General features: G+C 32.4%; 4 protein-coding genes and 1 pseudogene across 12 annotated transcripts; 1 reads left to right on the forward strand and 4 right to left on the reverse strand.

Moving 5' to 3' along the window:
* LOC146884767 (uncharacterized) overlaps nt 1–3341 on the reverse strand; it is a 6128-nt pseudogene extending 2787 nt beyond the window's left edge.
* Nucleotides 3342–10321: 6980 nt separating this feature from the next.
* LOC114191796 (hydroxyisourate hydrolase-like) lies at nt 10322–17942 on the reverse strand. Of its 2 annotated transcripts, XM_028081190.2 has the most exons (13): nt 17625–17940; nt 17452–17515; nt 13966–14021; nt 13686–13761; nt 13509–13580; nt 13305–13392; nt 12835–13093; nt 12624–12739; nt 12204–12421; nt 11870–11898; nt 11691–11778; nt 11185–11275; nt 10322–10836 (listed from the first exon to the last, which is right to left on the reverse strand). In XM_028081190.2, the coding sequence occupies exons 1-13, from the start codon at nt 17823–17825 to the stop codon at nt 10590–10592; spliced, it is 1605 nt and encodes a 534-aa protein (XP_027936991.2). In that variant the 5' UTR covers nt 17826–17940; the 3' UTR covers nt 10322–10589. The 2 variants fall into 2 exon arrangements, with proteins under 2 accessions (XP_027936991.2, XP_027936992.2); XM_028081191.2 differs by lacking the exons at nt 11691–11778; nt 11870–11898 and having other exon boundaries at nt 17625–17942.
* An 8491-nt stretch (nt 17943–26433) lies between these two features.
* LOC114191801 (uncharacterized) lies at nt 26434–29790 on the forward strand. Of its 8 annotated transcripts, none has more exons than XM_085676306.1 (6): nt 26437–27071; nt 27186–27315; nt 27815–28211; nt 28286–28508; nt 28587–28736; nt 28914–29790. In XM_085676306.1, exons 4-6 carry the CDS (start codon nt 28363–28365, stop codon nt 29011–29013), a joined length of 396 nt encoding a protein of 131 aa, XP_085532432.1. In that variant the 5' UTR covers nt 26437–27071; nt 27186–27315; nt 27815–28211; nt 28286–28362; the 3' UTR covers nt 29014–29790. The 8 variants fall into 8 exon arrangements, 7 of the variants coding, with proteins under 7 accessions (XP_085532438.1, XP_085532432.1, XP_085532433.1 ...); XM_085676307.1 differs by having other exon boundaries at nt 27821–28211; XM_085676310.1 differs by having other exon boundaries at nt 28090–28211.
* An 8220-nt stretch (nt 29791–38010) lies between these two features.
* Nucleotides 38011–40094, reverse strand: LOC146884768 (uncharacterized). Its single transcript, XM_085676021.1, has 6 exons — nt 39553–40094; nt 39283–39433; nt 38985–39187; nt 38576–38578; nt 38396–38491; nt 38011–38155 (listed from the first exon to the last, which is right to left on the reverse strand). Exons 1-6 carry the CDS (start codon nt 40092–40094, stop codon nt 38011–38013), a joined length of 1140 nt encoding a protein of 379 aa, XP_085532147.1.
* Nucleotides 40095–53905: 13811 nt separating this feature from the next.
* Nucleotides 53906–55084, reverse strand: LOC114190460 (phytochrome A-associated F-box protein-like). The gene has a single exon (XM_028079354.2). It carries the CDS (start codon nt 54971–54973, stop codon nt 54287–54289), a length of 687 nt encoding a protein of 228 aa, XP_027935155.1. The 5' UTR covers nt 54974–55084; the 3' UTR covers nt 53906–54286.
* Nucleotides 55085–66398: the final 11314 nt, after the last annotated feature.

Genomic DNA, 66398 nt, shown 5'->3' on the forward strand with positions numbered 1-66398 from the left:
ATCACTTTGATACTATGATTCTGAAAATAATGTCTCAGACGCCGAGCAGACACAACCACGGCCAATGCAGCTTTCTCTATAGTGGGATACCTAACCTCGGCACCATGGAGCACTTTGCTTACAAAATATACCGGTTTCTGCTCCCCACCACTTTCTCTGACTAAGACCGAACTAACAGCGTGTTCGGTTACCGATATGTACAATGACAACTCAGCACCTTTTTCCGGCTTACATAACACCGGCGGCTTGCTCAAATACTCCTTCAATTTTTGGAACGCTTCCTCACACTGATCAGTCCATTGGAACCGTTCATTCTTCTTCAAACATTGAAAGTAAGGAAGACCCCGATCCCCACTTTTGGCAAGAAAACGGGACAAGGCCGCCATCCTTCCCGTCAGTCTTTGTACTTCTTTTACGTTACTAGGACTCCTCATATTTATAATAGCTGCACATTTATCGGGATTAGCTTCTATCCCCCTCTCGGTGAGTAGAAAACCCAGAAACTTTCCAGCTTTAACCCCAAAAACACACTTCTCGGGATTAAGCTTAAGTCCGTATTTACTGATTGTAACAAACAATTCCTCCAAATCTTCCTTATGCTTCTTCTCTTCCACCGAAGTGACCACCATGTCGTCCACATACGCATGAACATTTCTTCCCAACATGGGTGCTAAGATTCGATCCATCAGCCTTTGATAAGTAGCTCCCGCGTTTTTTAACCCAAACGGCATTACTCGATAACAATAATTTGTTGTACCTCCCATAAACGCCGTCTTATCTTCATCTGACGAATGCATCTTGATTTGATTATAGCCCGAATAAGCATCCAAGAAGCTTAGCAAAGCACAGCCCGATGCACTATCAACCAGGGCATCTATATTAGGCAAAGGATACGAATCCTTTGGGCAGGCATTATTCAAGTCCGTGAAATCTACACACATCCTCCACTTTCCATTAGACTTCTTCACCATCACCACATTTGCTAACCAGGTTGGATACTGTATCTCTCGGATATGGGCCGCCTCTAACAATTTATGTATCTCCTCGGTTGCTGCCTGAGCACGGTCTCCACTCAACCGCCTACGCTTCTGAACTTTAGGTTTAACCAACGGGTTAATATTAAGCTTGTGGCATAGAAAATCGGGATCAATCCCCGACATATCATTCACACTCCAAGCGAATGAAGAAAGATTCTTCCTCAGCACTTGGATAAGCTGTTGTTCTTGCTCCAGACTCAGATCGCCCCCAATTCTCAGCTTCTTCCCGTCTATAAGCACCTCCTTCACCTCTCCCACAGGCTGAGGCCTTCTTTCAGGGTGCACCAACCTTGGATCTAACTCGGGATCCGGTACTACTTCAGTCGTGCTTACTGAGTATGCTACTTTCCTCCTTAACCTCAGACTGTCTTCGTAACATTTACGAGCAGTCTCCTGGTTTACAGCTAAAGTGAGTACTTTCCCCTCATCAGAAGGAAACTTCATCTTCAGATGTATTGTTGATACTACAGCCTTTAACTTATTGAGAGAAGGCCTTCCCAACAACAAATTGTATGATGAAGGAGCATTGACTACTATGTAACGTATAAATATGGTTTTCGCATCTTCTTTGTCTCTAAAGGTTGTTCTAAGATCAACATACCCTTTAACCTCAACTTGATCTCCAGAGAAACCGACAAGCACTCCGTCAAATGGCTTTAATTGATACATCGGTATTTGTAACCCTATGAAAGTACTCCAAAACATCACGTCGGCAGAACTTCCCTGATCAATTAGTACCCTGTGGACATTCCTTCCCATCATAATCACCGACACGACTATGGGGTCATCTTCATGTGGGATTACCCCTTTTAAATCATCATTTGAAAATGTTATATCCGGAGCTTGCCTCGGCTTGTCCACCATGGCCGCAGTCATGACACTCCTTACATATCGTTTCCTAGTCGAGCTGGTTTGGCCTCCTCCCGCAAAACCTCCTGCTATCGTATTAAAATCCCCCAAAATGGGTGTTTCATGCACCTCGGGAACCGTGCGAATCTCAGATGATTTCTCATCGGCACCCGACTTCATGAATTTTTCCAGAAGTCCCCTGTTTGCTAAAACGGAAAGTTGATAATGCAAACCATAACACGAGTTGGTGTCATGGCCTCTGGTTTGATGAAACTCACACCAAGCATCCAATCTACCGCCGAGTGCTCTCCCCGCGACGTCAGGATAGCGCAAATGTTTTGCTATCTCTACATCTTCCAAGATTTGGGCCAGTGGCACCTTGAGATTAGGTATTTTCCGCACTTGCGGATACTCGGTTCTTCGTTGTGCCACATAAGGGACGAAACGTCGATCTGACTTCATTTTAGGAGGAGTTCTTTCTCTCCGATAAGCTCTCATATCTCTTTCACTCCTGGAAGGAGCTACTGGTCTTTTGTCTCCTGCCCTTTTGTGACGCATGGCCTCCTCAGTCTCTATTTCCACAGCTGCCCTTTGTCTAATCTCTGTAAGGCTCTTCGGTGGATATCGGTACAAGGACTCACCGAACGAGCTGGCTCGAAGTCCTTTCACAAAGGCTTTTACGAGCAAACCCTCGTTAGGGTCTATCAGCCTCATGCTGATATTGGTGAATCGATTAAGGAATTGCTTTAACATCTCTTCGGCGGTTTGCCTTATATCAAACATGTCTGCCATCTCCACTGGTTTGGCTCTATTTGCTGAGAATCTCTCCAGGAAAAGACGTTTGAAGTCATGGAATGAACTGATGGACGAATTCGGTATAGTGTTAAACCATTCTAGGGCAATTTCCGTCAGCGTACCCACAAACATTTTGCAACGTATAGCATCATTACCACCTGATATCATCATCTGAGCCTGGAACGCTTTTAAATGTAATTCTGGGTCAGAATTCCCTGTGAAAGGTGTAATTTTGGGAATTACGAAATTCTGTGGGATCGGCTCGTCCATGATCGCATCTACCAGAGGACTGGTATCACTCACATCGGGATTCAACCGACATGAATAGCGGAAACCAGCCCTAGTAGACTCCAATCGGCTTTGCATATCTTCGTTCGCCTTCCGTAACTGTTCTTGTTGTCGAAGTGCCTCCTCCAATCGTTGATGCATTTCTTCTGCATTTTTTTGCAACCTCTCTCTTTCTCCCAAAGCTTCTTCCCTTAACGCATGTAAGTCTTCCTCTGCCTTCTTGCGAGTTTCCTCTCTCTCTTTTTCAAGCTGAGCCTGATCAGCCTCCGCCTTCATTCTGATCTCCTCATTCTGCCGTTGTAGCTCCAGTATGCTCTGCATTATCTGTTGCCTAGTAGGCCCTTCACGCGTCGCTCCTCTGCCTCGATTCATCCTCCAATTCGTCTCTCCCTCTTCTTTTTCTTTCCCTGTTTATTATCTTGATGGGGTAAGGATCGAGTTTTACCGTACCCCACGGTGGGCGCCAATGTTCTGGTTCAGAAAAATACGGGATAATTCCTCACCAAAACAAAAAGAAAGTTTTTATGACTTGCTTAGGCCAAAAAACTCTGTCCTTTGACCATGGGAGTAATTCTCTTATTTATATCATAATCAGTTACAAAATATTGATCCCCAAGATTCACCAAATAATAACTAAAAGAGCATCCATTATCTAATTCTAAAATATTTCCTAAAAATAACCACTCCTCTCAAAAACGAAATTATCTTCTATCTTCTACACTCAAAATATTTAAAAAATATAATAACCACCCTACTAACCCAAAAATATCGCCAGATATAAAACTGATCAATGCATTCTCCCTCGCCATCATACCGAGACTAAATACCGAGACACCAGCCTCTCATGCCCTCGGTTTGACTCCAACTCCCCCTAATACAGTATCCACACTCGGCACCCTGCCGAGACAACACCCCCTCCTCCTCTCAACCTTAAATCGACTTCCTCTGGTCCAGGACACAACTAAACTTATCCTTAAAATGGTCGGTTATAGATTTGATATAATAAATTCAAATTTTGTTGAATGGGTCGTGTTAGGTCCGAATCCGGCTAAACTAGTCATTGCTCAACCCTAATTTGAACGGATATTTTGACTTTCGTTACATGTATTTCTATGTTTTTTAATTCTTGATTGTATTAATCTTTGATGAGTTACATATTGGAGTCGTCACAATTTGATATAACTTCTCTGTTTTACATGATATATCGAAGTTGTATGACTTTGTAACGACTTCGACTCGTTTGTGAAATGTGCTGAAATTAACGGTTCTAAAGTTGTATAATGTTATAATGACTACTTTATGGGATGCACTCAAGTCAACTTAACTCATGTGGTAATTTTAGAATGACATTACACGATAAAGTAAAAAAATAATAATAATAATTGGATTCTAGAAGAAAATTGTCACATGTATCAAAATTTCCTTTTCGTCAACGAAAAGAATTCTCTTATCAGATTTCCTATTTTAACCAATCATAACATGTTATTTTTTCATGAATTTTGATACTTTAACAAAGTTTTTGTTAACAAACTTTGACAATATCTTCACCAAACTTTTATCTTTTTTCATTCAAGTCATGATAAATTATTTTAGAAAAAAATATTGGTCCAATTTAGTAGTGCCATGTGAACATTGTTAAAACTTTCTCAAAAAAAATATGTCAAAAAAATCTTTTTCCTTTTTTTTATTTTAAAATTAAAATTTAAAAGAGTAAATAAAATAAATGTGAGATTTTATAAGACGAAAAGGTTGAAACGTCTGTTGTCTGTAATCGGATTTTATGGTCCATTCTGGTCCTTGCATTCTATGTGGAAATATACAATACACAAACTCTTTGAAGTTCGGAATCATTTCATCCTTTTAGCTTTCGAGAACAATGATAAAATAACTATGACTTGAAAATTTCATATTAAATAAACATTAAACAGAAAAAAGTAAAATAATTCATTGAATTAAACATATTATTTAGAAAAAAGTTTCATATTAAAAAAATATAAAATAATTCATTGAATCTAATATACCATTTAAGTATGGTTTTGAATATAAAATAAGTATATATATATATATATATATATATATATATATATATATATATAATAATACTTAAATATATTTTATTTTAATAGTCTTCATCAAATTGTTTGTGCTGAGAAATGTTGAGTGTGATATTTGGTAACAGTCTGGACAAAGAAATGGAAAATCTATAGGCTTAAAGTCCTGTTTCCACCATTAGCCTCACATCGTCATGCTTTACATACATTTTAGGTACAATAATTAAAATGAAACCATGCTACAGTGACGCTTTAACAGTTGAACAAAACAATGGCTAAACTTCTATTATTTGAGCAGCTTATGCCTCAATATTCTCTAATCTCCCAGAATGGGAGAATCGCAACACAATAATAATGCTCTAACGGACAAATAAAAAAATATTAAGGATAAGAGTATTCACTTTGTGGTACCCATCATAGGTTACATCTCCATTTCCTCCATGTCCATATCCTGTTGATTAAAAATTATGGCATGAGACTGGAGATTTAAGTGAATAATGATCGATATGTAATTGAAAATACAAAACTAAATTAGTAAAATTATGTTCCCTGGTCTTTCATAACTGATTCACGTCTCAGTAGATTGTATCTATGATATGATTGATGGTTTTTTTTAAGAGGAGATAATTGTTACATTATCAATTTATTGAGTTCATACTGATTTAATTAAGAAAAATAAAATGAGATATTTTTTTATGGGCTTTCGGCTCTTTATGCAATTTAAATATGCAACTCAAACCCTTGTATCATGTTTGAGATGAGAGAGAAAAATAGACCGTCTGATGAGAAGCCATCAGAGAGATTGAAGAAGAAAGAAAAAAAGAAGAAGTTACCATAAAGAAAATGTTTTATTCCTTATCTTATATATTGAGGTTCTCTCTATTGTTTATTTAAAGTACTTATTGGGTTTGTTATTCACTTGTTGATGAAGAGAATATTGCTCTGTTGATCCTTAAAATTTCCAGGAGAACTTATGGCGTATCCATTAATTTTTATCAGTGAAGTTTTTACTAGACAAGGTCTCGTGGGTTTTTCTTCCATATTGAGTTTTTTTTACATTAAAAATTTTGGTGTGTGTTAGTTTCTCCTTGATCTTTTTTATGCCATTTATTATTTGTATATTATTTATTTAGGAAAGATTTGATACGAGGTTTTGCTTCCACACTTAATTATTTGTTATTTTTGAGATTTTTCCATCGATAATGTGCTATTAAAGTTATAAAAATAAAACCACACATGAAAAAAGAGGAGGAGGAGAGAATTGTCAGTCGATATTTCATTCTCTGAATTTTGATTCTTCACTGTTGTAGATATGTGCAGCTCATGATCTTTTAGAGACAAAGTAAAGTAATAAAAGATTACAAACTTTATGCCTCTGAGAAGATATAACAGTGGCAACAAATTCTTATTTAATGTCTTCAAGGTTGCATATGGTTTAGGAAATGAAAATAATTCTAGATAGGAGGAGAGAAAATAAAGTTTTAGTTCTTATCAAGACCTCTCTTCTTCCCCCGTCCTCCTTTTCCTATTTGTTTCTTTGCATTCTTTTTCGTCGTCAACACATTCCTTTTTGTTTATATTTACGTATTTTAAATTCTCTTATTACATCAGTTAATTCTCATAAACTCCAAATTATAGATTCGTGAGATTGCATTAACTCAGAGAAAGTTGGTTCTTTAAAATAAATTTGATTTCAACACAGAGAACATTGCTCCATTTAAAAAAAAACTAAAATAAATAAATAAAATAAATGTATGAACAATTAAATTTAAAAATGACACATAACATTAGTAACGTAATAACATTACAACTAAAGTCATAATAAACTTAAATTTTGACATTAAAATAAATAAATACATATTACGTATGACCAATTAGCATCAAACATAAATTTACATCTATCATTTAAGCACTTGACATAAAATTACATTTATAATTTTAACATACATAAAATTACACATCCTGAATTTACGTTTAACTTAGGTCAAATTTAGGTCAGACATAAAAAAGAAAAAATATCAAAAAGTGAAAAACCTTTTCTATATAGTCAATTAAAATTAGTAAGATTACTTATCAAAACGAATTTTAATTGGTGTTATTCTCTCCAGTGAAACCCTCTCTGTAAAACCTGACAAGTGATATCCGAACTCGTCTTTCATCTACAGACATTGGGTCGCTAAAGCCAATAGTTCGGTGTCCGGGCAACAGCCACTCATCTTTGGTTGCAGCTCGTAAAACCTGACATATTTAACTTTTGAAAAGGAAGTGCGGAACAAATTCCGAGTTCAACTTCCTTTATTAATACTTGAAAGGCATAATGTTAGTTTGAGAATTTTGAAAAAATGTACGAGAAAAATTGTAAGTTTAACATTTTTGCTGATCAAATACTAACGATTAATATTTATTGATAAAAAACTAAAATAAATAAATATTTTTAAACAATCATAAAAATAATAAATATTTATTTATAAACATAGTTTGTATTTAATCATTGATTATCTCTATAATAAGTAGCAAATTGTCTTTCTAATCATGAGAGATTTTAACCAATAATTTTAAGATCTAAATAATATATATTTAAAATTCATATATTAAATTATTGTCATTAATACAATCAGAATGAATATATCATTTAGTATAACTATAATTACAAAACAAATCACACATATATAAAAAATTATCTTTCATTCTTTCAGCTTTTGTTAATTCATCAATAGTTGAATCGGAACCAAAACTTTTAACTATTTCTTTTATTGTTTATCAAAATATAGATATATATATATATATATATATATATATATATATATATATATATGTATTTTTAATTTAAGATTAAAAAATCATTTATAATAATTAATAAAAAATAAAAAAAAATTAAGAGTTACGAAAAGAAAAATATATAATAATTAAGTCCCAATCAAAAAATGGTTGTGAAAAAACACAGTACACTGCTGTTATTGTTTATCAATATATATATATATATATATATATATATATATATATATATATATATATATATGTATGTACAGGAATTTCATGTTGAAACTTTTAGTTTGTTGTTATTTATATTAGTTTAGAATATATGTTGAAACTTAAGTTCTATTATATATAACTGTAACTCTAGAATTGTGCTGAAAGTATTATGAAATTGTTTTGGGAATTTTCTGATTTTCAGGTGTATAGATGTTGTAAAAACAGTCAATTTTTTTTTTTAAAAATAAAGCAGTTTAACGTCTGTTGTGCCCTGACAGACGTTATTTAACGTCTGACCGTACCAGGGTCGACGTTATTTAACGTTTGACTGGATCTGATAGACGTTAAATTGTTCAAGTTTTTGGCTCATTTCAGCGCGAAAATCAACGTTTGTTGTCACTGGCCTTGACGTTGGATAACGTCGGACTCTTAATGGACCGACGTCAACTGATGTCTGCTATTTTTCCGACGTTATTTTGACGTCACCCGCTATGACGTCGATGTTTGGGCAGATGTCAAAGGTCGAAAATATCAGACGTTAAAAGACTTTTTTGTGTTAGTGTGAATATAAGGCTCTAAGATAAAAAATAATGCTAAATATTAAATAAATATTTCAATGTCAAATAAGACAAAAGAGTTACATTTTCTCTTCACGCATGAAACAGGATAAATGAAAACAAAAGTAATGAATTGGTATCTAACTTTCTTTTTTATCAAAACAAAAAAGATGTGTATAATTTATGAAAAACTAAAAAACAAATAAAAAAAGATATTTTAATAAATATTTTTATTCTTTACATTAAATGTCATGCTTTATAAATAAATAAAAATATACCTATTTTATTTTTTTTTAATTTTCAATATATATTTATATAGAATTTAAAAAATTAAAAAATTAAATATACCTAATATATATATATATATATATATATATATATATATATATAACAAAAGAAAACTTAAAAATTTTGGGGCCATGGCCACTAGGGGTGGCAATGCGAGCCAGCCCGGCTCGTTTAGGCCCGACCCGCATAAGGCCCGCACAACGCGAGCTGGCCCATCCTGCCCCGCATACTTTATGCGGACTGAAAACACTGGCCCGCCCCGCATACTCTTTGGTCCGCAGGCCTGCGGTCCGGCCCGTTTTTTTTTTAATTTTTTTTTAATTTTTATGATAAAACTTTCAATATTTAAAAATTGGGAAACTTTAAGAAGTTCACAAAATTAAGTAAAGACTTTGGGGAATTAGATGATAAATTGATAATTCAGCATTTTCATCATATTCATACTATGACATACACGATGTATTCTTTAAATTTTAACACATTAAAAATTACATAATACTTGTCTTTTCCAATTATACAAGAATTTGAAACGTTAATGCAAGAGTCCATAAAAAAAATAATTAATATACACAAGTGCAAGTTTCTTTTTTTAAAATTTTATGCGGACTTGCGGACCATTCCAAACAGGCCACGGGCCTATGCAAGTTTAACCCGTACGGACCTGCAAACTCACTATCCTGATCCACCCAGCGTTTTTTCTGTGTACCCGCAGATCAGATCCTAATTGTGATCCCTAATGGCCACCCCGTCCCAAAAAGCTCCGTGGTTGTCTATGATATATCAATTTTACAAAATTCAATCTTTTCGACTTTATGATATCAGTTTACTATATTTTCATTTTGGGCATGAGAAGTGACAAATGAAATGTCACGTCACTGTGATACAGTGCTTGATTGCATTTATTTTATCTTTCACAATATTATCTAAGAATGTGACACTCAATAAAAGAATTAAAATAATATAATTATATTTTATAGGAAATAGAAACAGAAAAGAAAAGTCAAGGGACTAAAAGAAAAGGATAAAATAGATGTATTAGGAGGACCCCAGCCTATGCAAACCTATTTAATGAATTATTTTAAAAAGTTTACTTAATTGTTATCAAGTTTTTTTATTTTCCGTAGAGAAATTTTATATTTCTCTTTTTTGTTAATTTAATTATTTACAAGAGAAAAAGATCAAGGATAAAAATAATTCTATTGTTAAATTATTAATTTCTGTTGTGCTAATATTTAATGTAAATTATTTTAAATCTTACTTTAACTCCACAGAACTAGTTTGTGAGATAAGTTTATATCTATTTATATATTTTAAATGATTAATAGTAAGATCTTCGATACATCCTTTTCACGTCTCTCGAAGTATATACATAATTTTAAATCAATTAGTTTTTTTAATGCTGAAAGATTATTCATATAAGCTGCATCAACCACTATTGTGGAAAAAATCAGGTGGGGGAAAGAGGAAAGTGAGTATAAAAACACATCACAGCCAAAAACTATACTATTATTTGAAATCCACTGGCCTTTAACATGGCATATCGTATGGTATGTCATAGTCTATTATTTGTTATACATTACCATGCGGCTTTACTTGCCAGCTCTCTTTATGCTCTTTTACAATCTGAATTGAAATTTGACTAGGTATCTATGTTTTCTCCAAATTTATTCTTATGTATTTAAGGGAAAGCAAGCATACAATACTAAGACCACTTATGAGCAATGACTTTTTTATGATAACAAACAAAGAACCTACTCAAATAAGTGGCCAATTGAAACGAGTGAGGGATCCTTCTCAAGTTCAACACTTCCAACTATAGAACTGTTTCTATTCTTCAAAAATCGGCTGTACCATTTTGCAGAGAGCTTTGGGTGTCTCTTCAACTCTGGATCATCCCTATCAACATAGTATAGGCCAAAGCTAGCTTTGTATCCATCCAACAACTCGAACAAATCCAGGAAAGACCAGACAAAATACCCCTTTATGTTTATTCCATCTCTGAGAAATTTTGGAGTAATGCAGAATATCAGAGAACGCATCAGAGGTGGTTATGGGAACACTTACAGAAAATAAACCACTGTATTACAATCTAATGATAACTACTTTGTTTTTTCTAGTTCAAGTATTTGTGTTCTTTTGCTTGTCGGTGTGTGTTCTGGGTATGTTTGATAAATTCTCTACATGAGTCACTTCACAATATTAGTTATAAACAGTATAGTTCAATAGATCAGTTATCCATAATTTAGATTCCGCAGTCATAAATAAAAGCAACTTAAGGAATTCCTATAGAAGTGATTAAAAAATTGTGATATATTTATTACATGAGTTAGAGCAGTGGTTACATACCTCAAGGCATCCAGCACTGCACCAATATATCCATGCAAGTATTTCACCCTTGACACGTCTTGTAGTGACGAATTGCTTGGTGTTCGTTGACCTAACAACCCAAAATTAATCAGTAACTCTCAATCATTTAAACTTACCATGTTCCAAGTGAGTAACCTAGATATCATCAACAGGATTTCCTAATTTACCATTGATACATACGTTGATTGTTGAGTAAAGTTCCGTACAACTAAGTCTAAAGGTGTTTTATATAGGAGAATACAAGTTAAGCGCAGTATGCCACTAACCAATGGCATTGTTAATCCAATGCATTAAAAAGTGGTAAAGAGTATAAGCAGGAATGAGCAAGATTGAAACAAAAAAGTCTAATGTAATAATGTAATCAAGTTGCTTTGCTTACAGCAACAGAACTAGAATCCCAAGCTTAATATTCAATCCGTATAACATCAAGGGTTGATTTTACTAAACAGTATTCATTGCAGTTATACGTAATCTGAGAGAGAGACCATTTTCATAAATGAATATAGGAGGATTGCAATAAAGGAGCTTGAAATTATTCAATTCTTCCCGCAAACCCCACGGTGTGACAGGGTACTGAATCAAGTAAAACGAAAAGTCAGTCATTTGCACAATGGATAATCTAAATAGTAGAACCAGTTTACATGACTTTATATTTTATTGTTACCTCTTCATTTGAAAATAGTTCCAATCCTGCTGCAAAAAAATGGCAAGTCATTATACTGATAAATCATTCTACAACGTTGCCCAACTTTATATTATTTTTTTTATAATATCAAATTATCATTAGGTTATGTAAGGGGTATTACATTATGGTTAGAGTGAAATGGTAAATGTTTGAAAGTTAAAATGTTCAACAAACCCATATGATACCACCCATGATCTAAAAGATTAAGTGTTTACAAGTACTTCTTTCATTATATACTGTAAAAATTTATTCATACTTAAATTTTTAACACTCTAATCTCTTACTAAATTCACTATCCTTAATTAAGCCTTACAAATCTTTGCAGCCATGTCTGCGTCGTAATCTCTGAGTTGGTTCTTAAGGGCGTCAGAATTGTCTGTGATATTGATGTTGGCGTAGTGAATGACTCCTATGAAGTCAAATGAACCCTTGACTTGTTCAGATTCACGAGGTGTGAAGGCCGGAATTCTTACACCTGCATTTGTCTTCATGGAAATTGGATAGTCTCCATATTGCAAGGGTTCCATAACCCTGCAATAGCAAAGCATACTTGTAAAGCTGCCATGTTTATTATTATTGGACATATTGGTATGTCCAATCAAAGAAACCAATCTTTAAGTAGTTAGAATAGCATCAGAATAAGTTAACTATAGAAAGTCACACTCAAGGGAAAAAATTAAGAATAAGGGAAAGAAAGAAGTAAAACAAACCAATTGTAGGTTGTGTTGCTTACCAACCAACGAAAAAGTCACGGGCTCGTTGAGTTGCTACCCTGTCTTTCTCTGTATTTGTTTGAGGAAGAAACCCAAAGGAGTAGACAGAGATACCAACATATCCATGTTGTTTGTGCTGCAATGTTACATAAGTTTCTTAGAAATGGAGAACAGTAATGCCTAGTATATTTGTTGAAGATTTTGCCATTTATGTAGGATTAGATGGCATACCCTGTATTTTCTCCAGTACAATCTGGCAGCTGAAGAGTGAGCTAACAAAATATGATGAACTGCCAAGTAGGGTTCATATGTGGAGTTGCCCCTATTACTCTTCATAACACAAAATGGGGGAGAACATCGATGAGGTGGAGAACTTCCCTGATCATACCCACCATAGGAAAAAACGTTGGGTTCGTTCACAGTGGTCCAATACAAGACTCTGTCGCCAAACTCTCTAAAACATACATCAGCATAGTATGTGAAGTCTCTTCTGCATTTACATCCAAGTAACTTATGTATTAGTTTTTATCCATACAAAAAATTAATTTGACATCTGACATTTTCTCTTACGTCAATCTCAAAATTTAACAATTCGACATAGTAATAAAATAAAAATTATTAAATAAAAAATTAATAAAAGTACTAATTTGTAAAGGAGTAGTTAGAATTTCCCTATAAGGAGCAAGAGATGAGAAGCATACATGATGTCACGACTAACCCATCCTCCATATTCATCTTCAAGAACCTGTGGAAGATCAAAGTTGTGTAATGTGACATGTGGTTGGATACCTGCTCCAGGGAAATAGGGCAACCAACTATATCAGCTGTAGAAATATACAATAGATTTCAAATTTGTTTATTTCAAATTTTGCAAGCTAATTAAAAAACCCAAATTCAAGTCTAACCATTGCTGATGAGCTGATCGATGAGATTGTTGTAGTACTGTAATCCTTTGGGATTGACGGGTCCTCTACCATCTGTGGAGAAACATAAGCTTTTTCAAAGTGTCGAGAAAGGTTTTACCCTACAAACATATATAGATATATAAAATAAAATTCAAGGGTTTGTGTTGAGTATCGTACTTGGTAACAGTCTGGACCAAGAGATGGAGAATCTATAGGCTTCAAGTCCTGTTTCCACCATTAGCCTCACATCTTCCTGCATTACATATATTTTAGGGAAAACAATTCAAATCAAACGATGCTACAGTGATGCTTTAACGGTTGAACAAAATAGTGGCTAAACTTGTATTATTAGAGCAGCTTATGCCCCAATCTTCTCTGATCTTCCACAAATGGGAGAATCACAACACAAGGAATGCATTAACAGGCAAATAATAAAAGTATGGCTAAGCGTATTCACTTTATACTTGTGGTACCCATCACATGCTACATCTCCATTTTCTCCATGCACATATCCTGTTCATTAAAAATTATTGCATTAGACTGACGTTTTAAGGTAATAATGATCGGTATGTAATTGAAAAATGCAAAACTAGATTGGTAAATTTTATGTTCACTAGTCTTTCGTCACTGATTCACATCTCAGTAAATCTGTGTATGATATGGTAGATGGTTTTTCTTAAGAGGATCTAATAATCTGCTATTAAGTTATAAAAATTAAACCACATACACAGAAGAATAGGACGAGAAAATTGTCACTCTATATTTCATTCTCTGAATTTTATTTCTTTACTTGCTGTAGAGGTGTGCAGCTCACAGTCTTTTACGCAAATTCAAGTAATAAAATATTACAGACTTCATGCCTAAGAGAAGATATAACGGTGTCAACAAATTCTTATTTAATGTCTTCACTAAATTTCAACATTCTAAATACATCACCCCGCAGTTTATATCTATCAAATTTTATGTTTGACCAATTGTTACTTTAGCAGCACTGTCCTCTTAAAAACTAGAATGAATCTGATTAGTTACCTCACATTATGTTTGTAATAGATTTCATGAAAATAAAATTATGTTGGATTCGAAAAATAATAAGAAAACATAAGAATAAGAATCAACTAAGTTAAATATACAGAGCATACATTTCAATATAACATAGTGTCATGAAAACTTTAGAGTGAATGATGGACTCATGTTTATCATATAGATGACAATATTTATCAGATAAAAGGATAATGTTCCCAACTTCCCTCGACAAGGACTTAGGCAAATCAAATCCCCATAACAGGACCATTTCGTTGTGGTATACTTGTGACTTATAATGCCTCCTTATACCTTCTTTTCTTCCAAAGTCAGTAAAATGAAAATTTCAATCCCTTGTCCATTCTAAGTACTTTGGTTACCTATCGATTACCAATCATTGTGTGTCACACCTCAAATCTCTAAAAGCTTTTAGTCTTCTTATTCAAGATATAAATACACAACCTTCGCAAGTAATCATATATAATAGTGCAGAAATAAGACCTTCCACCATGAGTCTTAGCTCATATTGGACCCCAAGGTCTGTATTTGCGCATATTCAATTAATTTACTGTAGTGATTTCAAACTTTCAATCTATTAGACTTGAAAGGTACACATTAATTACAAAACTCTTACTCCTTTTTTTTCTATCACTTCTTAACAAATTCTACTTGCCCAGCTTCACCAAACATTTCTCACTGACGTGTTCAAACCTTTGATGTCACAACTTCATCTTAAAATGTTCAAACATCTTCCGCAAGGCAATGAGAAGCAGTAAAGTCTAATCTTCATTTTTAAGTGTCACCAAAATCTTGTTAAAATCTATTAGTTGCTCAATCATCATTCTTGAGTTTGTCATCATAAATGAATATAAATATTGTTTCAAACAAAGTCTTGTCAAAGATTGTCCTATACAATGAAACAATTTTCATCCACATCAACACAACAATTCTCTCCTTCGTATATCTTTTCTAAGTGTCTTACCTCCAATAATAAGGAAGAATTATTATGTCACGTTTACTTTTTTAATCATGTTAATCTTCTCCTTCTAAGACAAAGACATCGGCATGTCTGTCTCTCCTTTATCACATCAACACATCTTAAGGAAAACATAAAATTGTTAAAACAACTTATATATGAAAAGTAAAAAAGTTAGACGATAATAATCTTTAACTAAGCTTGATATTACTAAACACTCAATGATCTTCTATGTTTCACATATAAGACCAGTGACGAATCTTCAACAAATATTTTGAGAATGTTAAAATATTTACATAAAATATAAGAAAACTCTTAAATAATAATAAATTTTATTATAGTCACTATAATAAAATTATTAATTAATAAAATGGTCACTATTATAAATAAAAAATTATAATTAATCGTTAGATTGGTCACTAATTAATTAGAAATTAATTTAGAAACTAATTAGATACCAATTTACAAAATAAAAAATTATTGATTAATAAAGTAGTCATTATTATGAATAAAATATTATAATTGATCGTTAGATTGATCACTAATTAATTAGAGACTAATTTATAAACTAATCTCTTTGGTAGTCAAAACCTTGATCGTTAATGTTTAGCAACCAATTTATAAACTAATACCTTTGGTAGTCAAAACCTTGGTATCTAAATTTTAACGACCAATTATAATTTTTTTATTTATAATCGTGATTCTCTTGCTAACCCACAATTTGTTATGTTGTAAATTACTATCTAAATTGCTCATATAATAATTAACAATTTTTTACCACTAAAATTAATTATTAATGAAAAATTTTCTTAAAATGATAAATATATAAATATATCTAAAATATATTAAAATTTAAGAAAAAAATATATTATTTACATTTAAATTTTTATATATGTAAAAAAAATTTGGGAGACAAGGTCCGTCGTTATATAAGACCATGATAATTGAAATAGTACATCACAACTTCACATACACAAATAAAAAGATAATTACAAATTTTACTCTTTTTCTTCTCTCAAATGACATCCAAATAAATTTTATTAAATATCATATCACTAATAACTTTATGCAGTGCTATATCATTATCTTATATAAAGTTTTTCTTTTGTGAATATCTAATTATTAAAATAGAATTTCATGTCAAACTTTATTACACATGGTAATGAAATAATTTATATTTTTAAGTATATCATGGAAAGTTCCATTAATTTTTTATCTCCAGAAATAAGGTATAAAATTTTTTTACATATACATCTTATATATATATATATACATCTTATATATATATATATATATATATATATATATATATATATATATATATATATATATATATATATATATATATATAATATTGAAAAAACTGTAAATTTATATAGTAAGTTTTGAAAGAAAAAGAATCGATTGAAAGATAATGAAAAAAATAAGACTGTAATATATGATATAACAAGAGAAACATAACTTTTACCAAATAATTCATCCTTTAAGTATATTTGGCAAAAATATACATTAATTTTAATTTATAAAAACATAAATTTAAATGGTATTATATTAATATACAAATCTGTGTAACTATTATATATATATATATATATATATATATATATATATATATATATATATATATAAAAAATAACTTTCAAAATGAATTTTGGAGAAAAATTAATTCAATTTACACGCAGTGAGTGATACTTATGAAATGTTAAACCTTAATCTCACAATTAAATTATAATTACATATTATTATTGATATTCATGTTAATATTTTTGAAAACTGTACAATAATAAAAAATATTCATATTACACTATATTTCAAAAAAATATATATTACCTTAATTTTGTTTATTGTACGGAGTTTCCAAAAATATGAAAAATCTAATCTATATAAAAATGGTAAGAAGGATGGGAAGAAAAAAGAATGAATAGCGAAGTAAAGAAGAAAAGGAACCAGCGTGCGCAAAGGTATCCCATATGCTACGACTTCTTCCCTCTTGGTTAGCAGCTCCTTCTATCTATTTACAATAACAAGAAGAAGACGATTAGATTAAAGAACTGATGTTAATGTAAAATACAATATGATAGAATGATAGAAGAAAGAAAATGATGATTGAGATTGCGAACCTGGTAAGCAGAGGTGCCTGAACCGAAAACAAAATCGGCCGGGAAATCATCTCTGCTATAGGTATCAGCTCCGGCGACTGTTCCCAAGGCCGAATTCAGAAGTAAAAAAGTGAGCATGAAAGCATTGCCGAAGCATGTGTGTGGTGTTTCCATTGATTCACACAGCGTTCGCTTTCTCGTTCGGCGCATCATGCACATCATTTATTACCAGCGAGTGGTCCATGAGCTTCTTCTTCCTATTTGTTGAGGTGTTGAAGTGGAAATTAAAATTGTTATTGTATTCCCATCACCTTCACGCATTTTTGTTCTCTTTCAAATTTCTTCCCTTGCTAAAAGAAACTTATTACTCGTTTATGGCGAAGTCTTTCAATACTGTTAAAATATTAGTATTTTTATCGGTGTAGCCCACGGGGTTTTAAAAAGTATAATATATTTATTATGTTAATTCGAATTTATAAAATTAAATAATAATATTTTAATTGTTTAAAAAAACTATTTAAATAATATATATATATATAATAAAATCTATTGTATTTAATTATTTTAAATAATGTATTGTGATTGAGTTAATCATAATTAAGAATTTAAATTTAATTTTAAATAAAATAGATAATGTATAAAAATGTAAACAATAGATTCTATGATAAAAAAGTTAATGATTCTTAAATTATTAAGTAAATTTTATAAAAATACAAAAGATATAAATAGTTATATGAAAGGTAGATAATATAAAACTATTAATGATAGAACATAAAAATAAATATATAAAGTGTAAATCATGTAAGAATACAAATAAACAATAAAAAAATATATGAATAACAAGTCTAAAATCTCAAATGCTAAACTATCCAAAAAAAATTAAAAATAGACTTTAAAATATAAAAAATAGACGCATCATGAACTCATCTGATCAGATTACCGTGTTCTAACACAAATTCATATTTTAAATTATTATTTATTATTTTTTTCTTAAAATGACAAATTGTAAATAATACAAATATAAATAATTGACTTTTCATTAGAAATACGATTACATTGAATAAATTAAAAAAAGTATATGCTTTTTCGTTACGTCTTTGTTAATAACTAATTAAACATATATATTACAAGCTATTATTTTGTGCATAAAAAAATTAAATTTTTAATAATTCTAAAAGTTAAATTATAATTACTAATTAAAAATATAAAATATACATTAAAAATTAAGTTATTACATCATTCAAATTACTTTATGAAAATTAATTGCAATTAAAAATGTATCAATAAATCAATAAGAATACAACTCCATTACAAAATAGGTTAATAAATCATTTTTAATAAATAATATTAATGAATAAATCAATAAATAATAAATTATATTATGATTACCATTTTTTTATTCTCATCCTGTATTCTTGAAGTGGCTTGTGTGAATCATTGATTTTTTTAAAGAAAAAAAATAATAATACATTAATCAATGACTCATGTTAAAAAAAATTAAGTTATTACATCATTCAAATTACTTTATGAAAATGAATTGCAATTAAAAATGTATCAATAAATCAATAAGAATACAACTTCATTACAAATAGGTTAATAAATCATTTTTAATAAATAATATTAAATGTGAATAAATCAATAAGTAATAAATTATATTATGTCTACAATTTTTTTATTGGTTTAATTACTCGGATGGTACCCACTTTGGTATAAGTGTGTCAATCTGGTACCCGCTTTTAAAAAAATGTTTCAATTAGGTCCCTTTTAGACGGAGTTGACTAACGTCATTAGTCAACAAGCCACGTGTCAATCTATGGTTTTTTTGATTTTTTTTTGATTTTTTTTGATTTTTTTTGATTTTTTTTAATTTTTTTTAATTTTTTTAAAATTTATTGAAAAAATAAAAATAAAAATGCCATGTATCATGTCCCTGTGTGTGACATGTGGCATTGTCAGTGCCATGTGGCACTGCAATGCCACGTGTCAATGTCATTGTGTTGATTTCGATTTAGTCCCCGTATATGTCTTTTGGTTTCAATTTAGTACCTACTTATCTGTATTTGATTCAATCTTGACCTAATTTTTTTTATAATTAAAATTCATTTTTTTTATAAAATTAAAAGTAATTAAGTATAAAAGTTTTACAAAAATTAAGTATTTGATATTTATATTAAAATTTAGTGGTAAAAATCATTTTATTAAGTTATTTTTAATAAAAAAAATTAGTTTAACATTTAGACAAATAAAAATTTTGGTTTAAAATTAGTAAGAGACAATATTATTCTATTTTGGAAAAAAAAATAATTAACAAAACATGATTACTTAATAAAAAAAGTAATTAATAAAGTAATATGTTAAAAAGTCATTTTTAATAAAAAATATTAATAAAACATTTATACAAATAATAAATTTGGTCTGAAATTGAGAGAAATAATATAAATATTAGTACTTAATTTTGTAAAAATATTTATACTTAATTAGTTTTAATCTTATAAAAAACGGATTACAAAAATATTTTACTTATTAAAAAAGTGGGACAAAATTGAATCAAATACACATAAGTAGATACTAAATTGAAACAAAAAGACATATATAGGAACTAAGTCGAAATCAACATAATGACATTTGATAATGACACTGACACGTGACATTGCAATGTCACATGACATTGACAATGTCATGTGTCACACACAAGGACCTGACACATGGCATTTTTAATTTTTTTTCAAAAAATCAAAAAAAAAAACGTAGACTGACACGTGGCACATTGACTAACGGCGTTAGTCAACTCCATCTAAAAGGGACCTAATTGAAACACTTTTTCAAAAGTTGAGATGTATTTGACACTTTTTTAAAAGCGGATATTATATTGACATACCTGTACCAAGGTGGGTATCATCCGAGTAATTAAACCTTTTTTTTATTTTTTTATTTTCATCCTTTATTATTGAAGTAACTTAGTGTGAGTCATTGATTTTTGAAAAAATAAACGATACATTAATCAATAAGTCACAATAAGTCACCTCAACAAATAAAGAATGTGAGTCAAAAGATATGATTAATAGTATATTGTTTCAAATAAAAAAACATTAAATTATAAATAACACAAATAAGTATTTAATATGAGTGTGCCTACTTTTTCTTCTGAAAATACATTAAATAAAGAAAAATAATAAAACAGATTAAAGAACTATATACTATTTAAAAGAGATTATAATTTTTAGAATTAAATTTGATTAATTAAACAACTAATTTTAATTTTTCCGGACAATTTTCTTAAATAAACTGGTCATTCCGTCTGACTTCTTATATTATAATATGTGAACAACAATGTTACCTAATAATCAGCTCTACTCTAAATCACCACTATTAAAAGATAAAATTAAAGAAATTTAAAATAGAGTTTCCGTCTTTCAACTTCTAAGTTTTTTTTAGTGTTGATTTGATTGCCCTTCTTTTATGAGAAAACGTAAGCAATCAATATATATTTACTACGATTTTAACCAGAAAAATAACATTTATTAGTTTTTAACTAATACTTTTATAAAATAATTATTTTTTAATAATATCCTTTTTCTTCTCTAACTTTGTTAAGGAGCAAAATTAAAAACCCCATTTTTATATATACTGTTAATAATTAAAAACTTAATTCAGTACGTTTAATAATATTTTCCCACTAAATTAAAGTTTTTATGTTAATAATTGATTGAAAAAGGCCAAGAATATTAAATTTTATGCAAATTTAATTAGTGCAATCACCAATCTTGTCTGTCTAATTGAACAAAACATGATTTTCTTAAGTTATCGTTGTAATCACCGTCATGCATTTGAAAAAGTCCAAACACTTCTCTGGAATATTGTGGGTATTGCACACCCTTTTCATGCCTTTGAGGCCACAACCACCTAGACCTAGTCATCTAGGGTAGAAAACAAGTGATTTCAGCATGCTCTAGCATACTTTAATTATATTATATTTGTTTATCATTATTTAATTAAATCATATATACACGTCATGTTAGAGGAGTGTGTTTATACTGATAGTTAACTGTTTATTTTATATACGTAGCATTTTATCAAATAAGTTTGCGATAAAACATATTTTTAGTAAGTTGCTTTCATAGATTATACTTAAAAAATTGTTAACGAAAATAATGTTATATTACACGAATTAAATCAATTCTTTATTTGGAGTTTCCAATAAGACATTTAGTACTAATATATTAATTCATATATAGAATACTCTATATTCACTAGTATTATATACAATATATTTACATAATATTGGAATCAAAAGTTTTCAAAGGAATGTGCACAACAAGATTTTGACAATATAGTGTTAGTGTTATAAAATAAAATTGATAGCAGAGCGAAAAGGAAAAAGAAAGGAGAGAGCACAAGAGAGAATGAATCCCTGTTCTGTTTCAATGTTATTAATAGAAAAAAAATTATATTTATACATACAAAATATAATTTTAGAAAGATCTATAATATAAATCAAATAATTAATACAACTATTTAAATATCACGAAGAGTAATCATTCATAGAAATATTATAGCAGCAAATCCTATGAGTAATTGAAGCAATCAAATGAACACCCATTAATTTATATATATAACTGTTCGATAAACTGAAAATTAAAATACCTATTTTTGCAATTATATATTTATTTAATATCCATTAATTTTCACCCCAAATATGCGGAGTAGGGATTTTGTTGGTTATTCAGAATTCTAATTCAGTCACCTGCTTGGGGTCTTTCTTAAATTTTAAAAGGGGTTTCTTCCTATACTTCAAGATTTTTTATGCACTTCCAAAGTTTTCCACTATTTCATTAGTGTTCTCTTACAAAAATAAATGTAGATTAAAGAGTGAATTTGGTAACAACAGTTATGATGTAATTATGAGTGGGTCATTAAACTTATTTAAGGTGATTATTACTGACTCAACACATTCCAAATGACTTCCGGAAGTGGAAGTTGAGATACGGAAGATGATTTTTTTTTTCTTTCAATAATTGATTTTTGAAAATTGAGATCCATAATATGATTTGGAATGTTTAAGATTTGAGCAGGGACTCAAATGCAAAAACAGAAGAGATAAGAAAGGGACCACGTAATAAAATAGAGGCACCAAAGTTTGTTGAAGAAAAAGGACAGCTGTCACAGCAGAGGGGAGTGGTTACGCGAAGAAGTGAGAGAGAAAAAACTACTAATAGACAATTGAGAGATTTCGTATGGAAAGGAATATAGAAGGGTGGGGAGTGACCGCTAGAGGTGTGTGGATTTCTGACGTTTTTTCTGATTTTTCTCTCTCTGTTGTTTCTTTTCCTCTTCTAGAATTCTGTTTATGATTGCTGCAGGTGTCATGACTCTCTCTCAGTCATGACCTACGTTTCATGATGTAACGGCAACAATTCTTTTATCATTGTTTCTTCATTGTTTTTCACCCCTTACAAGCTATACACTTCCGAAAATCGAATTACAAAAGAATAATTTTTTAAGTGACTTTCAAAGTTTAGTTCTGGACGAGGAATTGTTTCATTGACTTCTACAAGTCGAGATTTGGAAGATGATTTTTTCAATTAATTTCTGAGAATAAAGATCCAGAAAAGGAATTTTTTTATTGATTTTGAGAAGTTGAGATCTAGAAGAAGATTTTAAATGTTTGAGATTAGGTCTATACACTTCCAAAGGTCGAGTTTCGAAAGAGGAACTTTTTTAGAGGTTTAGTCTCAAAAGAGGAACTTTTTTGGGTGATTTTGGAAGTTGAGATCTGAAAGAGAAATTTTCTCATTGACTTTCGAAAGTCAAGATTCGAAAGAGAATTTTTTTAAATTGACTTCCAAAAATCAACTTCTAGAAACGAATTTTTAAAACATCATCGCTAGAAGTCGAGTGCTTCATTGGAAGTCCACGTCCGGTACATGCTCCATGATCTTTGAAATTTTGTTTTCCAAAGCACCGTGGCTTTCAGTTTACGAATTTTTTTTGTTCATCATTTCACAAAAATCAAAATCTTAATCCACACTCCTGGTATATCGTTAATGGTTCAAAGCAGCACAAAGAGCACATAAATGTGAAGACAAGAGAAAGAGAATAAGTGAACTTCGCGGGCTTAGTGTGAGGAGGTTTTCTGATGCGTAGATAGAGTTTCATAGTTTTCAAGGGAGTGAGTACTTTTCATTAAATAAGAGAGAAAGTCTGAGTTTTCATTTTTTAAAAGTTTATTGCTGATCAAAATAGTCAAGGGCTAATTTTGAAAATTAAAAATTTCTTGGCGGTGCAAAAGAAACCTCCATTTTAAAATCATGGCAGAAGAAAATGATCACTGGTCTTTGATGTCTCATTTCATGTGTATCATGATTTCCTTTCCGTCAACAAAAGAAATTCTCTTATCCTTAATTCTAAATAACCATAACATGCCATTTTTCTCATTTTAAATTAAAATTTAAAAGAGTAAATAAATGTGCGATTTTATAAGCTGAAAAGGTTGAAATGTCGTATGTTTTCTGTGATCGGATTTTATGGTCCAATCTGATCTTTGTATATAATCAGAAAGATCTAATAAAATACGTAAACCCTTTGTAAGGTTCAAAATCATTTCATCTTTTTTTTAAAAGGCTTAAATACCTTTTTCGTCCTCATTTTCGTAGTGTTTGTTGCGGATGGTCCTCATTTTTATCGAATGTTTAAAATGGTCATCATTTTAACAATTCGTGTTTTATTTGGTCCTTTTTTGTGATACCGTTTAAATAAGTAACAAAGCACTGTACATATGTCACTGTTTGGATTACGTTGCATTGGGGTGTGTTACATATACTGTACAGGTGGCTAATTAACGTTAACTTTTGAATTTGGGGGAAATTTTGTAATTAGGTATTTCGAACTGTGCAACTAGGGCTTGAGTTGGATTGTAGTCGCGCTCTTCATCGTTGGAGGCGATTTCTCCATCTTCGACTTTCTTGAGTTTGGATTTGTAGAGGAAGCGGCTAATACTTGTCATTTGTTCGGTTCATTTCAATTTTCGAGTTCATCATTATCAACGAGGTAAGTGGGTTTAAGGTTTTTTGGGTTGTGTTTGCTCGTGGGTTAGGGTTTTCGTAATTCTATTTTGGGTTTTGTTTGTGTTTAGATTGTTGTGATGTTCTGCATGACTTCTAAATTACTTCCATGATTTTATGTAGTTTGTGTCTATAGGTGGGGTTCGGTGGGGTATTATTTTAGTTGGTTTGTTTGTCGATTGTCGGTGCTGGTGTAATGGTCCCCATTACTTTATTTTTAATTGATTGTAGCAGTGGTCCCCCACTGCGTTAAAGTAGGCTTAATAATACATCTTTTTTGTCCATTTAATTTACTTTAGGGCAATGAATGATGATACGTTCGGTGTTGTTGTCCACCACGGTGGTATTTTCATACAAAATCGTGGGTTGCATTATATGAATGGGAAAAAATCAACGTGGCCATGTGATCCGGATAGGTGGAGTTACTTTGAAGTTGTAAATGCAATTAAGGAGATTGGGTATGTTAACATTAAGGGGATGTGGTATGCTGTCGAAAGAATGTTTCACCTATTGTCAGATGAAAATGGTGCTATAAATATGGTTAATGTTGCTAGGCGTTTTGGTGAGGTTCATTTGTTCGTGGTTCATGGTGTGGAGGAAGCAGAGATAGTATATGGTGTTGATGAAGAAGAGGTAGGTAATAATGTGGATGAAGATAAAATTTTATACCTCTGTGATGCACCAACTCTTGCATAAGAGATTAGGGAAATGGATCTTAAGGTTGGAGAAGATGACGTTCAAGGTGCAAATGAGGTTTATGAAGTGCAGGCTGAGGTTTGTGAAGAACAGGTTCATGGTGAGGTTGGGGAAATGGATGGTGAGGGGGGGCGGAGGAATGGAGGCTGATGTTGATGGTTGTGAGGAAGACCAGGTTGGAGAAATGGATGGTCAGGTGGAAGGAATGGAGGCTGAGGAAGGTGAAGTGGAAGTTCATGTTTGTGAAGTGCAGGTTGAGGTTGCTGAAGAGGCTGTTGAAGTACAGGATGGGGATGAGCGTGCTGAAGTAGAGGCCCATGAAGAGGTTGCTAAAGTAGAGGTTATGGATGAGGGTGCTAAAGTAGAGGCCCATGAAGAGGCTGCTGAAGTAGAGGTTGGGGATGCCAATGGTCTGAATAGGGACAGTGTTGAGGGTCCAAGGCTTGTGGACGTGGATTTGAATGTAGTTAGTGATGTTGAAGTGGAAGGTGATATTGAAGTGGAAGCTATGTCTGAAAGTGATGATTCTAGTAGAGGTAAATTTGAAAATAGAGCACATCATTTAATTGAGTTATCTGATGATGAATGGCATTCAGAAGAATTACTCACACTATAAGAAAATTGTCTATTATCTACGAAAAATTATCTATGAAATATTTTTCGTAGATAATTTCATTTTATCTACGAAAAATGATTGTAGATAAAATTAAAGTTTGTGAGTAACAAAAAAATAAATTACATACAAACATTTCGTAGATAAACATAACATGTTTCGGTAGAAATATTTCATACGAAACTTTGTCTACAAATTTTTGTGTAGAAAATAATTATCATCAAAAAAATAAATAAAAATAATTTTAAAAAAATTACCTACGAAAAAATTTCGTAGGCAAAAATTATATAATTATTTTATTGAAAATATATCTTTTTTAGGTTAGAGTTTAACATTTTCGCCAATTTTTTTCTAACTTTACTTAAGATGACACGGTGTATTGTCTAAACGAACAATAATTATGGAGGTTTTAATTTATTTTTTAAGAGATTTGTGACTTGTTTTATTACTTTTCATTTTGTATTTCCCACCTGATTTTTCACTCTCCCCTAAATCAAAAAACCTAAGCACCACGAAATCAAAACCCTAAGAACTAATCCTTCTCCGCTGCCGCACCTTCCATGCTGAGGGCATCAACACCTGACTCTGGTCCAACCTCTCGTGTCCGCTTTGCTCTCTCTATCGCCGTCGCGGTGGTTGCGAATACGCCGTGTGCTACGACATCTTCCGCCTCAAATAGCAATATCAACCGCTGTAATGCCAAAGGCGTTGACGCCATCACAGGTTGCGGCGATTCACGGTCCCAATATGAGGTTGCGTTCAACCATGTCCACTAGAGGAGCTAGGACGATATAAAGGAGTCGACAAATGACGTTGTTTCGAAGCCCTAGAAGGTTCTTCAGTGGTGGCGGGATGTTGACTTCCATTCCTTGAAGATTCAGGCCGCCGCTTCTTCCCAATCCAACACTCACCCCCAACTGAGAAGGGTTCCAGTTGAGTGTTTTTTGTGAGTGAGCTTGCCGATTGCAAAACTCGTCATTCAAATCGAAACTGCCAAACGACGAACTTGTGTCCAACAAAGGTTAAGGTGCAAGGAGACAATGACGTCAACCCCACCAAACATCTCTGGGTTGGTGCAATTGCTGCTATGATGTCTAGGTATTCTCTTCACATAGTCCATTATTCTCTTTGATTTGTGCCTTTTACAGGAGTCTTGAAGTCCTTGATTTCTATTCTCATCAATTGACTTTCGGATTTTTATTTTACTTTCAGAGGTTTTAATTACTTTGGTTTACGTGGTTCGGGTCCTTGTATTGATCTTTTAGTAGGCCCTGTTGTAGGGGGGACTTCAATTTTGTGTACCTACCCGTTGGATCTTGCTCGTACCAAACTTGCCTACCAGGTAGTTATTTGATTCAGAGCAATATGTTCAACTTGATTTGGATAAGTTCCATAGGATAGTTACTTGCATGAGTTTAACAATAGAAAATGTCTAAGATCTGTCTTTTGGTATATGGTTTTAGGTAATTTGGCTTAGTTTTCTCTCAATTATTTTACATGATAGATATGCAAACTAAAAACTATTGGAATAAAAATGAAAATGAATTTGGAGCAAGAGGAAGTCAAAATCATATGCATGATAAGTTACCATTGATTGACGAATACTATATGAGAAATTTTTTGACGAATATTTTTGTAGATAATTATGGACGCTTCGATTTCGTAGATAATGGTCGTAAGTAAATTATCTACGAAACATATTTTCGTAGATAAAGTTACCTACCAGCGTAATACCTACGAAATTTGCTTCGTAGATAAGTTGTAGATAAATGCAAATTACCTATGAAAAATGTTGATTACCTACGAAATATTGGCATAGATAATAACAATATTTCTTGTAGTGTTAGTGGGTCAGATAGCGAGAGTGAATCAGCTGGGGATGAAGAAAACAATGATGAAAGGACAAGATGTGGTCCATTCCAAACATTTGTAATGCCAAAAAGTATGGCAGATTACAATTGGGAAGTAGGAACTGTTATTCTAGACCCATGTAAAGATTCCTTTGTCTCTTGTAGACCCATCATAGGCCTGGATGATTGTTTTTTAAAAGGAAAATACGAAGGTGAGTTGTTGAGTGTTGTGGATAGAGATTCTAATGATCAGTTACTGCCCTTAGCGTATGCTGTTGTGGAAGTTGAAAACAAAGAAACTTGGACATGATTTTTGGAATTGCTTATTGGTGATCTTGGAGGTATTGACGTGTGTGGGACAATGACCTTTATGTCTGACCAACAAAAGGTATGCTTAATTTATGTTTAATTTATTAATTTTTGTTTACTGTTGTAAATATTAATAATGTAATCATTGCACAGGGATTAGTGTCTGCCATTCAGGACCTATTACCCACTGCTGAGCACAGGTTTTGCATGAGACATCTATATGCAAATTTATGAAAAAGATTCACTGGCCAAAAAATAAAGATACTCATGTGGAAAGTGCTAGGAGCACACACGCAGCATTTTTGGAAAGAGTGATGTTAACAATTAAAGAGCTCAATATTGATGCTTACAGATACCGTATTGCTATACCTCCAAGGTATCTCTATCTCTATAATATTTTTGTACAAATACTTGATTCATGTGCATACCAATATTGATGCTATTATTGATGTAGGTTCTGGTCCAAATCTAGATTTAGTGGTCGAGCCATATGCGACACAATTGTCAACAATATGAGTGAAGCATTTAATAGTGTCATAGTGGATGCTAGAGGCAAACCCATAATCACCATGCTTGAGGAAATCAGAGTTTATTTAATGGAAAGGTAGGCTACTAAGAGAAAAAATGTTACAACTTTTGAAGGAAACATCTGCCCCAAGGTCCTTGACAAACTACATAAGGAAAAGGAGTTAACCAAATATTGGATCCCAAGGTTAGGTTTTTGTCTTTTTTTAACACAATCAACTTATTCGTGTACTGATATTTGTAATGATATTTGCAGCTGGTTAGAGGAAAAGCTATTTGAAGTGAGGCACATATACATGGTTGGAGATACGTACACAGTCAATGTGGATGCTCAACATTGCAGCTGCAGGAAATGACTTCTAACTACTATCCCTTGCTGTCATGCTATTGCAGTAATGAATTTCATCAATGTCAATGCTGAGGACTTCATACCAATCTGGTTCAGGAGATCCACCTACGAAGAAATATATCAATCCATCATCTTTCCAGTCAATCGTGAAGTCTTATGGGAAAGAACTCCCTACCCTGACGTCCATTCACCACATAAGAGAATCTTACCAGGAAGACCCAAGAAAAAAAGAAGGTTGGAAGAATGGGAGTTGAGAAAGGATAACACACAAATCAGCAAAGGAAGTCACAGAAAAAATGTAGCATATGTTGTCAGATTGGCCATAACAGGAACAATTGCCCAGATAAGCCTATGGATGAGCAGACTGCACCACCTACTGAAACTGCACTAGATGCCCAAACTGAACCACATGTTGACCATGCTAACCTTGCTGAGGGAACTGCAACACCTGTTGAGACTGCACCAGATGCCCAACCTGCTGAGAATGCATCAACTGCTGAAACTCCAACAATTCAACCACCAAGGAATGAAGTGGAGAGTCAAGCAGCACCACTACCAGCACTAGACGAACCATCTCAGCAGTTTAGGATGAAATTACAGATTAGGAGGAGGCCATGATAGCAGCTACAAACGTCTTAGTTATTTTTTGGAATTTCTGATATAGTTGGAATATGATTTTTTTTGATGGTTTGTTGGCCTAGTTGGAATATGATTTTTTTTTGCCCAAATGGTTTTTGAGCCATTTATTAAATTTAAGAAATTCAAATTTATTTTTCTATCAAAATTTAATTTTGAGTTGGACTAGTACTTCAAATTTTGACATTTGGTAGAAAATCCAAATGGAATTGGGTGAGGTGGGTATCCTAAATTGAATTGATCGAGTGTGGTTCAAAATTTTTATTCTTAGTAAAATTTACATGCATATGCAAAGTTGTCGTCTTGAAATGAAATGTTTGATGAAGCTTTTTAAATCGATCACATGTAACACATGTGTTTCCAATTTTATAAGTCCTATAACTTGAGTTGATTCCAATTTTGGAAGATAACCATGTAGAATGTAAAAAAAGCATCAATGGATGTGGCAAAATATTTAAAATTGAACTATGTGGGTAGCTGTCAGAATGTTGTCGGAAAAGTCACTAAAGTTGTGGCTGTGGTTGAGAAACCTTGAAAAATAAGAGACTTATTATACATAATTAGAGGATATTCTCTCGTCTAAATCAAAGATTATAGGCCTATATAATTCTATTATTCAAGTAAATATTGTATTCTGATTCTAAAGTTTTTTGTACGTGGATCTGATTCATGTAAAATTACCTTATGTCTTTGCAAATCTTTTTGATGAGGGAACAATGTGCTTTGAATTGAACGTTCTTTGCCATTATATTGCAGAAATCTTTATAGTTAAAGGTGATTCAGCTGGAGGAAGTGCTAAGCAACGACATGACAGGCGCTTCTAGGTAAAATATACATGTTTCCATTGAAAGAAGAGAATTGGAGGAATATTAATGAACTTCTCGTATTTGATTATTCCACTACTTTATTAATCACTTATTCATTCAATGCACATACACCATATAGCTATTTAGTTGTTTCATTTTCATTCTTTTAAAATAAAGGCTTCACAAACTCATATAGCTAAAATAATTTTGTTTTGTAAGATTTTCCCTTGCTTTGTTTAATTTATGTCTAGTTTAATATGTTTACCGTGGATACGGTATATTATCTATGTGATGTATTTAAAAGTAAATTTCAGTTGCTTTTGAATCTTACTACTGCATTCAAATTATGATTCATGATTCAAAAATTTGCTTGGTGATTTATAACTGAAATCTCAATTTGATAACCTTGCCTAAAAGATTGAGTTCTTAGGCAGTGACAGATGAACACACTCATTGGTTTTGTTGTTGTCATTAAAGCTTTATGTTACCTTTTGAGTATAAGAAAACATTATAACTAAGGTATGTTGTGATGAGTGGAAATATAAAATTGAGAATGTGGTTTTCATACTATTAATGCTTATTTTTCTACTTCTTGTATCTAATCACTTGAATTCTGTTTACTGACATGTGGAGTACTTTGTTAGATTGGACATTGTGTATAAAGAATTATTTGGAGTTATGTAAGTGCATCTATTTATCAGAGCATATTTGATGCAAGCCATTCTCCCTCTGAAGGGTAAAATTCTTAATATTTAAAGGAGGGATGAAGCAGCAAGGTACAAAATGAAGAGATCCAAAATTTAATTTTCGGGCTTTGTCTTGGTGTGAAGGTTAAAATACTTCTTGTTTCATTAATTTGCTATTAATGACCGAGTTAAAGCACACAAATAAACTGATAAAAAAACACAAATGAATAATTAGTGAAAGTTCTGAAAAACAGGCCACAGTTAACTGTAAATAAATTATAGAATATTACTAAATTGAGATATCTTCAATTGCTATATTGTAAGTTTTTGTCTTTGTCATTTTCTTCTTAATTCTATTGAAATAGAAGTAATTTGATATTTGATCTAGAGTCTAGTGGAAAAGTAACTTGCATGAAGTTCAAATTTCAAAAAGTAAATCCAATCTTTAAATTGCTGAGATTTCCAAAGGCCAACAAAAGAACCAAGTTAACATCAATTAATGTGATTTTATTAAAAGTGAATTTAGAGTAACTTGGTAGAAGTTTTGTGCACTGTTGTCTTGGTATTATCTCAACCTTTTTGAGTTGCTGGATATATTCAATCACTCTTTTCATTGCAGCTGGATGTTGTTGTCTACGGGAAATTAGTATTTAAATTTTGTAACTTGAGGACAATTGAAGTTGTGATATGAAATTCAACGTGATCATGATGGATTTCGAATGCTCAAAAGAAGATGTGGTGGTAATGTCATCAACAACCTAACACTCATTGCTTGCTACAAAAGATGGGATTTTAAATGTTCACCAGTTATCAACTATTAAAGTTGAGAGAGATTGAGATCTCAAAATTGACTTAGCTTTGGTTTCTTGTTTATCAGCTATTATAACTGGTTGTGAATGATATAGAATGCTCTTGCTGTCTACGTAGAAATCATCTATCTAGATGTAAGACACAAATATTCTATTTAAAGTAGAATTTGTCACTTCATCTATCTAGCTTTCGTGGAGAAAATTGTTCTATACATCCCTTAGTCATTGAACGAACAAGGCTTGGGAGTTTTTCACGTTGTTTGTTTAACTTTTTTAATCAATTTTGATAGGTTTGGCATGGTGTATAAGAGACTAAATAAATAAGGAGAGTGTGGGCTGTAAAGTAATAAAGATTTTCAACATATAGTCTTGTATTTCAGATCTTAATATGTAGTTCCATCAAAATCAAACTAAACATAAATCACAAAACCGCTCAATATTTCGTTAAAGAAATGGCTAGTGTGGTTGACCATTTTGCATATTTGTGACTTATGTTGCTTATTTAGATAAAAGAAGTTATGCATAATGCAGTATACAAGTGTTTCCATGCAGCACTTATGCGTCTTTTTTTAAATGTTTTATTTCATTTGCAAAGCTATTTGCTTGAAATGAATGTGAAAGTTGTACTAACAAACTAATGAGCTAATGTTGTATATTATGAAGCTTAATGAGTGTAATATTAGTCATATTAAGTTGAGTCGGTCCATATTGAAATTCGACCAAGTTGGCCTTTTGAATTCGAATGAGTAAGACCCATGAGAAATTTGGTTGACTACAACCGAATCGAAGTCAGCCAAAATTTGGCCGAATTTGAACGAATCAATTTCGGCTAAAATTTAACTGGCTTAGTCAGTGATGATTAGCATTATCCTATTTTTATTTTATTTATTTATTTATCTTTTATTTGTATTTGTATTATTTATTTTTAGATAATTAAGGTTTTATTTTATAAAATTGAAAAAGACAAGTATTTGGTTTACAAAATTTTATATTTTTCAAAAGTAGAAAGATCAAAGAAATTAAGAAGATTATCAATAAAATTATTAAAGTTATCAGCAAAAAAAGATATGGATAATGTTGGTTACTCTAGTACAAGATCAACTAGAAAGTTGAAGGCCAAGTCCAATTTGAGTCACTCGTTTAACGAATTGTGTCTAACTCGCCCAACGAGTAAAGTCGCCAACGAGATGTGAGTTTCGAAATATCTATAAATAAGGGCCTTGGTAGAGGTAAAAGAGAACACGTCTTTTGGGGAACCTTGCTTTTAGGGGAAAGAGAGAAAAATATTTTTTTTTTGGGAAAAAGACACTTGACCTAAAAGAAGGAAGATAAAGGCACATTCTGAAGGCTGAGGGTACTCATCTTTATTCTTATTCTAGTATTCATAATGTTAAGGAGTAGGATAGAACAACTAATAAATTTTGCATACTAGAAATAGATATGAAATGGTTAGTCATTCATTACATCAGAATCTTGATCTTAATACAAACGTATATCTTTCTATGTTAACTTGATGAGTTATCACTGCATGTCATTTTAGTATTTTAAAATTGTATAACTTTTAATTTTATAATTTATGATTATATAATTTAATATTTTATAATTTATGAATTTTTTATTCTATAAATGTACAAACTTATTATAATAATAATAATAATAATAATTACAATTACATTACGACAAATGTTAATAATAATAATAAAAATAAAAAATAGTATTAACTCTAATAAAAATTGATAACAATTATACATATAATAACATTAATACAAAAAATTATTAAAATAATAAAAACGATAATATTAATAATGATAATGATAATATAAATAATAATAATAATAATAAAAATAATATAATAATAATAAGAATAATAATATTATTAAAAAAACAACTATAATAAAAAAAATAATATTATAATAATAAAAATAATATAACAATAATCATTATAATAAAAATTAATAGAAGCATTGGGGTAAAGTTGACAAAATGGAAGATGAGCAGGATTTGTTTAAAGTTGACAAAATGCTTTGGTGTAAAGTTGAAGCAGAAACAGGAAAAGTAGAATCTGAAGCATTGGGATTTTTTAATTTATTAGAGCTTTAACCTTTTTTTTTTTGTGAGTGAATTCTTTGATGTCTTATTTAATTTGTTTGGAACTGTTTAATACTTATTTGAAGATGAACAGGATTTGTTTGCAAGATGAGAAAAAATAATAATAAAAAAATTAATAGAAGTAATAATAATATAATAATAAATAACAAAGACTTCAAATTAATACTAAATACATACATTTTCTTCCTCGTAATAAAATGTTCCTCGTAATAAAATGATAAGTCTTTTCACCTCTCTCTCGATCCAACTCCAACTCTAGCTTACCTTACCTTTAAGGGTGGCAAACAAAACAGGTTGGGTCCAATGGGTCAGTCCATCAACCCGTGTTAAAAAAAACGGGTTGATTTGAAAATTTCAACCTGTCAGTCCGTTCTGTCTCGTTCCGTCCAGTCTGTCAACTTGACGGGTCAAAGTACGGGCCAACTCGTCTTGTCCTGTTGGCCCGTTTTAAAAAAATAAAATAAAATAAAAATAATTAAAAGGATTAATTTTTTATATTATATATTTTAAATGTATAAATATATAATAGTATTGTAATTTAAATCATTAACACCTACAAATTAAATTTGAATTATTAGTTATAATCGAATAACTTAATATGTAAATTTAATAATTATTTTGACATATTTAATTAAAAACATTAACCAATCAATTAAAAATTTAAAAAATATTTTATTTGATTAAATATGACTTTAATAATAATTTATATGTATATATAAACAAATTCACAAAATAAAACAATTTAAAAAATTTGAGAACAAATTAAAAAACTTAAAAAAAATAAAAAAATTGGACGGGCCAACCCGTCCTGGCCAGTTAGCCTGTCCTATACGGGACGTGTTGTGATTATTGGTCCGTTTCTGTTTGACGGGCCAGCCCGGCCTGGCCCGTTTTTAACGTGCCACATACGGTCCGAGCTGACACGTTTTGCCACCCCTACTTACCCCGATACATAATCCATAATCATGACCCAACTACTCATTTTTGTCCTCAATAGGTTTAATGTGTGTTTTTACTTATATATTCGTTATGCAAATCACTTTCACCAAATGTGGGACTTTAAACTCATATCAAATGATAATAATCTCCATGCAAATTACTTTCACCCGATGTGAGACTTCAAACTCTTATCGAATGATAACAATCTCCTCGTCGTGAGATTGATGTGTCATTTTAAGTATATACTAGTTATCTCAATCACTTACACCTGATGTGAGACTTTAAACTCATATTGAATGATAACAATCTCCTCCCTATGAGATTTGATGTGCTATTTTACTTATATACTTGTTAGCTTAATCACTTTCATCCATTATGGGAGTTCAAACTTATATTAACTCATTCAACTTATTTAGTAGTCACAACAACAAGAACAACAAGAATAACAACAACAATAATAATAATAATAAGACTTAATTATGTTTTAAGTCCCTAATAATAATTTAAAAACTTTCAATTGAGTCCTTGATAAATTTTTATGGTCTATTGAGTACTCAATAAATCGACAACCACTAACACAAAATAGACATTTTATGTCTACGATATTACGTCTGACCCACTAGAATCAGACATAAAAAATGATTGGTGTTAAACTTGTAAATAAGTTATTAATTGCTTACGTATGGCGCCCTAGAGTCAGATGTAAAACTTGTTTTTACGTCTCATTGCACACGTCGCACGTAAATTTACGTTTGATGCCCTATAGTCAGACCTAAATTTACGTCTTATTTGTCCCATCAAACGTAAATTTACGTTTGATCAGTCCCATTGCGCGGGAAAATAATTTTCTGGTTTTCGCGACTGCACCTGTGGACGATCGTGTGATTGATTGTTACGAGGTTTGTTTCTCCTTTGATTTCATTTTGGTGCGCCTCCATTTACGTTGAAACCCCCAATTTTTTGCAATTTTTCGCAAATGCAACGACGACGGTTTGGTCGAAGTGCAGCGGTAGAGGACAAGGGTTGGTGACGTCATAGAGGGTGTTTGTTCCTGATGCAGCTGGCACGTGACACGACGGGACTTCTTGCAAGAGTAGTGTCTACTTCAACCATTATCTATAGTGTGGTGTGCAACATGTGAAGAAGAAGAAGAAAGAGAACATGAAGGAGGAGAGAGAGACAAATGTGAAGGAGAAGATGAAGAAATTTAGTGCAGATCTGAAAAATAAAAATTATGTCTGTTACTTTTGTAACATACGTAAATTTACGTCTATTATAAATGAAACAAACGTAAATTTACATCTCCCCGATATTACGTTTGACCTACCACAAACATAAAAAGCCTAAAATAACATACATAAAAAGTCCTTTTTATGTTAGTGATCTATATTTTTCAATTGAGTTCCCCTATTAACCTTTTCTAATTATTATGTGATATGCTTGTGAAGAGATTGATGTAATTATTATCTTTTGTGAAATAGTTATTTGTAAAAAATAATTATACATGTTACTATTATTATTATATTTATTCTTACAAAATACATACATATAAAATATATATATATATATATATATATATATATATATATTATTATATTTATTCTAAAAAAATATTAATATATATATTATTTAATTATAAAAATATTAAAATAATTACATAAAAATTATAATAGTTATACTAAACATTAAAGTTTTTGAAATTAACGTTGATACGAATTATTAAAATTATGCTCAAATAACATTAACTTCAACATTTGCATCCAATTGTGAGAATCTATGAACCCTTAACTATTTTCTTTTATGTTTAAGGCTTAAATACATTTTTCGTCCTCATTTTCGTAGTGTTTGTTGCGGATGGTCCTCATTTTTACCGAATATTTAAAATGGTCATCATTTTCGCAATTCGTGTTTAATTTGGTCTTTTTCTGTGACGCCGTTTAAATCAGTAATGAAGCACTGTACAGGTAACACTGTTTGTATTACGTTGCACTGAGGTGTGTTATGTGTATTGTACAAGTGTGGTAATTAGATATTTGGGGATAAATAGGTGAGCTAGGATTTTGGTAAGGAATGCTTGGGCAGTTTGTGAGTTTTGACAAATGGATTAACCTCGATTTGTAGCTGCGGAGAGATGGCAGCTTTGAGGATGGCAAGAACTTCAAAGAATATTGGTAGAAAATTTTGGGGTTCTCCCAATTACGAGGTGAGATTAAGTGTACAATCTGTTTTTATTTTTGTGTTAATAATAAGTTGGTTTTAATTTTTGGTTTATTGATTTACAAAGTGGTAATTCCAATAATGTGTACTACAATTTTTTCAAATGGTGGTGTGAAGATGTTGATGAAAAGGATGTCATCATCATGACACAAAGGAGGCAGATTAATGATTTGGAGAAGTCATTGAAGGTTGCTGAGAAGAGGCTGCAATTAGTAATAGGGTTCACTTGTGTTGTTATTGTATTTTTTGTATCGTTGTTGTGTGTAATCTTTTAAAGTCCAATCTGTTTTGTATTATTGTTAAATGAAGAAATGAATTAGTTTGATTATGTTGATATTAGTCTCAACCTATTCAAAATGACATCTTAATCTGAGCATTGAAGTAAGTGATATTGATTTAAGCTTGGAAAAAATTAAATTGATGTAAGTCTGGAAGAAGTTAAATTCATAACATTAATTCATCCTCATCAAAATGCAGCACATCAATGTTTGGCAAAAGTGAAATTGAACGAAGTTTAAGGAAAGTTAAAATACATATAATTGCCTACATGGCCTCCTCCAAAAATACAGTACATCAATAATGAATTCTACATTAGAAATTCCAAAAAATAACTAAGACGTTTGTAGCTGCTATCATGGTCCCCTTCTAATCTGTAATTTCATCCTAAATTGCTGAGATGGTTCGTTGGTGCTGGTAGTGGTGGTGTTTGACTCTCCACTTCATTCCTTGGTGGTTCAGTTGTTGGAGTTTCAGCAGTTGGAGCATTCTCAACAGTTTCAGCAGTTGGTGCATTCTTAACAATTTAGGCATCTGGTGCAATCTCAGTAGGTGTTGTAGTTCCCTCAGCAGGGTTAGCATGGTCAGTATGTGGTTCAGTTTGGGCATCTGGTACAGTTTCAACAGGTGGTGCAATCTGCTCATCCACAGGCTTATTTGGGCAATTGTTCCTATTATGGCCAATCTGACGGCATATGCTACATTTTTTTCTATGACCTCCTTTGTTAATTTGTGTGTTATCCTTTCTCAACTCCCACTCTTCCAACCTTCTTTTTTTCTTACGTCTTCCTAGTAAGATCCTCTTATGTGGTGGATGGACGTCAGGGTAGGGAATTCTTTCCCATAAGACTTCACCATTGACTGGAAAAATGATGGATTGATATATTTCTTCGTAGGTTGATCTCCTGAACCAGATTGGTATGAAGTCCTCAGCATTGACATTGATGAAATTCATTGCTGCAATAGCATGGCAACAAGGGATAACAGTCAGAAGCCATTTCCTGCAGCTACAATGTTGAGCATCCACATTCACTGTATACTTATCTCCAACCATGGATATGTGTCTCACTTCAAATAGCTTTTCTCCTTACCAGCTGCAAATATCATTACAAATATCAATACACGAATAAGTTGATTGTGTTAAAAAAAGACAAAAACATAACCTTGGGATCCAATATTTGGTTAACTCCTTTCCCTTATGTAGTTTGTCAAGGAGCTTGGGGCAGATGTTTCCTTCAAAAGTTGTAACCTTTTTTTCTCTTGGTGGCCCACCTTTTCATTAAATAAACTCTAATTTCCTCGAGCATGGTAATTATGGGTTTGCCTCTAGCATCCACTATGACATTATTAAATGCTTCACTCATATTGTTGACAATTGTGTTGCATATGGCTCAACCACTAAATCTAGATTTGGACCAGAACATGCATGAATAATAGCGTCAATATTGATATGCACATGAATCAAATATTTGTACAGAAATATTATTGAGATAAAGATACCTGGGAGGTATAACAATAAGGTATCTGTAAGCATCAATATTAAGCTCTGTAAATGTTAACATCACTCTTTCCCAAGCTAATGGGTGTGTGCTCCTAGCAACCTTCCACATGAGTATCTTTAATTTTTGGCCAGAGAATCTTTTTCTGAAATTTGCATACAGATGCCTCATGCAAAACCTCTGCTCAGCAGTGGGTAATAGGTCCTGAATGACAAACACTAATCCCCGTGCAATGATTAGATTATTAGTATTTACAAAAATAAACAAAAATTGATAAATTGAACATAAATTAAACATACCTTTTGTTGGTCAGAGATAAAGGTCATTGTCCCACACACGTCAATACCTCTAAGATCACCAATAAGCAATTCCAAGAACCATGTCCAAGTTTCTTTGTTTTCGACTTCCACAACAGCATACGCTAAGGGTAGTAACTGATCATTAGCATCTCTACCACAACACTCAATAACTCACCTTCATATTTTTCTTTTAAAAAACAACCATTCAAACCTATAATGGGTCTACAAGAGACAAAGGAATCTTTACATGCTTTTAAACAAGAGTAAAACCTCTGAAAAATTCTTTCATCATTATCATTTTCCACTTTGATTTTTATAGTTGATCCAGGATTACATTTTAGTAATTCATGTGCATAGTCGTAGATGCTTTTATATTGCTCTTTAAATGACCCATCTATTATATCTGCAGCCATTACCCTTGCTTTACGAGTTGTTGATATTGGCACATGTGTATTCCATTTTCTTAAAGCCCTTTGTCTTACGTAATTTATCTTTAGCTTTGGATTTTCTATTAGAGTTCGGTCCAAGGTTTCGCTATGAATGAACATAGGAACAAGAATGAACTCCCTGCTACAAGAATGAACATCAAGTAGTTTCCTTAATTGCCAAATCTTACAGCTAGGAACATAGGAACAATATGCGGACCATTGACATTTATTTTGTGCTCCCAAACAACCAACCCTAACTCGCTTACTATCATTTTTCAAGAATTTCAGATTTCTCCTTGCATGAATAGCATAAGTCCTAATGACATCCTTAAAGTGGTTGTTGTATAGAAAAACAGTTCCTACTTCCCATTTGTAATCTGCCATACTTTTTGGCATTACAAATGTCTGGAATGGACCACATCCTGTCCTTTCATCATTGTTTTCTTCATCCCAGCTATTTCACTCTCGCTATCTGGCTCACTGAGTAATTCTTCTGAATGTCATTCATCATCAGATAACTCAGTTAAATGACGTGCTCTATTTTCAAATTTACCTCTACTAGAATCATCACTTTCAAACATAGCTTCCACTTCAATATCACCTTCCACTTCAACATCACTAACTACATTCAAATCCACGCCCACAAGCCCTGGACCCTTAACACTGTCCCTATTCAGACCACTGGCATCCCCAACCTCTACTTCAACAGCCTCTTCATGGGCCTCTACTTCAGCACCCTTATCCCCAACCTCTACTTCAGCAACCTCTTCATGGGCCTCTACTTTAGCACCCTCATCCCCAACCTCTACTTCAACAGCCTCTTCATGGGTCGCTACTTCAACATCTTCATCCCCAACCTCTACTTCAACAGTCTCTTCAGCAGCCTCAACCTGCACTTCACAAACATGAACATCCACTTCACTTTCCTCAACCTCCATTCCTTCTACCTGACCATCCATTTCTCCAACCTGGTCCTCCTCACAACCATCAGCCTCCATTCCTCCCCCCTCACCATCCATTTCCCCAACCTCACCATGAACCTACTCTTCACAAACCTCAACATACATGTCATAAACCTCATCTGCACCCTGAACTTCATCTTCTCTAACCTTAGGATCCATTTCCCCAACCTCTTCAGCAAGAGTTGGTGCATCACAGAGGTATAAAATTTTATCTTCATCAATATTATTACCTACCTCTTCTTCATCAACACCATCTACTGTCTCTGCTTCATCCACACCATGAACCACGAACAAATGAACCTCACCATAATGCCTAGCAACATTAACCATATTTATAGCACCATTGTCATCTAACAATATGTGAAACATTCTTTCGACAGCATACCACATCCCCTTAATGTTAACATACCCAATCTCCTTAATTGCATTTACAACTTCAAAGTAACTCCACCTATCCAGATCGCATGACCATGTTGATTTTTCCCCATTCATATAATGCAACCCACGATTTTGTACGAAAATACCATCGTGGTGGACAACAAGATCGAACCTATCATCACTCATTGCCCTAGAGTAAATTAAATAGACAAAAAAGATGTATTATTAAGCCTACTTTAACGTAATGGGGGATCACTGCTACAATCAATTACAAATAAAGTAATGGGAAATATTACACCAGCACCGACAACCGACAAACAAACCAACTAAAATAATACCCCACCGAACCCCACCTACAGACACAAACTACACAAAATCATGGAAGTAATTTAGAAACCATGCAGAACATCACAACAATTCAAGCACAAACAAACCCCAAAATAGAATTACGAAAATCCTAGCCCACGAGCAAACACAACCCAGAAAACCCTAAACCCACTTACCTCGTTGATGATGATTAATTGGAAAATTGAAATGAAGAGCGTGACTGCACTCCAATGATGAAATGACAAGTATTAGCTACTTTCTCTGCAAATCCGAGCTCAAGAAAGATGAAGATGAAGAAATCGCCTCCAATGATGAAGAGCACGACTGCAATCCAACTCAAGCCCTAATTGCAAAATTTCCCCCAAATTGAAAAGTTAACGTTAATTAGCCACCTCTACAGTACATGTAGCACACCCCAATGCAACGTAATACAAATAGTGTCACTTGTACAGTACTTCATTACTCATTTAAACAACATCACAAAAAAGGACCAAATAAAACACGATTTGCGAAAATGAGGACCATTTTAAACATTCTGTCAAAATGAGGACCATCTGCAACAAACACTACGAAAATGAGGACGAAAAAGGTATTTAAGCCTAGGTTTAATTACTCGAATAGTATCCACTTTGGTTGAGGTATGTCAATCTAATACTTGCTTTTAAAAAAGTGTCAATTGCATCCCAACTTTTGAAAAAGTGCATCAATTAGGTCCCTTTCAGACGGAGTTGACTAACGCCATTAATGACGTGCCACGTGTAAGTCTGTGGTTTTTTTATTTTAATTTTTAATTTTTTTTAATTCTTTTACTCTTTTTTTTAATTTTTTTAATTTTTTGAAAAAAAATACAAAATGCCACGTGTCAGTGTCACTATTAGATGCCATTGTATTGATTTCTATGTCTTTTTGTTTTAATTTAGTACCTACTTATGTGTATCTGATTCAATTTTGTCCCAATTTTTTTCAATAATTAAATTGTTAATTTTAAAATAAAATTAATTTAATTTAATTTAATCTAATAAAATGTATATTAAATTTTAATTTAACTAAATTTAACTTAATAAATAATAAATAAAATTTTAATTTTAATTTTTTGCGGGTAACAGATACTCGTGGTGATGTAGGTTCATTTTAGATTTTATAAAATATGGTATTTGATTTCTTAAGAAAACCTAGAGAAGATCCCACTGGACATTAAAATAGCAAGGTATCTAGATGTAAAGGTTCATTTCTAAAGGTTTTAGAGAAAAGATAGTGATGGTTTGAATCAAGAAACAAAAAAATGGACATAGTAACATCATAACCAAATGGAAATAGAAGAAAACAACAACAAAATGGAAGCAATAGAAGTTGGAAATGATGAAGAGGAAGCACGCTACTCATAGTGGGGCCATAAGGCTAAGCAAGATAAGCAAAAGAGAGCATTCACTCCTTGGAGAAAGGCCTCACAATTTTGGTTGAAACACAATAGTGTATAAACTCAAAATGATCAACCCTTTTATAAGCTTATGAGCACCCCTTATATATAGTTATAAGGGGATCTACGAAATAAACAAAAGTTCAAAAAGGCTACTTAGCAAATATAAAACCCTACATTCTAGAAGGTATGTTAAAATGGATGGCACAAACTAAAGGGTGGTGGGAAACCCAAAGTTGATTTCGGCCATGCACCAAAAATGAGAAAAGGAATGTCTCTGAAAAAAGCCAAAAGGTGCTCAAGACAAAGAGAGACAAAAGGTACAAGGTACATTTGCTTTATGCCTTTTACTTTGTGTTTTTCTCTCTCTTCCACATATGCTCCACATCATCTCCACTTTACACCTAGGATTGTGCACATCATCCAAGCCTTCTTAGCCTAATTAAACCTACAAAACACATAATCATAGATTAGCATGTTGACTTAGGTCAAGTCAACTCTAGTCAACAAGTCAAACCTAGTCAAAGGTCAACAAGTCAACTAAGGTTGAATCAATTAAGTCAACTAAGAGAAATCAACATAATGAAATGCAAAATAAGGATAAAGATGAAAGACTATAAGTCTCCTCTCTAGACATGCTCCTTATGATCCTCCTTGAGAAAGCTTCCATCGCATCTTATGTGGTCAAGCCTTCATGACGCGGGGACGAATAACATGATACTTGCATCCGACCCGTTTATGAACGAGTATTAAAATACTTGTTACCCACTACCGCTGTTAATAAATACCTATGGGTATTAACTGCCTGTCACAGATTTTATCTACGAATACCTACAAACACGAATATTTTTGTTATCCCTACCAATGAGCACCAGTAGAGCTGAACGACAAGTATAAGGCATTGGGCGCCACCTTATTTAGGGCCTAGGCAGTCTTGGGAAATTGAGATATTTGATTAAGAGCTTTGTAGTTAGAGAAATGTTTTTCACCGTTTTGATGTATTTATTTGGAAATGTGTATTTCAGTGTTATGCTAATGAAATAGAAAATAAGTAATGATTTATTAACCTATAATTTGAAATAAACAAAAAATGATTTATGTTATGAGATGAGTTGGATTGAGGTCAAATATGTATATTTAACATGGTATTGTGATTTAAGATTTTACGAGAGTGTGGTGAATGAGTTGTGTGTGATATATTGTGCTTTGTTATTTGTTCTATTGATTACACTTTCTATCTTAGTAATGTTATTATAAATTAATATGTATATGAATGAAATGATAAGGTAGTTATTCTGAGGAATGGAATGTTACCATGAATTGATTTTTGGTGTTGGGTGTATTGGTGATAGTTGTAGAGGTGAGATCATCCTGATTCTACTAGTGGTCAAAGACAAATAGACAACAATTACTAGTTGTGAGAGTCGAAGGAGATTTGTATCTAGAGTAATGGCATTAGTCATACTCAAAAGATATTTGAATTTACCATGTCATGCTCAATGGAGCTAAGAAAGTTGTTTATCCACAATATAGCTATAGCTCTTGAGGAGCAAGAGTGATTGAGCATTGACAGGTGCATGATCTCATAGCACTAATAATATATCAGTCCTTCAGAGGTTGAGTATGTAGTTTTTCATGTTTGTTTGTACTTGATGAGTCTTGGTGGGAGGTCTGGTGGTGTAATTGTATGGTGTGTCCTTATATTAAATTTTTTTTTTTAAATATTATCTTTTTATTTAAAACTTATAAGTTTTTAATCCTCTTTAACTTATCATATTTGTTTTTATGTGTTGCTGGTATTTACCTACAATAATCATGAATTTTATGGGAGCAATAAGATAATGTAGAATTTAAAGAGGACAAGCGTTGAGTTGTTAAAGGACGCTAAAAGTTGGGAACAAGTGCAGAGTTTCATTTCTATAATTTATTATATTATGTATATGCCATTTGTAGTAGTTCTCTTTTGAATACTCTCATAAGATTTTTTGTTTTGTTTTGATATAATCATGTAATTTTCACTAAATAGTACATTTTGGACCGCTATTTTAGGATGTTATAGCCAATAGTTATTACAAACTTTAATATATATATATATATATATATATATATATATATATATATATATATATATATTTCGTTACACAACAGATGTACGTTTTATCGTATGTAATTCTCTCAATAAAAACATGTTTTCAAGGAGATATTGATAATAATAATAAATAAAAAAATTAAACAATGGCTTGTGAGTGTGATATAAAGGTGAGGCAGCAAGTTGTTAAGTTATAACGCCCATTCTTGGGCACACAGTTTCATGGATAGAATATGTAAACAATATTTGAGCATTGGACCGAATAAAATATATATCTTGATACCAGTGTGTATTAAATATATCTATTATATAATTATTTTTTAAATAAATTCTTATATTTCAATAAATATTAATTTATATGGTTGTAGGTGATCGGTAGTAAAGAAACAATGATATTAATGAATCATCACTTTTACCCGTAATTCTGTGTATGAAAATTCCTGTTAACATCCATGATTTTTTAAATACCATTAATTATTCAACCTATAAAATTACTATTTACTAAGGTTAATAGATTCTAGATGTTAACCAAACGAGTATAGGTGACATGTAATAACTTTTTCATGTTCTACCGTCTTGTATATGTTTTTATATTCGTGTGAATATTTGTGGATGTTCGCATAATTTTTAATATATTTAAATATTTGTAAATATTTATAAAAATAATTTAAAATTTTAATAAAAATTTAAATAAAATATAATATATAACATTTATAAATTTCAGATAAAATTTAAATAATGTTAAATGAAAGTTTATATAAAAATGAAAATTTTTAGAGTCAATTGATAAAAAATAATTCATTCAAAATTAATGTATTAATATTTTAATCATGTTTTTTTATTTAATTTAAATAAGAGTATAGTGGGTATGTGTATTCCATCTTATTAATATGCGGATATAAAAAATACATGTTACCTGTAAATATCTATTTATAATATTCATCTTCTATTTGTTACGGATTTTATTTGTTTGTGGATATTTACATCCTAACATATACATTGTGGTATAATTAATCGTAACAATACTGAAATTGTTCATCCCTGTAATATGTAACGTCCCATTTAATTTAAAATAGCAATTAACGAAAACGCCACACAAAGATCGTACAACAACGTAGTCCTGGGGTTCATAACACCACCCCTACAAAACTAGGCACACCACGATGCCAACCAAAAACAGGATAACGGTTCGACTAAAAGTTTACAAATTCAAGAATAGCGAAATACAGGGGCCATAGCCCTCAAGAAAAGTCCAAAGGAATTTATAGTCCAATCCACGCGGACTAAGCAGCAGAATTTCCATTTCCTTGCTGACCACAAGAACCTCGCCCATCTGCTCCCATCAATTACATTGATGATCATCGCAAGAAAGAAGAGCCACATACAAGACAACCATACAATAAGCAGGGTAAGCTAGAGCCAACAACATTTTCATCATACAGTTAAATATGGTTTCACCATCCAATGTCCATACAACAACCAAGCATGTTATGACTCTACAATCAATACACTACGACTCGACTCGACTCATCCGGATACGTATAACTTAGTCGGATTCAGCGGATGCTTGCACTTGTGGTGGATACCTCTGCTCACCCCCGAGCTGCTCGATCCTGAGCTATGTGTTACAAGTGTTACGATGAATCAAATTTCCCTTACCACAAGGTTAGCCCTTAATGAATTTCAAGTCTCCTGCTACTCTCACCACAAGAGTCAGTCCGCTCTAAGTGAGACTAACTGACTCCTTAGAGTGTCAGGATGCAACCTTAACTTGAATCCTTACCTAGTTATACAGATGAGGCACCACCATGGACACCCACTAACAGGGGCCATGGAATTACGTCCCGACCACTGAAGCGCAACCCTGAAAGTCTCACCTAGAGACCCCAAGGAATTATGCACTGAAACGGACCAGCATACATAAACATCCAAGGATTTATACATACGTTGCACATAAGGTTTCAACCCAAAACCCATAACAAATCTCCATTTCTCATATGTTGAATCATTACCAACTCGTTATTCTCGATCATGCGTAAGGTGTTTCTATTCATGCCAACCATACCAAAGCTTTACCAACCACCAAGATTCATTATTGCTCATGCCAAGTTTATGGCCCCACACACATACATATGTAACCAACTCATCATATACAAGTCATGTAGAGATCATGCCAACTTTCATACCAAACCCATCATTTGTAATTCAGGAATCATACTATGTATACCTCATACTCCATTATATACATATCGCTCATCATACATTCATACCCAACCAAAACAGACCATTTAGGAACAAACAAACATCCAATCACAACACTATCTCGCCCAGCACCTCGCTCAGGCTGAGGGGTCTCGCTCAGGCGAACCCCCTTCGCCTAGGCGAGGGCTCGAAAGAGCATCCAGAAACTAACGCGAGATCTCGCTTAGGCGAGACCCCTCTCGCCTGGGCGAGATGTTTGCTCGCTCAAAAATTTGAGCGGGTCGTATGGGCGACCCTTCGCGCAAACTGGTTTGGGCGAATCCCTGTTTGTCTCGCCTAGGCGAGACTGGCTCGCTTGGGCGAGATTAACAGGTATCGCCACTGTTTCACCTACAGCAGCTATAGTTCTGAACCCACCGATCATACAAGATATCCCACACACCACAGACAACAATTTTATCCATACAAATATTCAACGAGCTCAAAAACATATCAAAGAGGACTCAAACTCGAAACCCTAACTTCCCGTACCTGGAAATGGGTTCGTACAGGTCTCGACACTAGACCCCGGAGCACAGCAGTTCGAGAGACGGACAGGGAACTGGCGAAACAACGGAACAGTAGGAAGAACAGGGTCATCAACTAACATTAAACGGTGGAATACGAAAAGGGAAGTAAGGACAGTAGGTTTTAGGGTCACTTACATTGTGCAGAAAGTGGAACGTGAGCTTTGAGTGGACCAGATCGAGACGACAAGGCTAACCCTAGCAGAGCTCTAGTGCAGAAGGGGAAGGTGACGGCTGCTGAGTTTCTGCAAGAGTGAGAGTGAGTGTGGAATTAGGGCAACATAAAGGCTTTTATCTTATGGGCCGACCTTTAGGCCCATTACTGTAGGGCAGCCCTTAAAAGGAAGCAGAAATAAAAAAAGGGGGCCTTACATAATATTATAATTTTTTCTCAAAATAATTATAATTTTAGTCTTTAAGAATTGGGTTCCTGGAGCCAATTTCTAGGCAAAACGAAACGAAAATAAGAGATACAGATCGATCGGGTGTTAGTTTGTGGGTATCGATGAAAACAAGGGTAGATGGATAAATATTTGCCCATTGAATTTGAAAAATTTGCAAAACTACTCACTCAGTTTTTTCAAACCTACCGTGACGCATTGTAATGTTGTTGTGCCTGTAGAGTGATTTGGTTTCTAAAGGGAAGTCGTGGAAGAAGCTTGTTTTATCCCTATAACTAGAGAATCAAAATATCAAATTCTTGGTTTCTCTTGTGCAAATTAAGTTGGATACTTGGACTCTAGAAGGTCTACTTTAGGTTAAATTTTTCTCGGTTCATCCTGCAAAGCTAAGAAAGAACAAACAAACAGTATCCAAATCCACTGTATAGGCTGAATATTATGAGATTCAACTGTTGCATTTACATTCGTTTCCAATTTCTTCCAAAGGCTAAAGGCTAGGTAGGTAGCTGAACTTCTTTACCAGGTTATAACAATGCTGGGTCTCTTACGTTGTTATTAAGCATATAATAACAAACACACCAGTACTTCGTGATAATAATGTTGGATTTCTACATTAGTGTGTATATTTTTCTACAGGATTGTTTATTATATTCATACTGTTTTTCTACCCGTGCACACTACTCCATATATCACATTTTGTAACATTAAAAAAATGTTACTAAAACATGAAAAATGTTACTAGAAGGAATTAGTAACATTTTATCACATGTTACCTATACCCCATGTTACTAATAATATTTAGCAACATTTTTACATGTTAACAGTAACATTTGCAAGAATGTTACCAAAAGCTTTTAGTGATATTTCTTTAATTGAAAGGCAACATTTTAAAAGTGTTAGTAAACATTTTTTGTAACGTTTTTTTAGGAAATAACCAGTGTTATTGAAGAGCTTTTGTAACGTTTTTTCTAATAGTTGGTAACGTTTTAAAAATGTTACTAAACATTTGTGGTAACATTTTTAAATAGATACAACATATTACTAATCTAAATACCTTATAACATTTAACAAATGTTATTATTTCTTTTATTTTAAAACAAAATGATATGACTTTTTTTAATAAATTGCACAAATAACTTTTTTTAATAGACTGAAATTGTGTCGATATTAATCTATATCATTATCTAAACTAAAAACATAAGAAAAAAAGTGCATTCTTATTTATTTTTTACAAGGATAATATTATAAAAGCAACAATTTAATTGTGAATTAAAATTGAAAACTGTTTAAAAAGTGCATATAAGTATTTTTTTTATGTAACAATATTAGCAATGTGACCGATATGAAATTTATGATCAAGTCCCATATGAAAATAATAACAAACCGTTAATCATTCAAACATCATAATACGATACAACAATACTTAAACATATGTATACACTTTTTTTGTAAGCATTATGGGAGAAAGCTTTTGCAACTACTTGATCCAATATTAAAGAATCAACCACGTCTTCTTTATCTTTCAACTTCACTGGTTGCAACAATAATCCTATTGGGCAAAACAACAATAAACGATTAATTCTCCACTCAGGCATAAACTCCAATGAACAAACAATTGTTGAACATTCTAGGAGGGATAACCTGCACAAAGTTTCAACCATTGATAAATAGCAAACAATTCACCAAGTTATTAGAAAGAATAGTCTACTTAAGTAAATAACCCAAAAGTGAAGAATTTGGAGAATGTGCTTCTTTAATACTAAGCAAAACTTGAAAATTCAATTTGGAGCACATACCTTGAATATGACTAGTCTGTGAAGTATTAAGAAAAACTGAGTTGGTTCTTTACACTCATGGATTTGAGCCTGAACATACAAGTGATGTAAATTGAATATATTAGGCAGAGTAATATGCAGGAAAGTTATGTCTTTTACACGAATGTGCTAAATATGCAGAATGTAGAAATAACCTACCACCTATTATGAAGATAAAATTGTACACGTAATTCCCAAAACTATAATTTCATTATTGCACATATTCAACCAATCCATTATATGAGTTAGCAGAGGAAGAACAACACTAGCCATAGTACTCATGTGGGAAATGAGAGTTGTTTTATCCTCCTGTCGAAAAATCATAGAACAAAAGGTCAGTTTGGGTTAGGATTATTGACAGCAACCAAGCCTATTTCAAAAGATGAGATTAAAAGTTTACCATTATTACAGAGGTTGAAGAACTGAGTACTACATGAAAGACATATTGAGTATTATAGACACGTTATAAGAACTACCTTATCAGAAAATCTTGACTAGGGCCTGCCATTACCTAATCAAAAAATCTATAAATGGTTTGTTGTCTTCTTCAGGAAATTCTTCTTCTCCTTATAAACCTAGTGCTTGAATATGACTGAGGCAGAAAAAACAAATGTAAAGAGAAGAACAATAGAGTACACACTAATAGTAAACTTCTTAAACAAGAGGATACAAGGGAATTATCATCCAAAAAGCAATATTCAAGGGTAATCATTGAGTAAAAAAGTATCTTGAATAATAATAGTGGGAAAGAATATTAACAATGGGAAAGAGTGAAAGAAACTAGCAAAGAAGAAACAAAAAAATAAAAACACAAATAAGGGAAAATCTTGAAACCTGTGAGATTTGCTGAATAAATTGGATTTTGTACGTAGGCACACAAAATTTGAATAATTCTCCAGAATTCGTGCGTGTTGTGTTTAATATAATTAGTGCGACACTAGTGTTGTGTGGAGAACACATGGCTTGCAACAATATATTGAAAGTACCTCAATTCTCTCAATTCTGAAATAGAGAGGTTATTTTTAGGTGTAAATAATATGATAATTTTCAACCAAAAGGAACATCATCACAAACAAACAACTCTACAATAGAAACAGAAAGAAGGTCGCACTTTACACCGCTCTGTTTATCTTCAGGAAAACAGAGAATTAATAACTCACCTTCACACTATCTCCACGAACGTAGAGAACGCCCTCCTAGTTTGCGATGCCTTCACTAACAATGCAAATTTAGAGAAAATCCAAAGGCGAATCTTCAATGCTCAGCAACAATGCTTTGATTCGATGATTTTTATTTTGCAAAACGGATCTACAAAGTCAAAGATTGAAACAATTAGGGTTTTGCAGTTCCTGCGTGTTATGTTCAGTCCTCGAAATCGATAGCGAAGATGCAAGGCATATTGTATTTGGTTGCAGGTTTTTTTAAGGACAGTGAAGTTACGCGACAATGGTAACAATGGTTTTGTGTTTAGCATTGGGAGGGTTGAGTGTGATACTTTTAAGGAAAGTGAAGGGGGATGGATTATTCGGAGACGTCTTAATGGACATAGAGGTGATTTCGAATGGAGGCTTGAGGGTTGGAACGCTTGTGTGATGCACCATGGTTCAAATGGGGTTGGAAGGGGAATGGGATGATAGACTTAGAAAATTAGGTTAGGTTTACGCTGAGAGTAAAGTAAAAAGGAGAAATTAAAAATTTTATTTTATTTTTATTAAAATCATTGTTTTGTGGTTACGCTTTTAATAATTATAATAAAAAATGTTATTGAAAGTAAAAAATATATATATAATGACATACGGTAACATTTTTAAAAATGTTACAATATTACTTTAATATTATTTGCAGTAACATTTTTAAGAAAATGTTACCATAGTATATATACAGTAACACTTTTAGTAAATGTAACAAGCCCATGTTACCATAGCTAGTAAATGCAGTAGTGGCAACACGGGACTTTTAAATATAATTTTTTAGTTATTATAAAATAATTTAAGTTTTTAATACAATGGCAAAAGACAAAGTGATTAATAATAAAAATTATAAAACTAGTGACCAATGAGTGGTGTACAATAATATTTATTTGATGTATTAAATTCAAAACATATTCGAATAGAGATAAGTCTTTAAAAATGTGTGATAAATCTTGCATATCATTTTCATTGGTAAACAAAAGGGAGTTTATCGTTCCTAATGTGTAATATGAATAAGACAATCATCACCTTAGTGTGAAAAAGAATCACAATAAAGGAGTGGCATACTTATAATTACTTCTTTGTTAAAGAGTTTCTAAAATTTCTTTTGTAGACAACATTTTTAGTTGTGTTGGTGGCATTATTATCTTCATCTAAAATAAGTATTTTCAGTCATTTCTTTGTTTTCATTCTAGAAATATCAATATAAAGTTGTCTATGTGTGAATACTAAACGTGGAAGATAAATTCCAACTCTAGAAAGTGACTGACTTTGACTTTTGTTGATTATCATTGCAAAACATAGTGATATTGGAAACTGTTTTCTCTAAAATTTAAAAGGCAACCCTGAATCAGAAGAAACTAAATTCATTCTAATCATAAATATCTTGTCACCAATGTTTTTTTCTTATAATTGCAGAAATGACATTTTTCCCAAAATGATTAACTTGCAATCTTGTGTCATTGCATAGATATTTTGCTCTATTTATATTTAGTAGGCCTGAACATTTGATGTTATTTAAAAATTCTAATGTAAATCATTTAAACTAAATTTCTTCTTGTTCATTTGATTTGCAAGGTGTATCTGAGCTTAAATAAATTATCTCTTCATCATTTAGTAAAGACAACATGAATTCATTAACTTCCTATACAGAATCAGTTGTGGGGTAAAGTATTGTTCCATCATCAAAATAATTAGGATTCATCATATTTAGTACAAATTAAGGGTACACAAAGTCAACCAATGACAGCAAAGGTGATTTTGAATTTCCAATCAACAATTCCTCTGGAATTTCGATAATGCTTTCACCAATTTCATTTAAATCCATCTCTCAGTCTCCAATCTTCAAGATCCAATTAGCAAATTCTTTTATATCTTTTGTTGTCTCACTATTATTTATAGTACTTAATCTCATGTTTTTTGACAGTTTTAACACTTTACAACACTTTCATAAGTCATAATAGTGTATTGAGGATTTAATGATATCATATATAGATCCTTTCTTTCTAACAAGCAAAATTTGTCTAAAGTCACCTCTCAAAACAATAACTTTACCACCAAATGGTTTGTTATTGTTAACATCATCAACATTTTTCATAATATTTCTTAAGGTTCTATCAAATGTCTCAAAACACATTTTATTCATCATGGATGCTTCATCTCATATCAAATAGACTACCTTGAGTTATGTTGTAAGTTGATTCCTCATTAATTAATAATAGGATGCAAATGTAGAATGTGTTGTTTTTCCACCATGAAAAAGAAAAGGAACAATTCAACTTGATGCTAGATTTAAAACAATCATCATCTTGCTTCTTATAACAGTTGACCATGTCTTCCACATTAAAATTTTTTCCTATTCTACCATAACCATAAAAAAAAAAAAATCATTCTTTTTGCTACAGTAATGATATCATGATACCATAACTATACAAAAAGAAAAATCTTCCCTTTTGCAAAAGTAATGATGTCATGATATCCTCCTATATGTTCTTTAGCTCAGTATGAAAGAGCCCAATACCTCTTTCACTAATTTTCCTCTTCTGCTGTTCTACAGTGATATCTTTCTTCCAACTTACCATATATGCTGGTTTCTTGAGAGAAAATTTTCACAACTCAGTGTTTGTTGTGGACTAAATAAATTCACACAAGAGTGAACATGAAGTTGCAAAGCCAGGATGAAGAACTACACAATCGCACCATTAGAAATTACATTCGTCTTATTAGAGTATAAAGAGAAAACAAATCTACCCTGTTTTTTCCTTACAATTTAAGAAAACATTCATTTTGGTGAACATATAGAGGACAATTGAAGGTCGCACACAGACAAAATTAGCCGAAAGAACCGATTTTGAAATACCCATGATCGCATTCGCAGACAAAATGGGTAAACTCTGATGTACATAAAACCAAACAAAATGAAGATGCTGAACACATCTCTCACTTTACTGAGTTAAACCTTTTCCACCCCCAATCACGGAAGTTAGAGAAAGTAACAAAATTTGAAACAATAATAAGATCTAAGTACTCCAAACATAATTGTTCAGTCTAACCACAAGATTCAAATACAGAAGGCCATGATAATCCCCAATCGCACAAGTAGGGGGATTAAGGACCCAATTTTGTTGGCCATAATAAAATTTCAGCTATGTCTTCTAAGATTTTTGTATCTATTGGAAGAAATAACAAAAACAGCATGTTCAGGAGCAGAAGAAAGCAAAACAAGAGAATCAAGAGAACAAGGGGACATCGGTCCAAGCGCCAGAGACATGACCGTTTTCACAAACATAAGCTCGAACAACAGGTTCCCCGTCAATCTGGTACCCGAAACCTCGTCTGAGACAGAAAGCAGAGTGGAGGTCCCAGGTGTGTCGGCACGTGCAAAACGCACACTCAACGGGAAGTTTCCTTCTTTTATCACCGTCGAGGCTTCTCCAAACGCGGGTGGTTTTGAAGTCCCTGAAAACCCCTCTGAAGAGCATGTACTTGCGCTTCTTGTGGGGGTGGACGCAGCCAGGCCAGTCGCAGAGGTACAAGCAATCATCACGGAACTGTCGCGCCAGAAGCTTGCAGCCCTGTTCCCTCCTCAGATCCCAATTCCCGCGAGCCAAATGCGGCTTCCGGCAGGTCTTCGGGTTTTTTGCGGCATCCCGATCAGCGGCGATGCCGGCGTGGCGGAGGCCGGGGCAGCAGACGGCGAGCTTGAGGAGGGAGGCGCAGGTGGCTGGGGAATCGGAGAGGAGTGAAGGGAGGGTTTGGGAACACTTAGTCTTCCAGCAGAAGTGGCGAATGAGAGAAGAGAATCTTGTGCAGACGCAGGCCACGCGAGCCCAGTGGCGTGGATCGTCTTCCAGCTTCGCGAAAACTGCGAGCACGATGTCGTCGTTTAGCATTGAGAAACCACTTTCCTCCTCCATTGAAGCTTGGTTTTCAGCGACCACGACTCGGTCTTTCTCTTCAGATGGAGATTTCTACCATTTATACAATACAAAATACCACTGGAATTCGCACCTGTTCATGGTTTTTTTTTTCTTTTTTAATTCTTTTATTCAATTTTAGACAGTGTTTCTTTTAATGGGTTTATTTATTGTTAGAGAATAAACTTATGGATAAATGAGCAAGAGTATTACTGGGAGGGAGGGATGAATTTTTCCGCTGAGATAGAATGATTATTTTTTACTTTTTCTGGAATTTATATTCTTTTATCTATTATAATTAATAATCATATTAAAAATAATAATAATAAAATATAAAGTATTTAAAAATAATTTTAACGGAGAAAATAATATAATATTTAAAATAAAATACTAATAAAAATTAAAACAACAAAAATAAATAATTAATAACAGTATTAATTTTTTTAATAATTTAATATTTAATTAATATTATTTTTAATCAATCCAATTTTATTTTTATTTTAATATGTCTGTTGAGACCGATTCTATAGACAAGGGATCTGGGTATGTTGGAACCGATTTCATGAAGGATGTGCGTATGGGAATTAGTTCTTTTATGCATGGAACCGATTCCAGTCATTTTGAAACTTGTTAATTGTGGTTCTTTTGTGTTGCAAGAAGTGTTTTATGGTTGGAGGAGTTGTGGTGGAGTCATGTAGGAAGTGTTTCATTGTTGGAGGCGTGCTTGTGGAGTCCATTTTCACTGTGTCATGGTTGAGGAAGATGTGGTTGAGTACATTCTAGTGGGCTGAACGAAGAAGTTCTGTGGTTAGGACCGTTATTACAGGTGAACCTATGGTGAATTGGTGGAGGTGCTAAAGTGGTTCATTTTGCACAATAATCATTAATATCTAGATATTTAATTTTTTTATACCAAATATGAGATGTATTCTTTAAAAATTACTCTTATTAATTTTATTTTACAAAATTATTGAATAATAGTATTTTTAAAAAATAATTTTAACTCATCCAAAAGTCATTTCATATAACTTTCAACATCGATGACAATTTGGTAATCTTTATTTTATATTTATTACGTGATTCTATTAGCTTCTGTTAGACAGTTATATCACTTCTCAGTGTATATAAACTCATGCTAGTTATGTAAATAAAATATGCAGTGATAATAAGTTTTTCACATTCTTTTCTCTCTCTTCGTTTATCTCTTATGGTATCAAGAGCCAAATTTTTTGGCCATCATCATGCCTTCTTCTAACCAATCGGATACTACATCTTCTGCTTTTCTTCCTCAAACCTTCACAACCCCGATCTCTATCAAACTTTCTGACACAAATTATCTCACGTGGAAACACCAAGTCTCCGCAACTCTCCGAGGGCACAAGTTAACACACTTTCTTGATGGTAACTCTTCTCCGCCACCCCAGTTTCTTTCCTCTGCTGACGCTTCTCTCCAAAAGATCAATCCGGAGTATATCAACTATGACCAACAAGATCAATTGATAGTTGCTTGGCTGTTGGCGTCTATGACTGAACCTCTTCTCACAAGAATGGTAGGCTTAGATTCTTCTGTTCAAATATGGTAGTGTCTCCATAGTTATTTTGCATCACACACAAGAGCACAAGTTAAGAAACTCAAGATCCAGCTTAAACAAGCTAAGAAAGATCGTTCCATTACAACATACCTTCTTGACATCAAGAAAGTGATTAATTCTCTGGCTGCGGTAGGTTCTCCTGTCACCACTACAGATCATATTGATGCAATAATGGATGGTCTTCCAGAGGAATATGATTCCTTTATAACCTCAATTACGTCTAGACTCGACCCATATTCGGTTGAGGACATTGAAGCCTTGCTTTTGGCCCATGAAGAACGTTTGGAAAAACATAAAGCTGCTGAACCATCCTTCGTCCACACCAACCTCACCACTTTCGGTTCTTCCTCACAACGCCCAAAATATGTTGGCACGTTTAGTCGCAGTGGACGCACCAGTGGACATAGTTATCGCTCTTCTCGGATTAATAATCAACGAAGCAACTCACGTGGTTCTTGGAACTCTACCAATACTTCTTGGAATTCCTCTCGCTCACAATGTCAAATTTGTAACAAACTGGGTCACACAGCAGTAGAGTGTTGGCATCGATATGATCAAGATCCACCCTCTTCAGTACATGCTAATGCTTCTGTTTTTCCACCTCTCTCACAGGATCCGAATGAACCCTCCATTCTTGGTAATCCATCCACACTTCCGGATTCCACTTGGTTTCCTGATAGCGGAGCAATACATCATATGACCAATAATGCTTCCAACTTCACCAAAAAGCAACAATACAATGGTTCTGAGATGGTGCAACTTGGAAATGGCTCAGGTATGCCCATTCATCATATAGGATCAGCTACTTACACTGCTCCACACACGAATCACTCGTTTCGTCTTCAAAATCTTTTACATGTTCCCTCTCTATCCAAAAATCTTCTAAGTGTTTCTAAATTCTCTCTTGATAACAATGTTTACTTTGAATTCTACCCTCATCATTGCTATGTGAAACATCAGGACACCAAGAGGATATTTCTTCAAGGCATACTTAAAGATGGCCCATACATGTTCAATATTTTTCCTTCACCTGCTCTTAATAACACTACAGTGGTGCCTTCTATTGATTTGTGGCATTCTAGACTAGCACACATGCTTCTTATCATACTGTAAATGTTGTCTTGCGTAAATGTAATATACGTTGTACTTCTACAAAGCAATTTTGTGAACCATGTACTTTTGCTAAAGCTAAACAATTGCCATTTACTGATTCTGCAACTGTATATAATACACCTTTACAACTTGTTTTTGCTGATGTTTGGGGTCCTTCTCCCATTTCTGCCACTGATGGAGCTCGATACTACATTGTGTTTATAGATGCTTACTCAAAATATATTTGGTTATATCTACTTCATAATAAGTCACAAGTTCCTTCCACATTTATGCACTTTAAATCTTTTGCTGAAAATCAAACTGGCTTTATGTTAAAGAACCTTCAAACTGATAATGCTAAAGAATTTTTATGTTTAAAATCAACTCTTCTTCGCTATGGTATTCATCACCGTCTCACATGCCCACACACCCACGAACAAAACGGATCTGTTGAGAGACGTCATAGACATATAGTCACTACTGGGCTTGCTCTCCTTGCTGCTGCTTTTCTACCTTTAACCTACTGGGAAGAAGCTTTCATGACTGTTGTTACTGTGATCAACACGCTTCCCACTCCGGTACTTCAAAATAACAATCCTTACAGCATGCTCTTTCACAAAGACCCTGACTATCAATCCTTCAAAGTCTTTGGTTGTGCTTGCTACCCGCTCACTCGACCTTACAATCAATATAAGTTTGATTTTCGCTCCAGCATGTGTTTGTTTCTTGGATATAGCCCTCATCACAAAGGTTACATTTGTTTATCTCCCACAGGTAAACGTTACATATCTCGTCATGTGATCTTTAATGAAAAATTGTTTCCATACACATTATCAGATAACCCATTTAAACCCATGGTGCCTTCATTATCTACTTCTCCTTCATTACCATCTTTAACTGTTCTTTCTCCTCCTCTATCCACGCCATCCAATACTACATCTCCATTTATTCCTCCATCCAACATTGCTCCTTTTAATGATACTGTTATGCATGATCCTGTGAATACTGCTTCCTCACCTACTATTTCAGATAGTCTCGCCTCGTCATCTCCTCCACCAGCTCCCACTATTCACAAAAATCAGCATTCTATGGTTACTAGATCAAAGGCAGGCGTGTTCAAACCCAAAGCTTTTCATTCTACCATTCCTACCGAACCAAGCAACCATAAAGAAGCCTTGAAGTCACCAGCCTGGTTTGCAGCCATGAATGATGAGTATCAAGCTCTGCTAAAGAATAAAACTTGGATTCTCACTCACCAACCTGCTGGTGCCCCAGTTGTAGGATGCAAATGGATATTCAGAAACAAATACAATGCGGATGGCACATTTCAAAGACATAAAGCCCGTTTAGTAGCTAAAGGCTTTCAACAAACGGATGGCATGGATTACTATGACACATTTAGTCCGGTTGTAAAAGCTACTACCATTCGTCTCATTCTCACATATGCCATATCGAACAAATGGTCTGTTCATCAGTTAGATATCAATAATGCGTTTCTTTATGGTCATCTTGAAGAAGTTTTCTTCATGCAACAACCCCCTGGATTCGAAGCTTCTGATTCATCTCTTGCCTGTCAACTTAAAAAGGCTATCTATGGTCTTAAACAGGCCCCACGGTCATGGTTCACAAAGCTAAGTACCACTCTTAAACATTTAGGTTTCCAGTCCACTAAAAGTGATTCATCCTTGTTTGTTCAATTTACTAATAATCATACTCTCTTTGTACTGGTTTATGTAGATGACATCCTTATTACTGGAAGCTCACATGAGGCTATTCAACAGATCATCAAACAACTTAGCAATGAATTCGCCTTAAAAGATCTTGGTCGCTTACACTTTTTCCTCGGCATACATGTCTTATGGAATCCTGATGGGAGCCTTCACTTATCCCAAAATCAATACATTACTGATCTTCTTCAACGCACCAATATGCACAACTCTAAACCTCTTCCCACACCCATGATCTCATCCTCGCGGCTATCCCAAGACGGAACTACAGCTTTCTATGATCCTACTCTTTATCGCTCTGTCGTTGGATCTCTTCAATATCTTACCATTACTCGCCCAGAACTTGCATTCTTAGTGAATAAAGTATCACAATTCATGCATTCCCCTCAAGAACATCATTGGCGTGCAGTCAAACGGATACTTAGATACTTGTCGGTACCAAGCACCATGGTCTTCACATTCGTCCATCTCCTCAACTCAACTTATATGCCTTCTGCGACGCTGATTGGGGAGTAGATCCTGATGATAGAAAATCTATCTCTTATATGCCTTCTCTCTCTTCGTTTATCTCTTACTATTTATTAAATTTTTTATTTATTAGATCAGTTAAATGACTTACAAACTTTCATAAACTTCAACCTCAAATCCACTCACTTTTACTTCAAATCTCTTAAAAATAAACACAAAAACTTTATCCCCAAATTCACTCAAATTCATCTACTCATTATCCCTCAAATTCATCTTCACAAAACACAAGGAAATCTCTATTTGTTTAAGATTATGAATTTGAGTGAATTTGAAAAGAAAGAGAGGTGAAAGTGAGATTCGTTGGATTAACTAATATTCAGCTTGGCTCGATCTTCAATTTAGGTTGACTCAATTTGACCTTTGGCTTGGGTTGACTCATGTCGACCTTCGGCCAAGGTGAACTTGGCTCAACTTTGGACCGGCCGGATTTGACTAGACTTTGACCCATGCCAACTTCGCTCAACTTCGACCTGAGCCGACTCAACTCTACTTCGAACTCGATTCAACCTTCAACCTAGGCTGACTCAGCTTGTTCATCAGTCTGGTTGACTCAATTTGACCTTTGACACAGGTTGACTCAGTTCAACCTTTGACACAAGTCGACTCAGTTCGACCTTTGACACAGGTCGACTCAGTTCAACCTTTGACATAGGTCGACTCAGTTCGACCTTCGACACATGTCAACTCAGTTCAACCTTCTGCGCAAGGCGACTTGGCTCGACCTATATTTCGAACCAACTTGACTCAACCTTCAGCTCAATTTGACTCGATTCGACCTTCACCCGGTCCGACTCAGCTTGACCTTCATCACGGACCGACTCAGCTCAACCTTCATGAGTGGACCGATAATGGAGTGAAAATTAATGGAATTTCAATTTTTTTTTTAGTAAATTTCAAATTCTACTATATTGCTTATTTGAAATATCTTCTTGAAATTTTCTAATTTCAATTTTCTTTTAATTTTCTCATCCAAACAAGTCATTTTACTTCAAAGAATTTTAAATCCTTCAAATAAATGAATTACTCTGTTAAATGCCCTCATCCAAACACAACATAAGGGGAAAATGGTAAAAAGTGAAAATATTCTAGAAGAAACTCATGAAAGTTTGTGAATGATAAAATGTGTTTGATAGATTAAAAAATGTTTTAATTGTTAAAATTAGAAGATTTTTATTGGTTATAAAAGTAAGTAAAAATAAAATATAATAAACATAAATACCCTTGTTTTAACTAATAATATTAATAGAATTAAAAATATATCTTTCTAAAAGTGCATTTACCATATAGAGGGAGAGAGTAAATGAGTTCCTTTTTCCTTTTTTTTTATGAAGACAAAATTAAAATCAAGAAAAATAGGAGTGTTGCTTTCATTGCAAGAGGAGTACATCTTAATTTATTTTTTATTTGGAATTTACTCTCTTACTATGTGTTGCAAAAGTAATATTAAGATAGTCTTGTAATATTTTTATATCAAAGTATATTAAGATAAAGGTAAATTTTAAAATCCTGAAATTTAAATAAAAGTACAAGTTAGAGTTAGAGATGTCAAAATAAGTCAACCTAATTCACATGCGTTGACTCACCACAGATTGAGCTAAAAAAAGTCCAGTTCAGTCCAGTTCACTTTTTGGTGAGTCATAAATTTTATAACCTGCCCCGACCCACCATGAGTTTGTGAGTTAGTAGATTAACTCATTAACGAATGTTTTTTCTTTTGCAATTGATTTTATATATTTATTGCATTACAATGAAATTGAATTGACTCGATTTATTGTTTATAAGAGTAGAATCAAAGTGTTTACCTACTTTTCAAAATATTATTATAAATATACTAGTTAAAAATTAAATTATCAACCTATATAACTCGACAAACTAATAAATTAAACATTCAAACTATTCAACTCTTATTGAGCAATATTCTAGTATTTAAAAAGTATCAAATTGTGAATTTATATAATTAAAAGTAGTAGATAATAAAATATATATATATAAATATATATATATATATATATATATATATATATATATATATATATATATATATATATATTTTAAATTGTAAAAAAATTAATAGTGTTGTTGGTGGTGGGTTGTGGGTTAACCCACCTTCAATCTGACTTGAACCCGTTTAATTCATAAATTAAGTGAGCAGAGTTTAATTCAATCTACTTTAAAAAAAAATCAACCAAAATGAGCTCAAATCCATGATAAATTAGGTTGACTCACAAATTGAAACCTATTTTGACATCTATATTCCGAATATCTATAAGTATCATATATTTTTAATTGTTAGAGTCATTCACATTATAAAACTTAAGACTTGTATCTTACTAAATATTTTTATTTATTAAGATATGATGATATGATATGAAAATTAAAATCTTAGATTTTAAATAAGATTCTGAATCATAAAAATAATTTTAAAAAATTAATAACAAAACAAAAAGTTAATTGATTAATTAATAAGAGTTTTACAAATTAGAATTCATATAAAACAAATTAAGACATTATAGAATAATCATTACAATGAAGATTATCTAAGAATTTTTTTTAAATAAACGATAATTAGAGTGTAAGTTAAACAAGAAAAGTCTTAAAATGATATGACATATTAGCAAAAAAGATTAAAATTATATATAAACAATTCTCGTAATAAAATGATCTTACGTAGGAAGATACCTATTACTCTTTATTAATGTTTTATCTGAGGTTGATGTTTTCAAAATATTTTTTTCGTGTAGAATTTTAAATTTTATAACATTTTATAAAATACATTTATCAAATAGCTTTAACAAACTTCTTCAATACATTATTCTAATGCTTGAAATTACTTTTACATTAAAAAAGTATGTTTTATTGATAATGGTAAAGAAAAAAAAATTGTAAAATGGACATTTTGTGAAAACAAGATGTGATAAATTAACTTGTGATGTTATTTCTGATCTTTGAAATGAAACCTCTTTTTAGTTCCCCTTATTTTTCTTTCCTTGGGCGCCCATTTAAATACAAGGTGCTGCAGTTGATTTATGCATATACAGCTGGCTGCTATACTCATATTTTTCTATTGTTTAGGGGTTTTATTAAATGTTGCGAACCCATTGCCTAGTTTTTGGTAAAACTCAAATAGAGGAAACTGATAATAAAATCGAGGAACTGACATGTGGTACTCATTCTAACGGCATCAACTTTGATTTAATGAAAAGGGTAAACGTGAGACGTTTTAACAAAAAAAAGAACCATTTTGAGACTTTTAAAAATTTGGATACCATTTTAAGATTTTGATTCCAAAATGGAAACCAAAATCATTATTAAACCTTGATTTAATTTAACAAACATTTCTAATATAATAAGGTAGTTTATCAGTTTGAAATTTATAACCATTAGCTAACTTATTAGTTAGAAGCTACCAGTTAGATTATCGGTTAGAAATTAACTTACTATCCAAATTTTCCCAGAGAAATTCTGTATGTAAAAAACTATATCCGGTATCTAAAAATTAAAAGGGGAGGTTGCAACTATTTTTACTAATATTTAACTCTTTTCATTAATATTTAACAGAAATAAAGTTAGTTTGAAAATTTTGAAAAAATGGAGAGAAAAGTTATAAATTCAATTTTTTTACTAACAATAAATTGATAAAATAAGTCAATTCGACGTCAAAAATTTTACAACTTGATTTAATTTATGAGGGATTTGTGGATTAAGTAAATTTTCTCATTAATCAATATAAAGTTAAAAGAATTTGTTAAATCATTTTCAAATATTTAAATTTATAGGATGAAAATAATTTTGACTTTCTTTATATATTGAAATTTGCATAACTTCAAAAATATTAAAAACTGTAAATAAATATAATGAAATTAAGATATTTTTTAATTCAAAAATATTTAAAAATAAACAAATAAATTACGAATTAAGTGAGTTTAACCGACCGACTCAAATCTATATAATGAGTAAGATTTATTCAAAGATTCTAACCTAACCTGTGTAGACATGTCTATTGACCATTGCCATTTTCCAATAAAAGAGAAAAAAAAAATCTAAACATTAGAAAAAGAAAAAGTATTGAAACTTTTATCATAAAGAGAAAGAAACAGTCAAAGACGTGATGACACAAGTAATTACCGAGTGAGTGAGATGCGTGTGGGTGATGAAGTTGTGCCTATAAACACAAGAAGTTAAAAGAAGGTTGATGGAACATGTAAAGAAAAAAAAAAGTAACTAAAACCTAAGCTATGTTCAACTCACCACTTTTGTTAAATCTAGCTGTGAAAAGAATCGTTCACGTGAAAGGCACGACTTTGACCATTGATACTTTTACAAAATTAATTACCTTTAACTCAACTCAATTCTAGGCATGCTTTTGCAAGCCTTCACTTTAGTTTAGTTTGATTTGTTTGATTGTAAATATCCATATACTTTCATAACTTTCACTCCTCGAGATAGCTTCCTGTAGTTTTATGTCTCATTGTAATAAAAATAGATTTAAATAATAATTTCATTCCAATAATTACAAAAATATCTTCTTTAATCACTATATTTTATTTTTCTAACTCCTACACATATCATTTTAATTTTTTTAAATTTATATGCAGAAGATTAAAAAAGATTTAAAATTTATTTGTGCAGAATAAACAAAAGTTAAATATATGACTTCTTTAACTTCTTTTGTGTTTGTAGGCACAAGTTCCTCATACACACGCATCTCATAAGTGAAATCAACTTAAAATAAAAGAATAGCCGTGAAAGGGAGTTATAAACCTTCAGAATTCAATACGGATGGATGGAACCCCAATTCTTAATAATTATGCTTCTAGAAGCATATATACTTGATAAAAATTCTTAAACAATCAAGCAATTATTTTAGAATATAAAGTATGCTTCTCGAAGCATATATTCTTGTCAAGTTTTTATGTTAAAGTTAATGAATTAAAATTGTTACAACATCGATAAAAGATTATTCTTATCAAAGACGATGGTCCATGACACATGCTTAGAAGAAAGAGAGTTCATTGATCTCTTCCTTTACTTTTATTTTTTTTAGTTTAAAATTTCATTAAGTTGACTTGGTTGACTATTTATAAGTTGACTTGTTGACCTTGACTTTTGGTTGACTTATTGACTCAAAGGATTAGCTTAACCTAAAGCCAACATGCTAATTCAAATGTATCTTGTTTTGTAAGTTCATTAAGAGGTGGGACAAGGAAGGACAAGTAGCACATTTAGATGACTTTTGGAGAGCACATGTGGAGGAAAGAGAAGGAGCAAAGCTTTCTAGAAACATCTACAAAGGATGACCATATGCCTTGGCTACCAAGAAGTCTAGAAACATCTACAAGGAGCATCTGTAAAATTCTGGTAGGATATTACTTATAAAAATAAAATAAACAATTTATCGAAATAAAATTCTTCATTTATTTTATTATCATTTCCCCAAAACGAGGGAACTTAAAACTTTAAAGTTTAGAAAAAAAAAACACGATATGAAGTCAAATATCTGTGATCAGTCTTTACAATTCCAAAATCAAAAGCAATAAAACCAATAATTAAATTACATGAAAATTTAATTAAATAAGTCTTTATAAATCCCCATGTAATTTGTTCCCGCTCTCTGCCACTAAGCTTCTCCTGGCTCACATGTAACATCATCTGCTCCCAGATAACAAGTTACTCGATCATCACCACACACAAACAGATAGGGTGAGCTATGGACATAGAAAAATATAACTATGAAATAAACCCTGCTAAAATAAAATCTTTTAATTGTTTATCTTTTAAGACAAATAACCCCCACTTTCCCACACTCATAACCATTATAAGTTTATGCATGTATTCTTGACCATGGGACTTCCTATGCTTCCACGTGTAAGAAATATTTTAATATAATTTTAAAAAATAAATAATTAAAATAAAAAACTTACTGTTACTGAAGTTTTTATAGACCTTTAATTTATGGGTTAATGGTTTTTATGGCTAATGGCTATATTATTATTACTATTTACTTCTTTGTCTCCATTTTCTACCTATAAATACCACCTAGGTGCATGGGGAAAGAAATAACAACAAAGACAACAAACGATAGAGTTTTCTTTGAAATGTTCTTCTTTTCTTCTCTATATTTAAGACAGTGGTGTTCATAAGGTTTGGAGATCCTTCGCTGCACTCGATCGATCTGACGGGTTGTTGTATCTTGGGAGAGAAACACTTATGATTTGAAACACATATAATTGTGTATTTGTTTAACCCTGTGCAGTAGGGGCGTTTTCTCTCTAAGGATAGCGCTATGCGTGTCTCAACCCAAGATATTTCTACTTCTTACCTTTTATCTATTATTTATTATTGTTAAAATAATTGTTGATCTCTGATTAATATTCATTGTTTTATATATTGTCTTAGTATTATTATTGATTTAATAATTATTATTATTATACTATTTTATATTTTTATTATTAGTAGTATTATTTGAGTAATCATTTTCTAACATTC

This window comes from Vigna unguiculata, chromosome 7 (assembly GCF_037176805.1).
Source record: "Vigna unguiculata cultivar grain cowpea cultivar isolate G323 ecotype 2 chromosome 7, ASM3717680v1, whole genome shotgun sequence".
NCBI lineage: Eukaryota > Viridiplantae > Streptophyta > Magnoliopsida > Fabales > Fabaceae > Vigna > Vigna unguiculata.

Excerpts from the sequence above, each read along its gene's own strand:
- LOC146884768 (XM_085676021.1), bottom strand. The coding sequence starts at position 40,094 with ATGGCAGATTACAAATGGGAAGTAGGAACTGTTTTTCTATACAACAAC. Across the intron at positions 39,434-39,552 it reads GATGAAAGAATTTTTCAGAG|AGATGCTAATGATCAGTTAC; the intron begins GTTTTACTCTTG and ends GTGTTGTGGTAG. Across the intron at positions 39,188-39,282 it reads TTATCTCTGACCAACAAAAG|GACCTATTACCCACTGCTGA; the intron begins GTATGTTTAATT and ends TTTGTCATTCAG.
- LOC114191801 (XM_085676306.1), top strand. The coding sequence starts at position 28,363 with ATGAAAAAGATTCACTGGCCAAAAAATAAAGATACTCATGTGGAAAGT. Across the intron at positions 28,509-28,586 it reads CGTATTGCTATACCTCCAAG|GTTCTGGTCCAAATCTAGAT; the intron begins GTATCTCTATCT and ends TTATTGATGTAG. Across the intron at positions 28,737-28,913 it reads AGAGTTTATTTAATGGAAAG|CTGGTTAGAGGAAAAGCTAT; the intron begins GTAGGCTACTAA and ends TGATATTTGCAG.
- LOC114190460 (XM_028079354.2), bottom strand. The coding sequence starts at position 54,973 with ATGGAGGAGGAAAGTGGTTTCTCAATGCTAAACGACGACATCGTGCTC.
- LOC114191796 (XM_028081190.2), bottom strand. The coding sequence starts at position 17,825 with ATGATGTGCATGATGCGCCGAACGAGAAAGCGAACGCTGTGTGAATCA. Across the intron at positions 17,516-17,624 it reads CAGGCACCTCTGCTTACCAG|ATAGAAGGAGCTGCTAACCA; the intron begins GTTCGCAATCTC and ends TATTGTAAATAG. Across the intron at positions 11,899-12,203 it reads AGACATGGCTGCAAAGATTT|CAGGATTGGAACTATTTTCA; the intron begins GTAAGGCTTAAT and ends ATTTTTTTGCAG.